General features: G+C 43.3%; 1 protein-coding gene across 1 annotated transcript; it reads left to right on the top strand.

The window, feature by feature from the left end:
- The first annotated feature begins 45,062 nt into the window (after positions 1 to 45,062).
- Positions 45,063 to 70,614, top strand: PRPSAP2 (phosphoribosyl pyrophosphate synthetase associated protein 2). The gene is made up of 11 exons (XM_073648458.1): positions 45,063 to 45,199; positions 55,457 to 55,588; positions 56,074 to 56,126; positions 60,470 to 60,536; positions 61,182 to 61,354; positions 61,671 to 61,786; positions 63,851 to 63,906; positions 64,226 to 64,374; positions 68,613 to 68,683; positions 69,789 to 69,935; positions 70,222 to 70,614. Exons 2-11 carry the CDS (start codon positions 55,506 to 55,508, stop codon positions 70,378 to 70,380), a joined length of 1,074 nt encoding a protein of 357 aa, XP_073504559.1. The 5' UTR covers positions 45,063 to 45,199; positions 55,457 to 55,505; the 3' UTR covers positions 70,381 to 70,614.
- The last annotated feature ends 1,475 nt before the right edge of the window (positions 70,615 to 72,089 follow it).

Genomic DNA, 72,089 nt, shown 5'->3' with positions numbered 1-72,089 from the left:
AACTACTATAATACTGCCCCCTATGTACAGAAATATAACTACTATAATACTGCTCCTATGTACACGAATATAACTACTATAATACTGCCCCTATGTACAAGAATATAACTACTATAATACTGCTCCTATGTACAGGAATATAACTACTATAATACTGCTCCTATGTACAAAAATATAACTACTATAATACTGCCCCTATGCACAAGAATATAACTACCATAATACTGCCTCTATGTACAAGAATATAACTGCTATAATTCTGCCCCCTATGTACAAGAATATAACTACTATAATACTGCCCCCTATATACAGGAATATAGCTACTATAATACTGCCCCCTATGTACAAGAATATAACTACTATAATACTGCTCCTATGTACACGAATATAACTACTATAATACTGCCCCTATGTACAAGAATATAACTACTATAATACTGCCCCCTATATACAGGAATATAACTACTATAATACTGCCCCCTATGTACAAGAATATAACTACTATAATACTACTCCTATGTGCAAGAATATAACTACTATATTACAGCTCTCATGTATAAGAATATAACTACTATAATACTGCCCGTAAGTACAAGAATATAACTACTATAATACTGCTCCTATGTACAAGAATATAACTACTATAATACTGCCCCCAGTGTACAAGAATATAACTACTATAATACTGCTCCATGTTTAAGAATATAACTACTATAATACTGCCTCCGATGTACAAGAATATAACTACTATAATACTGCCCCCTATGTACAAGATTATAACTACTATAATACTGCCCCTGTGTACAAGAATATAACTATTATAATACTGCCCCATGTACAAGTATATAACTACTATAATACTGCCCCTATGTACAGGAATATAACTACTATAATACTCCCCCCTATGTACAGAAATATAACTACTATAATACTGCTCCTATGTACAGGAATATAACTACTATAATACTGCCCCTATATACAAGAATATAGTACTATAATACTGCTTCTATGTACAGAAATATAACTACTATAATACTGCTCCTATGTACAGGAATATAACTACTATAATACTGCTCCTATGTACAAAAATATAACTACTATAATACTGCCCTCTATGTACAAGAATATAACTATTATAATACTGCCCCCTATATACAGGATTATAACTACTATAATACTGCCCCTGTGTACTAGAATATAACTATTATAATACTGCCCCATGTACAAGTATATAACTACTATAATACTGCCCCTATGTACAGGAATATAACTACTATAATACTGCCCCCTATGTACAGAAATATAACTACTATAATACTGCTCCTATGTACACGAATATAACTACTATAATACTGCCCCTATGTACAAGAATATAACTACTATAATATTGTTCCTATGTACAGAAATATAACTACTATAATACTGCTCCTATGTACAGAAATATAACTACTATAATACTGCTCCTATGTACAGGAATAAAACTACTATAATACTGCTCCTATGTGCAGAAATATAACTACTATAATACTGCTCCTATGTACAAGAATATAACTACTATAATACTACCCCCTATATACAGGAATATAACTACTATAATACTGCCCCCTATATACAGGAATATAACTACTATAATACTGCCCCCTATGTACAAGAATATAACTACTATAATAGTGCTCCTATGTACAGGAATATAACTACTATAATACTGCCCCTATGTACAAGAATATAACTACTATAATACTGCCCCCTATATACAGGAATATATCTACTATAATACTGCCCCCTATGTACAAGATTATAACTACTATAATACTACTCCTATGTACAAGAATATAACTACTATAATACTGCTCTCATGTATAAGAATATAACTACTATAATACTGCTCCTATGTACAAGAATATAACTACTATAATACTGCCCCCTATGTACAAGAATATAACTACTATAATACTGCTCTCATGTTTAAGAAAATAACTACTATAATACTGCCCCTATGTACAAGAATATAACTACTATAATACTTCCCCCTATGTATAAGAATATAACTACTATAATACTGCCCCTATGTACAAGAATATAACTACTATAATACTGCCCCTATGTAGAAGAATATAACTACTATAATACTGCCCCTATGTAGAAGAATATAACTACTATAATACTGCTCCTATGTACAAGAATATAACTGCTATAATACTGCCCCCTATGTACAAGAATATAACTACTATAATACTGCCCCCTATGTACGAGGCTATAACTACTATAATACTGCCCTTATGTACAAGAATATAACTACTATAATACTGCTCCTATGTGCAAGAATATAACTACTATAATACTACTCCTATATACTAGAATATAACTACAATAATTCTGCCCCTATGTACAAGAATATAACTACTATAATACTTCCCCTATGTACAAGAATATGACTACTATAATACTGCTCCTATGTACAAGAATATAACTACTATAATACTGCCCCCTATGTACAAGAATATAACTACTATAATACTGCTCCTATGTACAAGAATATAACTACTATAATACTGCTCCTATATACAAGAATATAACTACAATAATACTGCCCCTATGTACAAGAATATAACTACTATAATACTGCTCCTGTAACATACCTGGCGGCGTCCTTGCATGGTGGTCCATCTCCCACTGTGCAAGAGGGCGCACTTGATCTCCTGTCCAGAATGTCTCTCTGGCTTCCCTCCATGCTGTCTGTTTGTGTCTGTTTCTGCTGCTTAAGGGCGGCGCCCGATCACTTCCTGCCTTTTGTACCTGCTGTGGGTCACACCCCTTGTGCGTCCTCAGCCTATTGCTGTCTGTCACTTGGTATATAGCTCAGCAGCTCCCTTCTATCCCTGCCTGAGCATAGTGTTTCCTTCAGTGTGTGCTTGCACTCTGAAGGTGCCAGGTCCCGTCTCTTGTCTCCTGCTTTTTTTATCAGTTCCCGTGTCTGAACTGAGTCCTGTATTTCTCCTGCTTTGCGGTATCAGCTCCCGTGTCTGAACTGAGTCCTTTCTTGTTCTCTTGTCTGTCCTGTCTGAACACGCTCCTAGCCTGTTCCTCTCGCCTTCTAGTGGCCGATTTCCTAGACCCGCTCCTGTGTCTGGTCTGTCCTGTCTGAACACGCTCCTTGCCTGTTCGTTCCGCCTTCTAGTGGCCGATTTCCTAGACCCGCTCCTGTGTCTGGTCTGTCCTGTCTGAACACGCTCCTTGCCTGTTCGTTCCGCCTCTCTGGGGGCCGTATTCCCAGACCCGCTCCTGTATCCCTCTGCAGTGTCGGTCTCCTCCGTACACTCAGTTCCAGTCTGAACTCTCTCCTGTCCTTTACCTGTTTTGCCTCTATGTCCGTTCCCTTCCTTTTTCTGCAGAGTCTGAACTCGTACCTAACTCCTGCTTGTTGTCTCTGCAAGTACTGTGTGAGTATCTGGCTCTGTCTTTCCCTTCCTGTCTGTTCCGTGTGAACAGAGCCCTGTCCTCCCTGCTCAGCCTTGTCTGCACTCTAGCTGTGCTTGCCTGTAACCCTCTGCCTGTATTGTTCCTGAGTCCCGGTGTGTACTGGGTCCTATCCCGCCTGTGTTCCTACCTGCTAGTGCCTCCCTGTCTGCACACTAGCTGTGCTTGCCTTTACCCCCCTGCCTGCATACCCGCCTGCCTGCATACCAGTCGTGCCTGCCTATACCCACCAGTCTGTGTGCCAGCCTACCAGCCTGTTCCTGTATTCCCCTGTGTGGGTCAACAGCCGTGTCCGGGGTCTGTCCTGGAGTAGCACCTGGTCCCTCTGCTCGGTTCCTCCTTGGTGCACTGGCGTCGTATGCCGTCGTGCGACCCTGGTCGGATCGGGTGAATACTTAGTCACGCCCCTCCAGGCATTCACTCTCCGGCACGGTCCAGTGGAATCACTACCAATCACACGCACACGCCGCTTAGCCCGGGCGTGTGCATAACAGCATGCTCAGGCCATGGTTCCCGTTGAGCCCCACGGCCTTCGCTCTTTGAGAAGTTTTTCCAGCGAATACATGCATTAAAATAAATAAATAAATTTTTTTCCCCCTTTAGCTGAGTTCCAGGCGAATTACGCACCCGTCCAGATGGATCTATCAGCTCTCGTTCCTGCGGATCCGCCACGTTACTATGGGGATCCAAGACAGTGTCGTGCATTTGTGGAGCAATGCATGCTACACTTTAAGGCCTACCCTCTCTATTTTCCTTCCGATTGGGCTAAAGTGGCCTTTATGATTGACTACCTAGCGGGTGATGCCTTGAAATGGGTCACCCCCCTATGGGAAGCATGGGATCCTGTCATCCTTGACCTGCAGGCCTTCCTGGTGGCCTTTCGTATGGTCTTCGAGGACCCTAACTCTGAAGCCCCTGCTGAAGCTTCACTTCCCAATATCCCGGAGCAGCCCCGACGGGTAATGTGTGTGGGTAGCGCAATAGTCCTCCAGCCCAATGAGACTACTGCCCACCCAGAATCCTCACAGGGTGACTACGCTTTCCGGAATACTTCTCTCAACCTCAAGAGGCAGTCCAGACGTGCTAGACTTAGAGGCAAGCCGTCACGCCAGGGTCTGTCCTCCCTGAGACCTCCTGACCCCAACCTTGAAGTCCCTACTGAAGCTTCATCTCCCTGTATCCCGGAGAAACCCCAATGGGTAATGTGCGTGGGTAGTGCACCAGTTCTCCTGGCCGAAGAGACTTCTGCCCATCCAGACTCCACACAGGAGAACTTCCTGCACCCGGCATCAGATGCTTCTTTCTCTTTAACCGGTGTGCATGTCCAAGGATGCTCCAAAGCTGTGGTTACCTCAGAGTCTGTGCACCTCTACTACCTGGCGGAGGATCCCCTGTTGCCTCCTGAACCCTCCGGGATACCACTCGATGACAAATGGAGAGAGACTTCTCTACACCCGGTACTCAATACTTTGTCCGCTTCGTCCTGTGAGCCTGACAATGGGTACCCCAAAGTGGTAGTTACCTCCGAGTCTCTACACCCCTCCGACCAGGCGGAGGATCTCCAGTTGTCTCCTGAACCCTTCGGGGTGCTACCTGGTAGCGAAAGGACAGAGACTCTCTTATACTCTGTACCTGATACCTCGCTCGCTTCGTCCAGTGAGTCCAACCTAGTGTACTCCGAAGCAGAGGTTACTCCTGAGTCTCTACACCCCTCCGACCAGGCGGAGGACCTCCAGTTGTGTTCAGAATCCTTCGGGGTGCCACCTGGTGGTGAATGGACAGAGACTTTCCTATACTCGGTACCCGATACCTCGCCTGCTTCCTCCAGTGAGTCCGACCTAGTGTACTCTGAAGCAGAGGTTACCCGTGAGTCTCTACACCCCTCTGACCAGGCGGAGGACCGCCAGCTGTCTCCAGAACCCTTCGGGGTGCCACCTGGTGGTGAATGGACAGAGACTTTCCTATACTCGGTACCCGATACCTCGCCTGCTTCCTCCAGTGAGTCCGACCTAGTGTACTCTGAAGCAGTTGTTTTCTCTGAGCCTCTGCACTCTTCTGACCCGGCGGAGGACCTCCAGTTGTTTCCTGAATCCTCCGGGATACCACCAGATAACAAAGAGACAGTGACTTTTCCTCATTATGTACCTGATAACCCGTCTATTTCTTCCTGTGAGCTTGACAAGATGTACCTCGAAGCAGAGATTACCCTTAAGTCTCTGTCCCCCTCCAACCCAGTGAACGACTGGCCCTCGAATTCCCTGCGGAAGATTCTGGCAGGCCTGAAGAAGAGGGGGCGTAAGGGGGGAGGTACTGTAACATACCTGGCGGCGTCCTTGCATGGTGGTCCATCTCCCACTGTGCAAGAGGGCGCACTTGATCTCCTGTCCAGAATGTCTCTCTGGCTTCCCTCCATGCTGTCTGTTTGTGTCTGTTTCTGCTGCTTAAGGGCGGCGCCCGATCACTTCCTGCCTTTTGTACCTGCTGTGGGTCACACCCCTTGTGCGTCCTCAGCCTATTGCTGTCTGTCACTTGGTATATAGCTCAGCAGCTCCCTTCTATCCCTGCCTGAGCATAGTGTTTCCTTCAGTGTGTGCTTGCACTCTGAAGGTGCCAGGTCCCGTCTCTTGTCTCCTGCTTTTTTTATCAGTTCCCGTGTCTGAACTGAGTCCTGTATTTCTCCTGCTTTGCGGTATCAGCTCCCGTGTCTGAACTGAGTCCTTTCTTGTTCTCTTGTCTGTCCTGTCTGAACACGCTCCTAGCCTGTTCCTCTCGCCTTCTAGTGGCCGATTTCCTAGACCCGCTCCTGTGTCTGGTCTGTCCTGTCTGAACACGCTCCTTGCCTGTTCGTTCCGCCTTCTAGTGGCCGATTTCCTAGACCCGCTCCTGTGTCTGGTCTGTCCTGTCTGAACACGCTCCTTGCCTGTTCGTTCCGCCTCTCTGGGGGCCGTATTCCCAGACCCGCTCCTGTATCCCTCTGCAGTGTCGGTCTCCTCCGTACACTCAGTTCCAGTCTGAACTCTCTCCTGTCCTTTACCTGTTTTGCCTCTATGTCCGTTCCCTTCCTTTTTCTGCAGAGTCTGAACTCGTACCTAACTCCTGCTTGTTGTCTCTGCAAGTACTGTGTGAGTATCTGGCTCTGTCTTTCCCTTCCTGTCTGTTCCGTGTGAACAGAGCCCTGTCCTCCCTGCTCAGCCTTGTCTGCACTCTAGCTGTGCTTGCCTGTAACCCTCTGCCTGTATTGTTCCTGAGTCCCGGTGTGTACTGGGTCCTATCCCGCCTGTGTTCCTACCTGCTAGTGCCTCCCTGTCTGCACACTAGCTGTGCTTGCCTTTACCCCCCTGCCTGCATACCCGCCTGCCTGCATACCAGTCGTGCCTGCCTATACCCACCAGTCTGTGTGCCAGCCTACCAGCCTGTTCCTGTATTCCCCTGTGTGGGTCAACAGCCGTGTCCGGGGTCTGTCCTGGAGTAGCACCTGGTCCCTCTGCTCGGTTCCTCCTTGGTGCACTGGCGTCGTATGCCGTCGTGCGACCCTGGTCGGATCGGGTGAATACTTAGTCACGCCCCTCCAGGCATTCACTCTCCGGCACGGTCCAGTGGAATCACTACCAATCACACGCACACGCCGCTTAGCCCGGGCGTGTGCATAACAGCTCCTATGTACAAGAATATAACTACTATAATACTGCTCCTATGTACAAGGATATAACTACTATAATACTTCCCCTATGTACAAGAATATGACTACTATAATACTGCTTCCTATGTGCAAGAATATAACTACTATAATACTGCTCCTATGTACAAGAATATAACTACTATAATACTGCTCCTATGTACAAGAATATAACTACTATAATACTGCTCCTATGTACAGGAATATAACTACTATAATACTGCCTCCTATGTACAAGAACATAACTACTATAATACTGCTCCTATGTACAAGAATATAACTACCATAATACTGCCCCTATGTACAAGAATATAACAACTATAATATTGCTCCTATGTACAAGACTATAACTACTATTATACTGCCCCCTATGTACAAGAACATAACTACTATCATAGGCGGATTATAATGAGGGCAATCCGGGCTACCGCCCGGGGCCCCGAGCCTGCAGGGGGCCCGCGGGTCTGGGCGGGGTGTCTAATGCCGGATTGCCCTCATTATATGTGCGGGCCGCCGCGGCACATACCGGTAGCCGTGGCGGGAGGGGGAGCCCCGGACCCGCTCCCCCAGCAGCGGCCGCCGCTACTTCTTCATCGGCCGGGCCAGCACTGCAGCAGTTAACTTCCCTGTGCTGGCCCAGCCGCTTCACTGCTAGGAGACACGGCCCTGTGCGCGGCCGTGTCTCCTAGCTGTGACGACACGCAGTGCGCGCCCGGGCAGCACTGCTGCAACGGAGAAGAGAGAGCAGTCAGGAAGAATAGAGCCGGGGGATGGTGAGTCTGTGTGTGTGTATATGTGTGTGTGTGTGTATGTATATGTGTGTGTGTGTATATGTGTGTGTGTGTGTAAGTGTGTGTATGTACAGTACAGACCAAAAGTTTGGACACACCTTCTCATTTAAAGATTTTTCTGTATTTTCATGTCGATGAGAATTGCACATTCACACTGAAGGCATCAAAACTATGAATTAACACTTGTGGAATTATATACTTAACAAAAAAGTGTGAAACACAGGGAAGAGCCACTTCCCCGAAGGCTAATTTTGAATATAGTCAATTACAACACTTCTATTCAACTGTGAAGAAGTGCACACATCTTCATAGAGATCTCACAAACTTTGAAAAATTGTGCCTATCATTGTCACCCCCTACACACTCCATCTCCCTACTGTATACCCTCCTCATTGCCCAGGTAGCTGTCAATAGGCCAGGATTCTGCAGTGCATGGGAAAGGGAACTGGGGAAGTCCTTCTCTGACTCACAATGGGATAAATGTTTCTTCCTAACACATAAAACCTCAATAGGGTCCAAAGCTCAGGAAACCTCCTTCAAAATTATCTCTAGATGGTACCGGGTAAAAGCAGTCCTTCATAGATGGTACCCAGTGGTCTCAGACAGATGTTGGAGATGTGGGGAGGGGAAAGGGACAATGTCACACATATGGTGGGGGTGCCCTATAATAAATGCATTTTGGGCAAAGGTGGTTCCCATGATTGAGAAAATAACTGGTTTGACTATCCCTAATACGCCAGAAGCCCTCCTTTTATCAATGTTACCAATAAGTAAACGTAGTTATAAAAGGTCATCAATAGGCTACCTAATACAGGCGGCTAAGAATGTCATTCCACGACACTGGAAAAGCAGAGACCCACCCACTGTGGAGGAATGGTTTGCGGAGATCTCCCTCCTTAATAAGATGGAACATCTGATTGCCATCTCACCGGCTGATGTTGATAGATACTGTGTGATTTGGAGGGATTGGATGGATTTCCAAAACTCTGACACCTACCATCTAGCCCCCAACTAAAGTTATCCGGGATGTCGTCACAACAATGATCATAATCGCACTCTATTGATTGGTGGTCTGCCGTGGTCCGCTCCCTCTCTCTCTATCTTTCATATGGAAAAATACATGCTTGATCTGGATATTGATGGAAAACCCTCCCTATACCCCCCCCAATGTACTGTAGTTATGCATAGATTTATAGTTACGTTACCCCTTTTACTATGTATATTGTATTTTCTTGTACTTTTTCAACACAAAAAATAAAAAAAACTTGAATTTGAAAAAAAATGTGAAACAACTGAAAATATGTCTTTTATTCTAGGTTCTTCAAAGTAGCCACCTTTTGCTTTGATGACTGCTTTGCACACTCTTGGCATTCTCTTGATGAGCTTCAAGAGGTAGTCACCGAAAATGGTCTTCCAACAATCTTGAAGGAGTTCCCAGAGATGCTTAGCACTTGTTGGCCCTTTTGTCTTCACTCTGTGGTCCATCTCACCCCAAATCATCTCGATTGGGTTCAGGTCTGGTGACTGTGGAGGCCAGGTCATCTGGCGTAGCCCCCCATCACTCTCCCTCTTGGTCAAATAGCCCTTACACAGCCTGGAGGTGTGTTTGGGGTCATTGACCTGTTGAAAAATAAATGATGGTCCAACTAAACGCAAACCGGATGGAATAGCATGCCGCTGCAAGATGCTGTGGTAGCCATGCTGGTTCAGTATGCCTTCAATTTTGAATAAATCCCCAACAGTGTCACCAGCAAAGCACCCCCACACCATCACACCTCCTCCTCCATGCTTCACGGTGGGAACCAGGCATGTAGAGTCCATCCGTTCACCTTTTCTGCGTCGCACAAAGAAACGGTGGTTGGAACCAAAGATCTCAAATTTGGACTCATCAGGCCAAAGCACAGATTTCCACTGGTCTAATGTCCATTCCTTGTGTTCTTTAGCCCAAACAAGTCTCTTCTGCTTGTTGCCTGTCCTTGGCAGTGGTTTCCTAGCAGCTATTTTACCATGAAGGCCTGCTGCACAAAGTCTCCTCTTAACAGTTGTTGTAGAGATGTGTCTGCTGCTAGAACTCTGTGTGGCATTGACCTGGTCTCTAATCTGAGCTGCTGTTAACCTGCGATTTCTGAGGCTGGTGACTCGGATAAACTTATCCTCAGAAGCAGAGGTGACTCTTGGTCTTCCTTTCCTGGGGCGGTCCTCATGTGAGCCAGTTTCTTTGTAGTACTTGATGGTTTTTGCAATTGCACTTGGAGACACATTCAAAGTTTGCCCAATTTTTCGGACTGACTGACCTTTATTTCTTAAAGTAATGATGGCCACTCGTTTTTCTTTACTTAGCTGCTTTTTTATTGCCATAATACAAATTCTAACAGTCTATTCAGTAGGACTATCAGCTGTGTAGCCACCAGACTTCTGCACAACACAACTGATGGTCCCAACCCCATTTATAAGGGAAGAAATCCCACTTATTAAAATTGACAGGGCACACCTGTGAAGTGAAAACCATTTCCGGTGACTACCTCTTGAAACTCATCAAGAGAATGCCAAGAGTGTGCAAAGCAGTCATCAAAGCAAAAGGTGGCTACTTTGAAGAACCTAGAATATAAGACATATTTTCAGTTGTTTCACACTTTTTTGTTAAGTATATAATTCCACATGTGTTAATTCATAGTTTTGATGCTGTTATGCACACACCCGGGCTGAGCGGCGTGTGCGTGTGATTGTAGTGATTCCACTGGACCATGAACCGGAGAGTGCCTGGAGGGGCGTGACTAAGTATCTGGCCGATCCGACCAAGATGGCACGACGGCATACGACGCCAGTGCACCAGGGAGAAACCGGGCAGAGGGACCAGGTGCTACTCCAGGTCAAACTCCGGACACGGGGGTTGACCCACACAGGGATTACTGGATCAGGCTGGCGCACAGACTGGAGGGTATAGGCAGGCACGACTGGTATGCAGGCAGGCGGGTAAAGGCAAGTGCAGCTAGAGTGCAGACAGGGAGGCACTAGCAGGTAGGAACACAGGCGGGATAGGACCCAGTACACACTGGGACTCAGGAACAATACAGGTAGAGGGGTACAGGCAAGCACAGCTAGAGTGCAGACAGGGAGGCACTAGCAGGTAGGAACACAGGCGGGATAGGACCCAGTACACACTGGGACTCAGGAACAGGCAGGTTAGGCTGGCACAGACTGGTGGATATAAGCAAACACGGCAGGTATGCAGATGGGTGGATACAGGCGAGTATGCAGGCAGGGAGGTACTGGCCGAAAGGACGGGCTGGAGCACAGAAAGGTTAAGACCCAGTACAGACTGGGTCACAGAACCGCAGATGCGGTAGACAACCACAGCAGAGAGGGAACGCCCGAAGCGGTGGGCAAGAACAGAGCAGGACGGGGCTGCAGGAGCAGCGAGCACAAGCAGGGCAGGACAGGACTGCAGGAGCAGCGGGCAGAAGCAGGGCAGGACAGGACTGCCGGAGCAGCGGGCAGAAGCAGGGCAGGACAGGACTGCCGGAGCAGCGGGCAGAAGCAGGGCAGGACAGGACTGCCGGAGCAGCGGGCAGAAGCAGGGCAGGACAGGACTGCCGGAGCAGCGGGCAGAAGCAGGGCAGGACAGGACTGCCGGAGCAGCGGGCAGAAGCAGGGCAGGACAGGACTGCCGGAGCAGCGGGCAGAAGCAGGGCAGGACAGGACTGCCGGAGCAGCGGGCAGAAGCAGGGCAGGACAGGACTGCCGGAGCAGCGGGCAGAAGCAGGGCAGGCTAGAACCGCCGGAGCGGTGAGCAAAGGAGTCAGAGCAGGCTAGGCTGAGTAGGGGGGACAGGGCTCTGTTCACACGGAACAGACAGGAAGGGAAAGGCAGAGCCAGACACCCACAGGGTACTAGCAGAGAAGTAGCGAGTGGACCACAAACTCACAAACGGGAGTACAGAGACAACAAGCAGGAGTTAGGTACAAGTTCAGACTCTGCAGAAAAAGGAAGGGAACGGACATAGAGGCAAAACAGGTAAAGGATAGGAGAGAGTTCAGACTGGAACTGAGTGTACGGAGGAGACCGACACTGCAGCGGAATACAGGAGCGGGTCTGGGAATACGGCCCCCAGAGAGGCAGGACGAACAGGCAAGGTGCGTGTTCAGACAGGACAGACAAGATACAGGAGCAGGTCTAGGTAATCGGCCCCTAGAAGGCAGGAGGAACAGGCTAGGAGCGTGTTCAGACAGGTCAGACAAGATACAGGAACGGGTCTAGGTAATCGGCCCCTAGAAGGCAGGAGGAACAGGCTAGGAGCGTGTTCAGACAGGCCTGGAGATACAGCCTTCAGGATAGGCAGACAAGAGAACACAGAACGGGACCTGGCACCTTCAGAGTGCAAGCACACACTGAATGAAACACTATGCTCAGGCAGGGATAGATGGGAGCAGCTGAGCTATATACCAGGTGACAGACAGCAATAGGCTGAGGACGCACAAGGGGTGTGACCCACAGCAGGTACAAAAAGCAGGAAGTGATCGGGCGCCGCCCTTAAGCAGCAGAAACAGACACAAACAGACAGCATGGAGGGAAGCCAGAGAGACATTCTGGACAGGAGATCAAGTGCGCGCTCTTGCACAGTGGGAGATGGACCACTATGCAAGGACGCCGCCAGGTATGTTACAGTACCTCCCCCCTTACGCCCCCTCTTCTTCAGGCCTGCCAGAATCTTCCGCAGGGAATTCGAGGGCCAATTCTTCACTTCGAAGAGATCACTTCCCCTGTCCACCGGAAAAACTGGTCTCCTCTGGGTAGCTAGGATGCTACCTCCCATCCAGCCACCCTTAGCAACAGACGAAACGGGTGGAGTACCAGGAACAGCACACAAGGAAGTCTCTCTCCACATATTTTCAGGTGGCACCCCAGAGGGTACAGGAGACAACTGGAAGTCCTCCACCGGGTTGGAGGGGGACAGAGACTTGGGGGTAATCTCTGCTTCGAGGTACATCTTGTCAAGCTCACAGGAAGAAATAGACGGGTTATCAGGTACATAATGAGGAAAAGTCACTGTCTCTTTGTTTTCTGGTGGTACCCCGGAGGATTCAAGAAACAACTGGAGGTCCTCCGCCGGGTCAGAAGAGTGCAGAGGCTCAGAGAAAACCTCTGCTTCAGAGTACACTAGGTCGGACTCACTGGACGAAGCAAGCGAGGTATCAGATCCAGGATATAGGAAAGTCTCTGTCCATTTACCACCAGGTGGCACCCCGAAGGGTTCTGGAGACAACTGGAGGTCCTCCGCCTGGTCAGAGGAGTGTAGAGACTCGGGAGTAACCTCTGCTTCGGAGTACACTAGGTTGGACTCACTGGACGAAGCGAGCGAGGTATCAGGTACAGAGTATAGGAGAGTCTCTGTCCTTTCGCTACCAGGTAGCACCCCGAAGGGTTCAGGAGACAACTGGAGGTCCTCCGCCTGGTCGGAGGGGTGTAGAGACTCGGGGGTAACTACCACTTTGGGGTACCCATTGTCAGGCTCACAGGACGAAGCGGACAAAGTATCGAGTACCGGGTGTAGAGAATTCTCTCTCCATTTGTCATCGAGTGGTATCCCGGAGGATTCAGGAGGCAACAGGGGGTCCTCCGCCAGGTAGTAGAGGTGCCCAGACTCTGAGGTAACCACAGCTTTGGAGCATCCTTGGACATGCACACGGGTTAAAGTGGGTGAAGCATCTGATGCCGGGTGCAGGAAGTTCTCCTGTGTGGAGTCTGGATGGGCAGAAGTCTCTTCGGGCAGGAGAACTGGTGCACTACCCACGCACATTACCCGTTGGGGCTTCTCCGGGATACAGGGAGATGAAGCTTCAGTAGGGACTTCAAGGTTGGGGTCAGGAGGTCTCAGGGAGGACAGACCCTGGCGTGACGGCTTGCCTCTACGTCTAGCACGTCTGGACTGCCTCTTGAGGTTGGGAGAAGTATTCCGGAAAGCGTAGTCACCCTGTGAGGATTCTGGGTGGGCAGTAGTCTCATTGGGCTGGAGGACTATTGCGCTACCCACACACATTACCCATTGGGGCTGCTCCGGGATATTGGGAAGTGAAGCTTCAGCAGGAGCCTCCGGGTTAGGATCATCGAAGACCATTAGAAAGGCCACCAGGAAGGCCATTAGGTCCAGGAGGATCGGATCCTGTGTTTCATATAGGGGGTTGATCCATTCCAAGGCATCACCCGCCAGGTAAGACATAATGAATGCCACCTTAACCCGATCGGTGGGAAAACATAGAGGGTAGAACTTGAAGTGTAGCATGCATTGCTCCACAAATGCACGACTTTGTCTAGGATCCCCATAATAACGTAGCGGATCCGCGGGAACGAGAGCAGATAGATCCATCTGGACGGGTGCGTAATTCGCCTGGAACTCAGCTAAAGAAAAAAAAATATTTATTTATTTATTTATTTCAATGCATGTATTCGCTGGAAAACTTCTCAGAGAGCGAAGGCCGTGGGGCTCAACGGGAACCATGGCCTGAGCATGCTGTTATGCACACGCCCGGGCTGAGCGGCGTGTGCGTGTGATTGTAGTGATTCCACTGGACCATGAACCGGAGAGTGCCTGGAGGGGCGTGACTAAGTATCTGGCCGATCCGACCAAGATGGCACGACGGCATACGACGCCAGTGCACCAGGGAGAAACCGGGCAGAGGGACCAGGTGCTACTCCAGGTCAAACTCCGGACACGGGGGTTGACCCACACAGGGATTACTGGATCAGGCTGGCGCACAGACTGGAGGGTATAGGCAGGCACGACTGGTATGCAGGCAGGCGGGTAAAGGCAAGTGCAGCTAGAGTGCAGACAGGGAGGCACTAGCAGGTAGGAACACAGGCGGGATAGGACCCAGTACACACTGGGACTCAGGAACAATACAGGTAGAGGGGTACAGGCAAGCACAGCTAGAGTGCAGACAGGGAGGCACTAGCAGGTAGGAACACAGGCGGGATAGGACCCAGTACACACTGGGACTCAGGAACAGGCAGGTTAGGCTGGCACAGACTGGTGGATATAAGCAAACACGGCAGGTATGCAGATGGGTGGATACAGGCGAGTATGCAGGCAGGGAGGTACTGGCCGAAAGGACGGGCTGGAGCACAGAAAGGTTAAGACCCAGTACAGACTGGGTCACAGAACCGCAGATGCGGTAGACAACCACAGCAGAGAGGGAACGCCCGAAGCGGTGGGCAAGAACAGAGCAGGACGGGGCTGCAGGAGCAGCGAGCACAAGCAGGGCAGGACAGGACTGCAGGAGCAGCGGGCAGAAGCAGGGCAGGACAGGACTGCCGGAGCAGCGGGCAGAAGCAGGGCAGGACAGGACTGCCGGAGTAGCGGGCAGAAGCAGGGCAGGACAGGACTGCCGGAGCAGCGGGCAGAAGCAGGGCAGGACAGGACTGCCGGAGCAGCGGGCAGAAGCAGGGCAGGACAGGACTGCCGGAGCAGCGGGCAGAAGCAGGGCAGGACAGGACTGCCGGAGCAGCGGGCAGAAGCAGGGCAGGCTAGAACCGCCGGAGCGGTGAGCAAAGGAGTCAGAGCAGGCTAGGCTGAGTAGGGGGGACAGGGCTCTGTTCACACGGAACAGACAGGAAGGGAAAGGCAGAGCCAGACACCCACAGGGTACTAGCAGAGAAGTAGCGAGTGGACCACAAACTCACAAACGGGAGTACAGAGACAACAAGCAGGAGTTAGGTACAAGTTCAGACTCTGCAGAAAAAGGAAGGGAACGGACATAGAGGCAAAACAGGTAAAGGATAGGAGAGAGTTCAGACTGGAACTGAGTGTACGGAGGAGACCGACACTGCAGCGGAATACAGGAGCGGGTCTGGGAATACGGCCCCCAGAGAGGCAGGACGAACAGGCAAGGTGCGTGTTCAGACAGGACAGACAAGATACAGGAGCAGGTCTAGGTAATCGGCCCCTAGAAGGCAGGAGGAACAGGCTAGGAGCGTGTTCAGACAGGTCAGACCAGATACAGGAACGGGTCTAGGTAATCGGCCCCTAGAAGGCAGGAGGAACAGGCTAGGAGCGTGTTCAGACAGGCCTGGAAATACAGCCTCCAGGATAGGCAGACAAGAGAACACAGAACGGGACCTGGCACCTTCAGAGTGCAAGCACACACTGAATGAAACACTATGCTCAGGCAGGGATAGATGGGAGCAGCTGAGCTATATACCAGGTGACAGACAGCAATAGGCTGAGGACGCACAAGGGGTGTGACCCACAGCAGGTACAAAAAGCAGGAAGTGATCGGGCGCCGCCCTTAAGCAGCAGAAACAGACACAAACAGACAGCATGGAGGGAAGCCAGAGAGACATTCTGGACAGGAGATCAAGTGCGCGCTCTTGCACAGTGGGAGATGGACCACTATGCAAGGACGCCGCCAGGTATGTTACAGATGCCTTCAGTGTGAATGTACAATTTTCGTAGTCATGAAAATACAGAAAAATCTTTAAATGAGAAGGTGTGTCCAAACTTTTGGTCTGTACTGTATGTATGTGTATGTGTGTGTGCAGGCAGATATCATTGTGTGATGTCTGTTTATATGTATTTTTGTGTTTCAAATGTGTTTATGCGTGTATGTACAGTACAGACCAAAAGTTTGGACACACCTTCTCATTTAAAGATTTTTCTGTATTTTCATAGCTATGAAAATTGTACATTCACACTGAAGGCATCAAAACTATGAATGGACAGGCAACAAACAGAAGAGACTTGTTTGGGCTAAAGAACAGAAGGAATGGACATTAGACCAGTGGAAATCTGTGCTTTGGTCTGATGAGTCCAAATTTGAGATCTTTGCTTCCAACCACCGTGTCTTTGTGCGACTCAGAAAAGGTAAACGGATGGACTCTACATGCCTGGTTCCCACCGTGAAGCATGGAGGAGGAGGTGTGATGGTGTGGGGGGGCTTTGCTGATGACACTGTTGGGGATTTATTCAAAATTGAAGGCATACTGAACTAGCATGGCTACCACAGCATCTTGCAGCGGCATGCTATTCCATCCGGTTTGCATTTAGTTTGACCATCATTTATATTTCAACAGGACAATGACCTCAAACACACCTCCAGGCTGTGTAAGGGCTATTTGACCTAGAAGGAGAGTGATGGGGTGCTACGCCAGATGACCTGGCCTCCACAGTCACCAGACCGGTGACTACCTCTTGAAGCTCATCAAGAGAATGCCAAGAGTGTGCAAAGCAGTCATCAAAGCAAAAGGTGGCTACTTTGAAGAACCTAGAATATAAGACATATTTTCAGTTGTTTCACACTTTTTTGTTAAGTATATAATTCCACATGTGTTAATTCATAGTTTTGATGCCTTCAGTGTTAATGTACAATTTTCATAGTCATGAAAATACAGAAAAATCTATAAATGAGAAGGTGTGTCCAAACTTTTGGTCTGTACTGTATATGTCTGTATATGTTTGTGTGTGTGCGTGACTGCATGTGTGACTGTGTGCGGCCTCCTGCTGAGTATAGTTGGCGCTGTGTGGCCTCCTGCTGTCTCTGGGGGGGGCGCCGTGCGGCCTCCCACTATGTATAGATGGCGCCGTGCGGCCTCCCACTATGTATAGATGGCGCCGTGCGGCCCCCTGCTGTGTATAGATGGCGCCGTGATGCCCTCTGCTGTGTATAGATGGCGCCGTGCGGCCCTCTGCTGTGTATAGATGGCGCCGTGCGGCCCTCTGCTGTGTATAGATGGCGCCGTGCGGCCCTCTGCTGTGTATAGATGGCGCCTTGCGGCCTCCTGCTGTGTTTAGATGGCGCCGTGCGGCCTCCTGCTGTGTATAGATGGTGCCGTGCGGCCTCCTGCTGTGTATAGATGGCGCCGTGCGGTCTCCTGCTGTGTATAGATGGCGCCGTGCGGCCTCCTGCTGTGTATAGATGGTGCCGTGCGGCCTCCTGCTGTCTCTGGGGGGGGCACCGTGCGGCCTCCCGCTGTGTATAGATGGCGCCGTGCGGCCTCCTGCTGTGTACAGATGGCTACGTGCGGCCTCCTGCTGAGTATAGATGGCGCCGTGCGGCCTCCTGCTGTCTCTGGGGGGGGCGCCGTGCTTCCTCCCGCTGTGTATAGATGGCGCCGTGCGGCCTCCTGCTGAGTATAGATGGCAACGTGCAGCCTCCTGCTGAGTCTGGGGGGGGCGCCCAGTGGCCTCCTGCTGTGTATAGATGGCGCCGTGCGACCTCCTGCTGTGTATAGATGGCGCCGTGCGGCCTTCCGCTGTGTATAGATGGCTACGTGCGGCCTCCTGCTGTGTATAGATGGCTACGTGCAGCCTCCCGCTGTGTATAGATGGCACCGAGCAGCCTCCCGCTGTGTATAGATGGCTACGTGTGCTCAATATTGAGTCATACAATTAATGTAAGGCTATGTGCCCACGATGCAGAAATGTTCCGGATTTTTTTTGAGCGTTTCTGCATCTCCCTGGCAGAAACAACGCATGTGGATTTTACATGCGGATTGTACATGCGGATTTTACATGCGTTTTCCTGCCAGGGACATGCGAATGTGAAGCGTTCTTCACTTGCATTTCCGCATGCGGGTTGACAAGCGCTTTCCAAGCGATTTTAGCATCACTTGGAAAGTGCTTGACCACTTGGTTACACTGTATAAATCCATGCAACCGGCATGGATTTATATAGTGTGACCGTAAAAGAATGGTAAAAAATAAAAAATATATACTTACCTTCTGATGGCCTGCCGACGTCAGCGGTCGCGTGACCCGTCACATGACTAAATGACGTCACGGCAGGTCCTTTTCAGACCATCGCGAGCTGCCGGCAAGCCAGGACGCATCGCTATGGAGACCGGGGGCCATCAGAAGGTAAGTATAATGTATATTTTTTATTTTATTCTTTTTTTACAGGTTCTATGGTACCCGGGTCCGGAGGAGAGTCTCCTGTCCTCTAGACCCGGGTACCATCCGCACATTGAAACGCATGGATTCCGCATCTACAGATGCAGGGATGCGGATTCCATGCGTTCTAATGCAAGTCAATGGTGGCGAAAACGCTGCTCTTCCGCAAAATAATTGGTAATGCTGCGGATTTTTCCGCAGCATGTACACAGCACATGCGGATTATCATTGGGGAACATGGCAGAACTTCTACCAATCGTTTTTTAAGCGTTTCTGCAGCGGAATTGCCGCTGCGGAAACGCTTAAAAAACACATAGTGGGCACACAGCCTAAAAAGAAATATTATAATTAATTTTGTGCCAAATTAATTTCACGTGAACTATCACATGATCTATCACAGGGGATCATGTGACATGTCACGTGATAAATCAGGTGTGTGTGGGGGGGGGCCTGCGCCTTTTAAACTACCCGGGGCCCTTGCTACTCTTAATCTACCCCTGACTACTATAATACTGCCCCTATGTATAATGTAACTACTATAATAATATAACTACTATAATACTGCCCCTATGTACAAGAATATAACTACTATAATACTGTCCCTATGTACAAGAATATACTATAATACTGCCCCCATGTACAAGAATATAACTGCTATAACAGTGCCCCCTATGTATAAGAATATAACTACTATAATACTGCTCCTATGTAAAAGAATATAACTGCTATAAAACTGCCCATATGTACAAGAATATAACTACTATAATACTGCCCACTATGTACAAGAATATAACTACTATAATACTGCCCCTATGTACAAGAATATAACTATTATAATACTGCCCCATGTACAATTATATAACTACTATAATACTGCCCCTATGTTCAGGAATATAACTGCTATAATACTGCCCCCTATGTACAAGAATATAACTACTATAATACTGCCTCCTATGTACAGGAATATAACTACTATAATACTGCACCTATGTTCAACAGTATAAATACTATAATACTTCCCCTAATTACAAGAATATAACTACTATAATACTGCTCCTATGTACAAGAATATAACTGCTATAATACTGCCCCCTATGTACAAGAATATAACTACTATAATACTGCCCCCTATATACAGGAATATATCTACTATAATACTGCCCCCTATATACAGGAATATATCTACTATAATACTGCCCCCTATGTACAAGATTATAACTACTATAATACTACTCCTATGTACAAGAATATAACTACTATAATACTGCTCTCATGTATAAGAATATAACTACTATAATACTGCTCCTATGTACAAAAATATAATTACTATAATACTGCCCCCTATGTACAAGAATATAACTACTATAATACTGCTTTCATGTTTAAGAATATAACTACTATAATACAGCCTCCTATGTACAAGAATATAACTACTATAATACTTCCCCCTATGTATAACAATATAACTACTATAATACTGCCCCTATGTACAAGAATATAACTACTATAATACTGCCCCTATGTACAAGAATATAACTACTATAATACTGCCCCTATGTACAAGAATATAACTGCTATAATACTGCCCCCTATGTACAAGAATATAACTACTATAATACTGCCCCCTATGTACGAGGATATAACTACTATAATACTTCCCTTATGTACAAGAATATAAATACTATAATACTGCTCCTATGTGCAAGAATATAACTACTATAATACTGCCCCCTATGTACAAGAATATAACTACTATAATACTTCTCCCTATGTATAAGAATATAACTACTATAATACTGCCCCTATGTACAGGAATATAACTACTATAATACTGCCCCTATGTACAAGAATATAACTACTATAATACTGCCCCTATGTACAAGAATATAACTGCTATAAAACTGCCCCCTATGTACAAGAATATAACTACTATAATACTGCCCCCTATGTACGAGGATATAACTACTATAATACTTCCCTTATGTACAAGAATATAAATACTATAATACTGCTCCTATGTGCAAGAATATAACTACTATAATACTGCCCCCTATGTACAAGAATATAACTACTATAATACTTCTCCCTATGTATAAGAATATAACTACTATAATACTGCCCCTATGTACAAGAATATAACTACTATAATACTGCCCCTATGTACAAGAATATAACTACTATAATACTGCCCCTATGTACAAGAATATAACTGCTATAAAACTGCCCCCTATGTACAAGAATATAACTACTATAATACTGCCCCCTATGTACGAGGATATAACTACTATAATACTTCCCTTATGCACAAGAATATAAATACTATAATACTGCTCCTATGTGCAAGAATATAACTACTATAATACTGCCCCCTATTTACAAGAATATAACTACTATAATACTGCTCCTATATACAAGAATATAACTACAATAATACTGCCCCTATGTACAAGAATATAACTACTATAATACTTCCCCTATGTACAAGAATATAACTACTATAATACTGCTTCCTATGTACAAGAATATAACTACTATAATACTGCTCCTATGTACAAGAATATAACTACTATAATACTGCTCCTATGTACAAGAATATAACTACTATAATACTGCTCCTATGTACAAGAATATAACTACCATAATACTGCCCCTATGTACAAGAATATAACTACTTTAATACTGCTCCTATGTACAAGAATATAACTACTATAATACTGCTCCTATGTACAAGAATATAACTATTATAATACTGCCCCATGTACAATTATATAACTACTATAATACTGCCCCTATGTTCAGGAATATAACTGCTATAATACTGCCCCCTATGTACAAGAATATAACTACTATAATACTGCCTCCTATGTACAGGAATATAACTACTATAATACTGCACCTATGTTCAACAGTATAAATACTATAATACTTCCCCTAATTACAAGAATATAACTACTATAATACTGCTCCTATGTACAAGAATATAACTGCTATAATACTGCCCCCTATGTACAAGAATATAACTACTATAATACTGCCCCTGTGTACAAGAATATAGCTATTATAATACTGCCCCATGTACAAGTATATAACTACTATAATAATGCCCCCTATGTACAGGAATATAACTACTATAATACTGCCCTCTATGTACAAGAATATAACTACTATAATACTGCCCCCTATATACAGAAATATAACTACTATAATACTGCCCCCTATATACAGGAATATAACTACTATAATACTGCCCCCTATGTACAAGAATATAACTACTATAATACTGCTCCTATGTACAGGAATATAACTACTATAATACTGCCCCTATGTACAAGAATATAACTACTATAATACTGCCCCCTATATACAGGAATATATCTACTATAATACTGCCCCCTATGTACAAGATTATAACTACTATAATACTACTCCTATGTACAAGAATATAACTACTATAATACTGCTCTCATGTATAAGAATATAACTACTATAATACTGCTCCTATGTACAAAAATATAATTACTATAATACTGCCCCCTATGTACAAGAATATAGCTACTATAATACTGCTCTCATGTTTAAGAATATAACTACTATAATACTGCCTCCTATGTACAAGAATATAACTACTATAATACTTCCCCCTATGTATAAGAATATAACTACTATAATACTGCCCCTATGTACAAGAATATAACTACTATAATACTGCCCCTATGTACAAGAATATAACTACTATAATACTGCCCCTATGTACAAGAATATAACTGCTATAATACTGCCCCCTATGTACAAGAATATAACTACTATAATACTGCCCCCTATGTACGAGGATATAACTACTATAATACTTCCCTTATGTACAAGAATATAAATACTATAATACTGCTCCTATGTGGAAGAATATAACTACTATAATACTGCCCCCTATGTACAAGAATATAACTACTATAATACTTCCCCCTATGTATAAGAATATAACTACTATAATACTGCCCCTATGTACAAGAATATAACTACTATAATACTGCCCCTATGTACAAGAATATAACTGCTATAAAACTGCCCCCTATGTACAAGAATATAACTACTATAATACTGCCCCCTATGTACGAGGATATAACTACTATAATACTTTCCTTATGTACAAGAATATAAATACTATAATACTGCTCCGATGTGCAAGAATATAACTACTATAATACTGCCCCCTATGTACAAGAATATAACTACTATAATACTGCTCCTATTTACAAGAATATAACTACTATAATACTGCTCCTATATACAAGAATATAACTACAATAATACTGCCCCTATGTACAAGAATAAAACTACTATAATACTTCCCCTATGTACAAGAATATAACTACTATAATACTGCTTCCTATGTACAAGAATATAACTACTATAATACTGCTCCTATGTACAAGAATATAACTACTATAATACTGCTCCTATGTACAAGAATATAACTACTATAATATTGCTCCTATGTACAAGACTATAACTACTATTATACTGCCCCCTATGTACAAGAACATAACTACTATCATAGGCGGATTATAATGAGGGCAATCCGGGCTACCGCCCGGGGCCCCGAGCCTGCAGGGGGCCCGCGGGTCTGGGCGGGGTGTCTAATGCCGGATTGCCCTCATTATATGTGCGGGCCGCCGCGGCACATACCGGTAGCAGTGGCGGGAGGGGGAGCCCCGGACCCGCTCCCCCAGCAGCGGCCGCCGCTACTTCTTCATCGGCCGGGCCAGCACTGCAGCAGTTAACTTCCCTGTGCTGGCCCAGCCGCTTAACTGCTAGGAGACACGGCCCTGTGCGCGGCCGTGTCTCCTAGCTGTGACGACACGCAGTGCGCGCCCGGGCAGCACTGCTGCAACGGAGAAGAGAGAGCAGTCAGGAAGAATAGAGCCGGGGGATGGTGAGTCTGTGTGTGTGTATATGTGTGTGTGTGTGTATGTATATGTGTGTGTGTGTATATGTGTGTGTGTGTAAGTGTGTGTATGTACAGTACAGACCAAAAGTTTGGACACACCTTCTCATTTAAAGATTTTTCTGTATTTTAATGACTATGAAAATTGTACATTCACACTGAAGGCATCAAAACTATGAATTAACACTTGTGGAATTATATACTTAACAAAAAAGTGTGAAACACAGGGAAGAGCCACTTCCCCGAAGGCTAATTTTGAATATAGTCAATTACAACACTTCTATTCAACTGTGAAGAAGTGCACACATCTTCATAGAGATCTCACAAACTTTGAAAAATTGTGCCTATCATTGTCACCCCCTACACACTCCATCTCCCTACTGTATACCCTCCTCATTGCCCAGGTAGCTGTCAATAGGCCAGGATTCTGCAGTGCATGGGAAAGGGAACTGGGGAAGTCCTTCTCTGACTCACAATGGGATAAATGTTTCTTCCTAACACATAAAACCTCAATAGGGTCCAAAGCTCAGGAAACCTCCTTCAAAATTATCTCTAGATGGTACCGGGTAAAAGCAATCCTTCATAGATGGTACCCAGTGGTCTCAGACAGATGTTGGAGATGTAGGGAGGGGGAAGGGACAATGTCACACATATGGTGGGGGTGCCCTATAATAAATGCATTTTGGGCAAAGGTGGTTCCCATGATTGAGAAAATAACTGGTTTGACTATCCCTAATACGCCAGAAGCCCTCCTTTTATCAATGTTACCAATAAGTAAACGTAGTTATAAAAGGTCATCAATAGGCTACCTAATACAGGCGGCTAAGAATGTCATTCCACGACACTGGAAAAGCAGAGACCCACCCACTGTGGAGGAATGGTTTGCGGAGATCTCCCTCCTTAATAGGATGGAACATCTGATTGCCATCTCACCGGCTGATGTTGATAGATACTGTGTGATTTGGAGGGATTGGATGGATTTCCAAAACTCTGACACCTACCATCTAGCCCCCAACTAAAGTTATCCGGGATGTCGTCACAACAATGATCATAATCGCACTCTATTGATTGGTGGTCTGCCGTGGTCCGCTGCCTCTCTCTCTATCTTTCATATAGAAAAATACATGCTTGATCTGGATATTGATGGAAAACCCTCCCTATACCCCCCCAATGTACTGTAGTTATGCATAGATTTATAGTTACGTTACCCCTTTTACTATGTATATTGTATTTTCTTGTACTTTTTCAACACAAAAAATAAAAAAAACTTGAATTTGAAAAAAAATGTGAAACAACTGAAAATATGTCTTTTATTCTAGGTTCTTCAAAGTAGCCACCTTTTGCTTTGATGACTGCTTTGCACACTCTTGGCATTCTCTTGATGAGCTTCAAGAGGTAGTCACCGGAAATGGTCTTCCAACAATCTTGAAGGAGTTCCCAGAGATGCTTAGCACTTGTTGGCCCTTTTGCCTTCACTCTGCGGTCCAGCTCACCCCAAATCATCTCGATTGGGTTCAGGTCTGGTGACTGTGGAGGCCAGGTCATCTGGCGTAGCACCCCATCACTCTCCTTCTTGGTCAAATAGCCGTTACTCAGCCTGGAGGTGTGTTTGGGGTCATTGACCTGTTGAAAAATAAATGATGGTCCAACTAAACGCAAACCGGATGAAATAGCATGCCGCTGCAAGATGCTGTGGTAGCCATGCTGGTTCAGTATGCCTTCAATTTTGAATAAATCCCCAACAGTGTCACCAGCAAAGCACCCCCACACCATCACACCTCCTCCTCCATGCTTCACGGTGGGAACCAGGCATGTAGAGTCCATCCGTTCACCTTTTCTGCGTCACACAAAGACACAGTGGTTGGAACCAAAGATCTCAAATTTGGACTCATCAGACCAAAGCACAGATTTCCACTGGTCTAATGTCCATTCCTTGTGTTCTTTAGCCCAAACAAGTCTCTTCTGCTTGTTGCCTGTCCTTAGCAGTGGTTTCCTAGCAGCTATTTTACCATGAAGGCCTGCTGCACAAAGTCTCCTCTTAACAGTTGTTGAAGAGATGTGTCTGCTGCTAGAACTCTGTGTGGCATTGACCTGGTCTCTAATCTGAGCTGCTGTTAACCTGCGATTTCTGAGGCTGGTGACTCGGATAAATTTATCCTCAGAAGCAGAGGTGACTCTTGGTCTTCCTTTCCTGGGGCGGTCCTCATGTGAGCCAGTTTCTTTGTAGTACTTGATGGTTTTTGCAACTGCACTTGGAGACACATTCAAAGTTTGCCCAATTTTTCGGACTGACTGACCTTTATTTCTTAAAGTAATGATGGCCACTCGTTTTTCTTTACTTAGCTGCTTTTTTATTGCCATAATACAAATTCTAACAGTCTATTCAGTAGGACTATCAGCTGTGTATCCACCTGACTTCTGCACAACACAACTGATGGCCCCAACCCCATTTATAAGGCAAGAAATCCCACTTATTAAACCTGACAGGGCACACCTGTGAAGTGAAAACCATTTCCGGTGACTACCTCTTGAAGCTCATCAAGAGAATGCCAAGAGTGTGCAAAGCAGTCATCAAAGCAAAAGGTGGCTACTTTGAAGAACCTAGAATATAAGACATATTTTCAGTTGTTTCACACTTTTTTGGTAAGTATATAATTCCACATGTGTTAATTCATAGTTTTGATGCCTTCAGTGTGAATGTACAATTTTCATAGTCATGAAAATACAGAAAAATCTTTAAATGAGGTGTGTCCAAACTTTTGGTCTGTACTGTATGTATGTGTATAGGCAGATATCATTGTGTGATGTCTGTTTATATGTATTTTTGTGTTTCAAATGTGTTTATGCGTGTATGTACAGTACAGACCAAAAGTTTGGACACACCTTCTCATTTAAAGATTTTTCTGTATTTTCATAGCTATGAAAATTGTACATTCACACTGAAGGCATCAAAACTATGAATGGACAGGCAACAAGCAGAAGAGACTTGTTTGGGCTAAAGAACAGAAGGAATGGACATTAGACCAGTGGAAATCTGTGCTTTGGTCTGATGAGTCCAAATTTGAGATCTTTGCTTCCAACCACCGTGTCTTTGTGCGACGCAGAAAAGGTAAACGGATGGACTGTACATGCCTGGTTCCCACCGTGAAGCATGGAGGAGGAGGTGTGATGGTGTGGGGGTGCTTTGCTGGTGAGTGTTGGGGATTTATTCAAAATTGAAGGCATACTGAACCAGCACGGCTACCACAGCATCTTGCAGCGGCATGCTATTCCATCCGGTTTGCATTTAGTTTGACCATCATTTATATTTCAACAGGACAATGACCCCAAACACACCTCCAGGCTGTGTAAGGGCTATTTGACCAAGAAGGAGAGTGATGGGGTGCTACGCCAGATGACCTGGCCTCCACAGTCACCAGACCTGAACCCAATCGAGATGGTTTGGGGTGAGCTAGGCCGCAGAGTGAAGGCAAAAGGGCCAACAAGTGCTAAGCATCTCTGGGAACGCCTTCAAGATTGTTGGAAGACCATTTCCGGTGACTACCTCTTGAAGCTCATCAAGAGAATGCCAAGAGTGTGCAAAGCAGTCATCAAAGCAAAAGGTGGCTACTTTGAAGAACCTAGAATATAAGACATATTTTCAGTTGTTTCACACTTTTTTGTTAAGTATATAATTCCACATGTGTTAATTCATAGTTTTGATGCCTTCAGTGTAAATGTACAATTTTCATAGTCATGAAAATACAAAAAAATCTTTAAAGGAGAAGGTGTGTGCAAACTTTTGGTGTGTACTGTATATGTCTGTATATGTTTGTGTGTGTGCGTGACTGCATGCGTGACTGCATGCGTGACTGTGTGCGGCCTCCTGCTGAGTATAGTTGGCGCCGTGCGGCCTCCTGCTGTCTCTGGGGGGGGGCGCCATGCGGCCTCCCACTATGTATAGATGGCGCCGTGCGGCCTCCCACTATGTATAGATGGCGCCGTGCGGCCCCCTGCTGTGTATAGATGGCGCCGTGCGGCCCTCTGCTGTGTATAGATGGCGCCGTGCGGCCCTCTGCTGTGTATAGATGGCGCCGTGCGGCCCTCTGCTGTGTATAGATGCCGCCGTGCGGCCTCCTGCTGTGCATAGATGGCGCCGTGCGGCCTCCTGCTGTGTTTAGATGGCGCCGTGTGGCCTCCTGCTGTGTATAGATGGTGCCGTGCGGCCTCCTGCTGTGTATAGATGGCCCCGTGCGGTCTCCTGCTGTGTATAGATGGCGCCGTGCGGTCTCCTGCTGTGTATAGATGGTGCCGTGCGGCCTCCTGCTGTGTATAGATGGGGCCGTGCAGCCTCCTGCTGTCTCTGGGGGGGGCACCATGCGGCCTCCCGCTGTGTATAGATGGCGCCGTGCGGCCTCCTGCTGTGTATAGATGGCTACGTGCTTCCTCCTGCTGAGTATAGATGGCGCCGTGTGGCCTCCTGCTGTCTCTGGGGGGGGCGCCGTGCTTCCTACCGCTGTGTATAGATGGCGCCGTGCGGCCTCCTGCTGAGTATAGATGGCAACGTGCGGCCTCCTGCTGACTCTGGGGGGGGCGCCCAGTGGCCTCCTGCTGTGTATAGATGGTGCCGTGCGGCCTCCTGCTGTGTATAGATGGCGCCGTGCTGCCACCCGCTGTGTATAGATGGCTACGTGTGCTCAATATTGAGTCATACAATTAATGTAAGGCTATGTGCCCACGATGCAGAAATGTTCCGTTTTTTTTTTTAGCGTTTCTGCATCTCCCTGGCTGAAAAAACGCATGTGGATTTTACATGCGGATTGTACATGCGGATTTTACATGCGTTTTCCTGCCAGGGACATGCGAATGTGAAGCGTTCTTCACTTGCATTTCCGCATGCGGGTTGACAAGCGCTTTCCAAGCGATTTTAGCATCACTTGGAAAGTGCTTGACCACTTGGTTACACTATATAAATCCATGCAACCGGCATGGATTTATATAGTGTGACCGTAAAAGAATGGTAAAAAATAAAAAATATATAATTACCTTCTGATGGCCTGCCGACGTCAGCGGTCGCGTGACCCATCACATGACTAAATGACGTCACGGCAGGTCCTTTTCAGACCATCGGGAGCTGCCGGCAAGCCAGGACGCATCGGATAAAGACACCGGGGGCCATCAGAAGGTAAGTATAATGTATATTTTTTATTTTATTCTTTTTTTACAGGTTCTATGGTACCCGGGTCCGGAGGAGAGTCTCCTGTCCTCTAGACCCGGGTACCATCCGCACATTGAAACGCATGGATTCCGCATCTACAGATGCAGGGATGCGGATTCCATGCGTTCTAATGCAAGTCAATGGTGGCGAAAACGCTGCGCTTCCGCAAAATAATTGGTAATGCTGCGGATTTTTCCGCAGCATGTACACAGCACATGCGGATTATCATTGGGGAACATGGCAGAACTTCTACCAATCGTTTTTTAAGCGTTTCTGCAGCGGAATTGCCGCTGGGGAAACGCTTAAAAAACGCATAGTGGACACACAGCCTAAAAAGAAATATTATAATTAATATTGTGCCAAATTAATTTCACGTGAACTATCACATGATCTATCACAGGGGATCATGTGACATGTCACGTGATAAATCAGGTGTGTGGGGTGGGCCCGCGCCTTTTAAACTGCCCGGGGCCCTTGCTACTCTTAATCCACCCCTGACTACTATAATACTGCCCCTATGTATAATGTAACTACTATAATAATATAACTACTATAATACTGCCCCTATGTACAAGAATATAACTACTATAATACTGTCCCTATGTACAAGAAAAATAACTACTATAATACTGCCCCCATGTACAAGAATATAACTGCTATAACAGTGCCCCCTATGTACAAGAATACAATTACTATAATACTGCTCCTATGTAAAAGAATATAACTGCTATAATACTGCCCATATGTACAAGAATATAACTACTATAATACTGCCCACTATGTACAAGAATATAACTACTATAATACTGCACCTATGTACAAGAATATAAATATTATAATACTGCCCCATGTACAATTATATAACTACTATAATACAGCCCCTATGTTCAGGAATATAACTGCTATAATACTGCCCCCTATGTACAAGAATATAACTACTATAATACTGCCTCCTATGTACAGGAATATAACTACTATAATACTGCACCTATGTACAAGAATATAACTACTATAATACTGCCCCCTATGTACAAGAATATAACTACTATAATACTGCCCCTGTGTACAAGAATATAGCTATTATAATACTGCCCCATGTACAAGTATATAACTACTATAATAATGCCCCTATGTACAGGAATATAACTACTGTAATACTGCCCCCTATGTAGAAGAATATAACTACTATAATACTGCCCCCTATGTACAGGAATATAACTACTATAATACTGCCCCTATGTACAAAAATATAACTACTATAATACCGATCCTACGTACAGGAATATAACTACTATAATATTGTCCCCTATGTACAAGAATATAACTACTATAATATTGCCCCCTATGTACAGGAATATAACTACTATAATACTGCCCCTATGTACAAGAGTATAACAACTATAAAACTGCCCCTATGTACAAGAATATAACTACTATAATACTGCCCCCTATGTACAAGAATAAAAGTACTATAATACTGCCCCCTATGTACAGGAATATAACTACTATAATACCGCTCCTATGTACAGGAAAATAACTACTATAATACTGCTCCTATGTGCAGAAATATAACAACTATAATACTGCCCCTATGTACAGGAATATAACTACTATAATACTGCCCCTTTGTACAAGAATATAACTACTATAATACTGCTCCTATGTGCAGGAATATAACTACTATAATACTGCTCATATGTACAGGAATATAACTACTATAATACTGCTCCTATGTACAAAAATATAACTACTATAATACTGCCCCTATGTACAAGAATATAACTACTATAATACTACCCCTATGTACAAGAATATAACTACTATAATACTGCCCCCTATATACAGGAATATAATTACTATAATACTGCCCCCTATGTACAAGAATAGAACTACTATAATACCGCTCCTATGTACAGGAATATAGCTACTATAATACTGCCCCCTATGTACAGGAATATAACTAATATAATACCGATCCTACGTACAGGAATATAACTACTATAATATTGTCCCCTATGTACAAGAATATAACTACTATAATATTGCCCCCTATGTACAGGAATATAACTACTATAATACTGCCCCTATGTACAAGAGTATAACTACTATAAAACTGCCCCTATGTACAAGAATATAACTACTATAATACTGCCCCCTATGTACAAGAATAAAAGTACTATAATACTGCCCCCTATGTACAGGAATATAACTACTATATTACCGCTCCTGTGTACAGGAAAATAACTACTATAATACTGCTCCTATGTACAGGAATATAACAACTATAATACTGCCCCTATGTACAGGAATATAACTACTATAATACTGCCCCTTTGTACAAGAATATAACTACTATAATACTGCTCCTATGTGCAGGAATATAACTACTATAATACTGCTCCTATGTACAGGAATATAACTACTATAATACTGCTCCTATGTACAAAAATATAACTACTATAATACTGCCCCTATGTACAAGAATATAACTACTATAATACTACCCCTATGTACAAGAATATAACTACTATAATACTGCCCCCTATATACAGGAATATAACTACTATAATACTGCCCCCTATGTACAAGAATAGAACTACTATAATACCGCTCCTATGTACAGGAATATAGCTACTATAATACTGCCCCCTATGTACAGGAATATAACTACTATAATACTGCCCCTATGTACAAGAATATAACTACTATAATACTGCTCCTATGTACAGGAATATAACTACTATAATACTGCTCCTATGTACAGGAATATAACTACTATAATACTGCTCCTATGTACAGGAATATAACTAATATAATACTGCTCCTATGTACAAAAATATAACTACTATAATACTGCCCACTGTGTACAAGAATATAACTACTATAATACTACCCCTATGTACAAGAATATAACTACTATAATACTGCCCCCTATATACAGGAATATAACTACTATAATACTGCCCCCTATGTACAAGAATATAACTACTATAATACTACTCCTATGTACAAGAATATAACTACTATAATACTGCTCTCATGTTTAAGAATATACAGTAACTACTATAATACTGCTCTCATGTTTAAGAATATAACTACTATAATACTGCCCCTATATACAGGAATATAATTACTATAATACTGCCACCTATATACAGGAATATAACTACTAAAATACTGCCCCATATGTACAAGAATATAACTACTATAATACTACTCCTATGTACAAGAATATAACTTCTATAATACTGCTCTCATGTATAAGAATATAACTACTGTAAAACTGCCCCTATGTACAAGATTATAACTACTATAATACTGCTCTCATGTATAACAATATAACTACTATAATACTGCCCCTATGTACAAGAATATAACTACTATAATACTGCCCCATATGTACAAGAATATAACTGCTATAATACTGCCCCTATGTACAAGAATATAACTACTATAATACTGCCCCTATGTACAAGAATATAACTACTATAATACTGCTCCCTATGTAGAAGAATATAACTACTATAATACTGCCCCCTATGTACAATAATTTAACTACTATACTACTGCTCCTATGTACAAGAATATAACTACTGTAATACTGCCCCCTATGTACAAGAATATAACTACTATAACATTGCCCCCCATGTACAATAATATAACTACTATAATACTGCTCCTATGTACAAGAATATAACTACTATAATACTGCTACTATGTACAAGAATATAACTACTATAATACTGCCCCTATGTACAAGAATATAACTACTATAATACTGCTCCTATGTACAAGAATATAACTACTTTAATACTGCTACTATGCACAAGAATATAACTACGATAATACTAACCCCTATGTACAAGAATATAACTACTATAATACTGCTCCTATGTACAAGAATATAACTATTATAATACTTCCCCTTTGTACAAGAATATAACTACTGTAACACTGCTCCTATGTACAAGAATATAACTACTGTAATACTGCCCCCTAAATACAAGAATATAACTACTACAATACTGCCCCTATGTACAAGAATATAACTACTAGAATACAGCCCCTATGTACAAGAATATAACTACTATAATACTGCCCCTATGTACAAGAATATAACTACTATAATACTGCCCCTATGTACAAGAATATAACTACTATAATACTACTCTTATGTACAAGAATATAACTACTATAATACCGTTCTCATGTATAAGAATATAACTACTGTGAAACTGCCCCTATGTACAAGATTATAACTACTATAATACTGCTCTCATGTATAACAATATAACTACTATAATACTGCCCCTATGTACAAGAGTATAACTACTATAAAACTGCCCCTATGTACAAGAATATAACTACTATAATACTGCCACCTATGTACAAGAATAAAAGTACTATAATACTGCCCCCTATGTACAGGAATATAACTACTATAATACCGCTCCTATGTACAGGAAAATAACTACTATAATACTGCTCCTATGTACAGGAATATAACAACTATAATACTGCCCCTATGTACAGGAATATAACTACTATAATACTGCCCCTTTGTACAAGAATATAACTACTATAATACTGCTCCTATGTGCAGGAATATAACTACTATAATATTGCTCCTATCTACAGGAATATAACTACTATAATACTGCTCCTATGTACAAAAACATAACTACTATAATACTGCCCCCTAAGTACAAGAATATAACTACTATAATACTGCCCCTATGTACAAGAATATAACTACTATAATACTGCCCCCTATATACAGGAATATAACTACAATAATACTGCCCCCTATATACAGGAATATAACTACTATAATACTGCCCCCTATGTACAAGAATAGAACTACTATAATACCGCTCCTATGTACAGGAATATAGCTACTATAATACTGCCCCCTATGTACAAGAATATAACTACTATAATACTGCCCCTATGTACAAGAATATAACTACTATAATACTGCCCCTATGTACAAGAATATAACTACTATATTATTGCTCCTATGTACAGGAATATACAGTGCCTACAAGTAGTATTCAACCCCCTGCAGATTTAGCTGGTTGACACATGCGGAATTAACTTGGCATTGTGACATTTGTACTGTAGATCAGCCTGGAAGTGGGAAATGCACTGCAGCAAATTTTGTTTTTGTTTTTTTTTGTTTTTTTTTTAAAAACGTTAAAAGTTAATTCAGAGTGTCATTTATTATTCAACCCCTCAAACCACAAGAATTCTGTTTGGTCCCCCTAAAGTATTAAGAAGTAGTTCGGGCACCAAGAATAATGAGCTTCACATGTGTGGATTAAAGATCTCTTTTGCAAGCCTTTTGTGACTATTTAAGACCCTCCCCAAACTTGTGAACAGAACTCAGACATGGTCAACATGGGAAAGACAAAGGAGCATTCCAAGGCCATCAGAGACAAGATTGTGGAGGGTCACAAGGCTGGCAAGGGGTACAAAACCCTTTCCAAGGAGTTGGGCCTACCTGTCTCCACTGTTGCGAGCATCATCCGTAAGTGGAAGGCATATGGAACTACTGTTAGCCTTCCACGGCCAGGACAGCCTTTGAAAGTGTCCTCCCGTGCCGAGGCCAGGCTTGTCCGAAGAGTCAAGGCTAACCCAAGGACAACAAGGAAGGAGCTCCGGGAAGATCTCATGGCAGTGGGGACATTGGTTTCAGTCAATACCATAAGTAACGTACTCCACCGCAATGGTCTCCGTTCCAGACGAGCCCGTAAGGTACCTTTACTTTCAAAGCGTCATGTCAAGGCTCGTCTACAGTTTGCTCATGATCACTTGGAGGACTCTGAGACAGACTGGTTCAAGGTTCTATGGTCTGATGAGACCAAGATCGAGATCTTTGGTGCCAACCACACACGTGACGTTTGGAGACTGGATGGCACTGCATACGACCCCAAGAATACCATCCCTACAGTCAAGCATGGTGGTGGCAGCATCATGCTGTGGGGCTGTTTCTCTGCCAAGGGGCCTGGCCATCTGGTCCGCATCCATGGGAAGATGGATAGCACGGCCTACCTGGAGATTTTGGCCAAGAACCTCCGCTCCTCCATCAAGGATCTTAAGATGGGTCGTAATTTCATCTTCCAACAAGACAACGACCCAAAGCACACAGCCAAGAAAACCAAGGCCTGGTTCAATAGGGAAAAAGTCAAGGTGTTGGAGTGGCCTAGTCAGTCTCCTGACCTTAACCCAATTGAAAACTTGTGGAAGGAGCTCAAGAATAAAGTCCACATGAGACACCCAAAGAACCTAGATAACTTGGAGAAGATCTGCATGGAGGAGTGGGCCAAGATAACTCCACAGACCTGTGCTGGCCTGATCAGGTCTTATAAAAGACGATTATTAGCTGTAATTGCAAACAAGGGTTATTCCACAAAATATTAAACATAGGGGTTGAATAATAATTGACCCACACTTTTATGTTTAAAATTTAATAAAATTCAACTGAGCAACATAACTTTTTGGTTTGTAAGATTTATGCTTCTGTTCATAAAACCTACTCTCGTTTGCAGTTTGAAGGCTCTAACTTATTTGCATCTTATCAAACCAGCTAAATCTGCAGGGGGTTGAATACTACTTGTAGGCACTGTAACTACTATGATACTGCTCCTATGTACAAGAATATAACTACTATAATACTGCTCCTATGTACAGGAATATAACTACTATAATACTGCTCCTATGTACAAAAATATAACTACTATAATACTGCCCCCTATGTACAAGAATATAACTACTATAATACTGCCCCTATGTACAAGAATATAACTACTATAATACTGCCCCCTATATACAGGAATATAACTACTATAATACTGCCCCCTATGTACAAGAATAGAACTACTATAATACCGCTCCTATGTACAGGAATATAGCTACTATAATACTGCCCCCTATGTACAAGAATATAACTACTATAATACTGCCCCTATATACAAGAATATAACTACTATAATACTGCCCCTATGTACAAGAATATAACTACTATAATACTGCTCCTATGTACAGGAATATAACTACTATAATACTGCTCCTATGTACAGGAATATAACTACTATAATACTGCTCCTATGTACAGGAATATAACTACTATAATACTGCTCCTATGTACAAAAATATAACTACTATAATACTGCCCACTATGTACAAGAATATAACTACTATAATACTGCCCCTATGTACAAGAATATAACTACTATAATGCTGCCCCCTATATACAGGAATATAACTACTATAATACTGCCCCCTATGTACAAGAATATAACTACTATAATACTACTCCTTTGTACAAGAATATAACTACTATAATACTGCTCTCATGTTTAAGAATATACAGTAACTACTATAATACTGCTCTCATGTTTAAGAATATAACTTCTATAATACTGCCCCTATATACAGGAATATAATTACTATAATACTGCCACCTATATACAGGAATATAACTACTATAATACTTCCCCATATGTACAAGAATATAACTTCTATAATACTACTCCTATGTACAAGAATATAACTTCTATAATACTGCTCTCATGTATAAGAATATAACTACTGTAAAACTGCCCCTATGTACAAGATTATAACTACTATAATACTGCTCTCATGTATAACAATATAACTACTATAATACTGCCCCTATGTACAAGAATATAACTACTATAACACTGCCCCTATGTACAAGAATATAACTACTATAATACTGCCCCATATGTACAAGAATATAACTACTATAATACTGCCCCTATGTACAAGAATATAACTACTATAATACTGCCCCTATGTACAAGAATATAACTACGATAATACTGCTCCCTATGTAGAAGAATATAACTACTATAATACTGCCCCCTATGTACAAGAATATAACTACTATAATACTGCTCCTCTATACAAGAATATAACTACTATAATACTGCCCCCTATGTACAAGAATATTACTACTATAATACTGCTCCTATGTGCAAGAGTATAACTACTATAACACTGCCCCTATGTACAAGAATATAACTGCTATAATACTGCTCCTATGTACAAGAATATAACTACTATAATACTGCCCCCCCATGTACAATAATTTAACTACTATAATACTGCTCCTATGTACAAGAATATAACTACTGTAATACTGCCCCCTATGTACAAGAATATAACTACTATAATATTGCCCCCCATGTACAATAACTACTATAATACTGCTCCTATGTACAAGAATATAACTACTATAATACTGCTACTATGTACAAGAATATAACTACGATAATACTGCCCCCTATGTACAAGAATATAACTACTATAATACTGCTCCTATGTACAGGAATATAACTACTTTAATACTTCCCCTTTGTACAAGAATATAACTACTGTAACACTGCTCCTATGTACAAGAATATAACTACTGTAATACTGCCCCCTATGTACAAGAATATAACTACTACAATACTGCCCCTATGTACAAGAATATAACTACTAGAATACAGCCCCTATGTACAAGAATATAACTACTATAATACTGCCCCTATGTACAAGAATATAACTACTATAATACTGCCCCTATGTACAAGAATATAACTACTATAATACTACTCTTAAGTACAAGAATATAACTACTATAATACTGCTCCTATGTACAAGAATATAGCTACTATAATACTGCCCCTATGTACAAGAATATAACTACTATAATACTGCCCCTATGTACAAGAATATAACTACTATAATACTGCCCCCTATGTGCAAGAATATAACTACTATAATACTGCTCCCTATGTAGAAGAATATAACTACTATAATACTGCCCCCTATGTACAAGAATATAACTACTATAATACTGCTCCTATATACAAGAATATAACTACTATAATACTGCCCCCTATGTACAAGAATATTACTACTATAATACTGCTCCTATGTACAAGAATATAACTACGATAATACTGCCCCCTATGTACAAGAATATAACTACTATAATACTGGTCCTATGTACAAGAATATAACTACTATAATACTGCCCCCTATGTACAAGAATAGAACTACTATAATACTGCCACTTTGTACAAGAATATAACTACTATAATACTGCTCCTATGTACAAGAATATAACTACTATAATACTGCTCCTATGTACAAGAATATAACTACTATAATACTGCTCCTATGTACAAGAAAATAACTGCTGTAATACTGCCCCCTATGTACAAGAATATAACTACTATAATACTACCCCTATGTACAAGAATATAACTACTATAATACTGCCCCCTATGTACAAGAATATAACTACTATAATACTGCTCCTATGTACAAGAATATAACTACTATAATACTGCCCCCTATGTACAAGGATATAACTACTATAATACTACCCCTATGTACAAGAATATAACTACTATAATACTGCCCCTATGTACAAGAATATAACTACTATACTACTACCCCTATGTACAAGAATATAACTACTATAATACTGCTCCTATGTACAAGAATATAACTACTATAATACTGCTCCTATGTACAAGAAAATAACTGCTGTAATACTGCCCCCTATGTACAAGAATATAACTACTATAATACTGCCCCTATGTACAAGAATAGAACTACTATAATACTGCTCCTATGTACAAGAATATAACTACTATAATACTGCTCCTATGTACAAGAATATAACTACTATAATACTGCCCCCTATGTACAAGAATATAACTACTATAATACTGCCCCTATGTACAAGAATATAACTACTATAATACTGCTCCTATGTACAAGAATATAACTACTATAATACTGCCCCCTATGTACAAGAATATAACTGCTATAATACTGCCTCCTATGTACAAGAATATAACCACTATAATACTGCCCCTATGTACAAGAATATAACTACTATAATACTGCCCCTATGTACAAGAATATAACTACTATAATACTGCTCCTATGTACAAGAATATAACTACTATAATACTGCTCCTATGTACAAGAATATAACTACTATAATACTGCCACTTTGTACAAGAATATAACTACTATAATACTGCTCCTATGTACAAGAATATAACTACTATAATACTGCTCCTATGTACAAGAATATAACTACTATAATACTGCTCCTATGTACAAGAAAATAACTGCTGTAATACTGCCCCCTATGTACAAGAATATAACTACTATAATACTGCCCCTATGTACAAGAATATAACTACTATAATACTACCCCTATGTACAAGAATATAACTACTATAATACTACCCCTATGTACAAGAATATAACTACTATAATACTACCCCTATGTACAAGAATATAACTACTATAATACAGCTCCTATGTACAAGAATATAAGTACTATAATACTGCTCCTATGTACAAGAAAATAACTGCTGTAATACTGCCCCCTATGTACAAGAATATAAGTGCTATAATACTGCCCCTATGTACAAGAATATAACTACTATAATACTGCTCCTATGTACAAGAATATAACTACTATAATACTGCTCCTATGTACAAGAATATAACTACTATAATACTGCCCCCCCATGTACAATAATTTAACTACTATAATACTGCTCCTATGTACAAGAATATAACTACTGTAATACTGCCCCCTATGTACAAGAATATAACTACTATAATATTGCCCCCATGTACAATAACTACTATAATACTGCTCCTATGTACAAGAATATAACTACTATAATACTGCTACTATGTACAAGAATATAACTACGATAATACTGCCCCCTATGTACAAGAATATAACTACTATAATACTGCTCCTATGTACAGGAATATAACTACTATAATACTTCCCCTTTGCACAAGAATATAACTACTGTAACACTGCTCCTATGTACAAGAATATAACTACTGTAATACTGCCCCCTATGTACAAGAATATAACTACTACAATACTGCCCCTATGTACAAGAATATAACTACTAGAATACAGCCCCTATGTACAAGAATATAACTACTATAATACTGCCCCTATGTACAAGAATATAACTACTATAATACTGCCCCTATGTACAAGAATATAACTACTATAATACTACTCTTAAGTACAAGAATATAACTACTATAATACTGCTCCTATGTACAAGAATATAGCTACTATAATACTGCCCCTATGTACAAGAATATAACTACTATAATACTGCCCCTATGTACAAGAATATAACTACTATAATACTGCCCCCTATGTGCAAGAATATAAATACTATAATACTGCTCCCTATGTAGAAGAATATAACTACTATAATACTGCCCCCTATGTACAAGAATATAACTACTATAATACTGCTCCTATATACAAGAATATAACTACTATAATACTGCCCCCTATGTACAAGAATATTACTACTATAATACTGCTCCTATGTACAAGAATATAACTACGATAATACTGCCCCCTATGTACAAGAATATAACTACTATAATACTGGTCCTATGTACAAGAATATAACTACTATAATACTGCCCCCTATGTACAAGAATAGAACTACTATAATACTGCTCCTATGTACAAGAATATAACTACTATAATACTGCCACTTTGTACAAGAATATAACTACTATAATACTGCTCCTATGTACAAGAATATAACTACTATAATACTGCTCCTATGTACAAGAATATAACTACTATAATACTGCTCCTATGTACAAGAAAATAACTGCTGTAATACTGCCCCCTATGTACAAGAATATAACTACTATAATACTACCCCTATGTACAAGAATATAACTACTATAATACTGCCCCCTATGTACAAGAATATAACTACTATAATACTGCTCCTATGTACAAGAATATAACTACTATAATACTGCCCCCTATGTACAAGGATATAACTACTATAATACTACCCCTATGTACAAGAATATAACTACTATAATACTGCCCCTATGAACAAGAATATAACTACTATACTACTACCCCTATGTACAAGAATATAACTACTATAATACTGCTCCTATGTACAAGAATATAACTACTATAATACTGCTCCTATGTACAAGAAAATAACTGCTGTAATACTGCCCCCTATGTACAAGAATATAACTACTCTAATACTGCCTCTATGTACAAGAATAGAACTACTATAATACTGCTCCTATGTACAAGAATATAACTACTATAATACTGCTCCTATGTACAAGAATATAACTACTATAATACTGCCCCCTATGTACAAGAATATAACTACTATAATACTGCCCCTATGTACAAGAATATAACTACTATAATACTGCTCCTATGTACAAGAATATAACTACTATAATACTGCACCCTATGTACAAGAATATAACTGCTATAATACTGCCTCCTATGTACAATAATATAGCTACTATAATACTGCCCCTATGTACAAGAATATAACTACTATAATACTGCCCCTATGTACAAGAATATAACTACTATAATACTGCTCCTATGTACAAGAATATAACTACTATAATACTGCTCCTATGTACAAGAATATAACTACTATAATACTGCCACTTTGTACAAGAATATAACTACTATAATACTGCTCCTATGTACAAGAATATAACTACTATAATACTGCTCCTATGTACAAGAATATAACTACTATAATACTGCTCCTATGTACAAGAAAATAACTGCTGTAATACTGCCCCCTATGTACAAGAATATAACTACTATAATACTACCCCTATGTACAAGAATATAACTACTATAATACTGCCCCCTATGTACAAGAATATAACTACTATAATACTGCTCCTATGTACAAGAATATAACTACTATAATACTGCCCCTATGTACAAGGATATAACTACTATAATACTACCCCTATGTACAAGAATATAACTACTATAATACTGCTCCTATGTACAAGAATATAACTACTATAATACTGCTCCTATGTACAAGAAAATAACTGCTGTAATACTGCCCCCTATGTACAAGAATATAACTACTATAATACTGCCCCTATGTACAAGAATATAACTACTATAATACTACCCCTATGTACAAGAATATAACTACTATAATACTACCCCTATGTACAAGAATATAACTACTATAATACTACCCCTATGTACAAGAATATAACTACTATAATACAGCTCCTATGTACAAGAATATAAGTACTATAATACTGCTCCTATGTACAAGAAAATAACTGCTGTAATACTGCCCCCTATGTACAAGAATATAAGTGCTATAATACTGCCCCTATGTACAAGAATATAACTACTATAATACTGCTCCTATGTACAAGAATATAACTACTATAATACTGCTCCTATGTACAAGAATATAACTACTATAATACTGCCCCCTATGTACAAGAATATAACTACTATAATACTGCCCCTATGTACAAGAATATAACTACTATAATACTGCTCCTATGTACAAGAATATAACTACTATAATACTGCCACTTTGTACAAGAATATAACTACTATAATACTGCTCCTATGTACAGGAATATAACTACTATAATACTGCTCCTATGTACAAGAATATAACTACTATAATACTGCTCCTATGTACAAGAAAATAACTGCTGTAATACTGCCCCCTATGTACAAGAATATAACTACTATAATACTACCCCTATGTACAAGAATATAACTACTATAATACTGCCCCCTATGTACAAGAATATAACTACTATAATACTGCTCCTATGTACAAGAATATAACTACTATAATACTGCCCCCTATGTACAAGGATATAACTACTATAATACTACCCCTATGTACAAGAATATAACTACTATAATACTGCCCCTATGTACAAGAATATAACTACTATAATACTACCCCTATGTACAAGAATATAACTACTATAATACTACCCCTATGTACAAGAATATAACTACTATAATACTGCTCCTATGTACAAGAATATAACTACTATAATACTGCTCCTATGTACAAGAAAATAACTGCTGTAATACTGCCCCCTATGTACAAGAATATAACTACTATAATACTGCCCCTATGTACAAGAATATAACTACTATAATACTACCCCTATGTACAAGAATATAACTACTATAATACTACCCCTATGTACAAGAATATAACTACTATAATACTACCCCTATGTACAAGAATATAACTACTATAATACTGCTCCTATGTACAAGAATATAACTACTATAATACTGCTCCTATGTACAAGAAAATAACTGCTGTAATACTGCCTCCTATGTACAAGAATATAAGTACTATAATACTGCCCCTATGTACAAGAATATAACTACTATAATACTGCCCCCTATGTACAAGAATATAACTACTATAATACTGCCCCTATGTACAAGAATACAACTACTATAATACTGCTATGTACAAGAATATAACTACTATAATACTGCTCCTATGTACAAAAATATAACTACTATAATACTGCTCCTATGTACAAGAATATAGCTACTATAATACTGCCTCCTATGTATAAGAATAGAACTACTATAATACTGCTCCTATGTACAAGAATATAACTACTATAATACTGCCCCCTATGTACAAGAATATAACTACTATAATACTGCCTCCTATGTACAATAATATAGCTACTATAATACTGCCCCTATGTACAAGAATATAACTACTATAATACTGCTTCCTATGTACAATAATATAACTACTATAATACTGCTCCCTATGTACAAGAATATAACTACTATAATACTGCCTCCTATGTACAAGAATGTAACTATAATACTGCCCCTATGTACAAGAATATAACTACTATAATACTGCCCTTATGTACAAGAATATAACTACTATAATACTGCTCCTATGTACAAGAATATAACTACTATAATACTGCTCCTATGTACAATAATATAACTACTATAATACTGCTCCCTATGTACAAGAATATAACTACTATAATACTGCCTCCTATGTACAAGAATGTAACTACTATAATACTGCCCCTATGTACAAGAATATAACTACTATAATACAGCTCCTATGTACAAGAATATAACTACTATAATACTGCTCCCTATGTACAAGAATATAACTACTATAATACTGCCCCTATGTACAAGAATATAACTACTATAATACTGCTCCTATGTACAAGAATATAACTACTATAATACTGCCCCTATGTACAAGAATATAACTACTATAATACAGCTCCTATGTACAAGAATATAACTACTATAATACTGCCCCTATGTACAAGAATATAACTACTATAATACTGCTCCTATGTACAAGAATATAACTACTATAATACTGCTCCCTATGTACAAGAATATAACTGCTATAATACTGCCTGCTATGTACAATAATATAACTACTATAATACTGCCCCCTATGTACAAGAATATAACTACTATAATACTGCTCCTATGTACAAGAATATAACTACTATAATACTGCCCCCTATGTACAAGAATATAACTGCTATAATACTGCCTCCTATGTACAATAATATAACTACTATAATACTGCCCCTATGTACAAGAATATAACTGCTATAATACTGCCTCCTATGTACAATAATATAACTACTATAATACTGCCCCCTATGTACAAGAATACAACTACTATAATACTGCCCCCTATGTACAAGAATATAACTACTATAATACTGCCCCCTATGTACAAGAATATAACTGCTATAATACTGCCTCCTATGTACAATAATATAACTACTATAATACTGCCCCCTATGTACAAGAATATAACTGCTATAATACTGCTCCTATGTACAAGAATATAACTACTATAATACTGCCCCTATGTACAATAATATAACTACTATAATACTGCCCCTATATACAAGAATATAACTACTATAATACTGCTCCTATGACATGTGTGAAGCAACCATTAGTGGCGGTGTTCTCGCTGTATAGATATATACGGTATATTTCGGGCTGTGTTCTCCTCTGTACAGATATTTGCGGTGTGTAGGAGTCAGATTGGGTTGAGAGATCGATGCGCTCGGCCCTCCCCATCACTTCGCCTTCCTGCCATTGACATCCTCTTGCCCGGGACGTCACACACATGGGCGGATGAGAAGGGGGGCACGGGGTAAAGTCTGGGCTCCGATCGATGCTCTCTGCGCTCGTCAGGTTCTCGCGGCGCCGCCATTTTCAGTGTCTGAAAGCGAGTGAGAGGAGAGGAGGCAGAGACCCGGGACCGGGAGCGGCGGTTCTGAGGTCACTGGAGGGCCGGGGTGACAGGTAACTGCTGGATACACACGGCAGCCACATCACTTTACGTCTCGTATGTTTGTGTGGCGGTGGCGGAGTGTGCGGTACATAATCCGTTATTCCTGTGCAGGTATCAGCCTGACATCCCTGACGGTCACGTGTGCGGTGCTACCTGTTATCTGCCGTGTTCTCTGCTCTTGTGTCCATCTCTGCTCTCACAGTGGTTACGTCATTATATATATATATATATATATATATATATATATATATATATATATATATATATATATATATATATATATATATATATATATATATATTACATGTCTGTGACGTGTTATATTGTGCGCATGGCGGCGTCCGTGGTGGTTGGAGTGCATTTTTTCTGGGGGGCCCTTTGCTCGGCTGCGCTCTTTCCTTCTGGGGGGGCCCTTTGCTCGGCTGCGCTCTTTCCCTCTGGGGGGGCCCTTTGCTCGGCTGCGCTCTTTCCCTCTGGGGGGGCCCTTTGCTCGGCTGCGTTCTTTCCCTCTGGGGGGGCCCTTTGCTCGGCTGCGCTCTTTCCCTCTGGGGGGGCCCTTTGCTCGGCTGCGCTCTTTCCCTCTGGGGGGGCCCTTTGCTCGGCTGCGCTCTTTCCCTCTGGGGGGGACCTTTGCTCGGCTGCGCTCTTTCCCTCTGGGGGGGCCCTTTGCTCGGCTGCGCTCTTTCCCTCTGGGGGGGCCCTTTGCTCGGCTGCGCTCTTTCCCTCTGGGGGGGCCCTTTGCTCGGCTGCGCGCTTTGCCTCTAGGAGGGGGGTGCCCTTTGCTCGGCTGCGCGCTTTGCCTCTAGGAGGGGGGTGCCCTTTGCTCGGCTGCGCTCTTTCCCTCTAGGAGGGGGGTGCCCTTTGCTCGGCTGCGCTCTTTGCCTCTAGGAGGGGGGTGCCCTTTGCTCGGCTGCGCGCTTTGCCTCTAGGAGGGGGGTGCCCTTTGCTCGGCTGCGCGCTTTGCCTCTAGGAGGGGGGTGCCCTTTGCTCGGCTGCGCGCTTTGCCTCTAGGAGGGGGGTGCCCTTTGCTCGGCTGCGCGCTTTGCCTCTAGGAGGGGGGTGCCCTTTGCTCGGCTGTGCGCTTTGCCTCTAGGAGGGGGGTGCCCTTTGCTCGGCTGCGCGCTTTGCCTCTAGGAGGGGGGTGCCCTTTGCTCGGCTGCGCGCTTTGCCTCTAGGAGGGGGGTGCCCTTTGCTCGGCTGCGCGCTTTGCCTCTAGGGGGGGGGGTGCCCTTTGCTCGGCTGCGCGCTTTGCCTCTAGGGGGGGGGGTGCCCTTTGCTCGGCTGCGCGCTTTGCCTCTAGGGGGGGGGGTGCCCTTTGCTCGGCTGCGCGCTTTGCCTCTAGGGGGGGGGGTGCCCTTTGCTCGGCTGCGCGCTTTGCCTCTAGGGGGGGGGTGCCCTTTGCTCGGCTGCGCGCTTTGCCTCTAGGGGGGGGGGTGCCCTTTGCTCGGCTGCGCGCTTTGCCTCTAGGGGGGGGGGTGCCCTTTGCTCGGCTGCGCGCTTTGCCTCTAGGGGGGGGGGTGCCCTTTGCTCGGCTGCGCGCTTTGCCTCTAGGGGGGGGGGGTGCCCTTTGCTCGGCTGCGCGCTTTGCCTCTAGGGGGGGGGGTGCCCTTTGCTCGGCTGCGCGCTTTGCCTCTAGGGGGGGGGTGCCCTTTGCTCGGCTGCGCGCTTTGCCTCTGGGGGGGGGCGCCCTTTGCTCGGCTGCGCGCTTTGCCTCTTGGGGGGGGCCCCCTTTGCTCGGCTGCGCGCTTTGCCTCGTGCAGTGCGTGTGTCTGGCCCTGGCCTTCGTCATCCATACTCTTTCCCCACTCACCCCCACTCCCAGGTGTATACGCTTTCGCTCACTTTCGGCGCACACATACTGTACGTTACACACCTGTATAGCCTTCTGTAGTGAGCGAGGCAGGAGTGATGTGAGACGCAACATATGTAATTTAATCCTGCTGATAAACTTGAGACGTCCAGAATTTTTTTTCACCTTCCAACATTTATGGCCATTTTTTTTTATGTGATGTCTTGGTTTTTTTGCCATTTTTTTCCGGTTACCGTAGGTCGTGCTCCCTTCATAGTGCTGGTGGTTTAGATTGCGGGAAAACCGACTATTCCTGTGTTGTTTACTGGATTGTGACTTTAATATAAAAAGTCTTTAAAAGATCAGTGTTATTATTTTTGCACCTTTTTTATTTTATTTTTTTACGCATGTTATTCATCTTAAAATGTAATTAAAAAAATTAATAAATTAATAATAAAATGTAAAAATAAATAAATAAAATAAACAATCCCTGCATAGTCTGATCCTTCTATCGTGTTTCTTCTCCTCTACCCAGAAACATCAGTCCCTCAGTTTTCCTCATATTGACAGGTTGGGTAATGAGGCGGATTTTCTTTGCATGTGGTTTGCATCTGCTCGCTTGGAGGAGCATTAACTGTAGATAAGGCTGTGTGTAAGGGTTAAGTGATAGGAGGCGCCCAGGCTTTTGTCTGCGCCACTTTCTGTGTGCTCTCGATTTCTGTAACCAAATTGTTGTCGCTCTGCACCGGCCTGATGTGCATTAGAAGGAAGTGGTTGTAATTCATGATCCCTCCACTCATGATCCTGTTCTGGCAGCGAAACAAGATAATACATTTCTCGAATGTGCAGTATAGATCCAAAGAAGATAGAGCCAGGGGTCAGCTGTGCACTCTAACATACAGTGTGTGTGTATATATCACACTGATCCTGTGCTGATCCTGAGTTACATCCTGTATTATACTACAGAGCTGCACTCACTATTCTGCTGGTGCAGTCACTGTGTACATACATTACTGATCCTGAGTTACATCCTGTATTATACTCCAGAGCTGCACTCACTATTCTGCTGGTGCAGTCACTGTGTACATACATTACATTACTGATCCTGAGTTACATCCTGTATTATACTCCAGAGCTGCACTCACTATTCTGCTGGTGCAGTCACTGTGTACAGTACAGACCAAAAGTTTGGACACACCTTCTCATTTAAAGATTTTTCTGTATTTTCATGACTATGAAAATTGTACATTCACACTGAAAGCATCAAAACTATGAATTACCACATGTGGAATTATATACTTAACAAAAAAGTGTGAAACAACTGAAAATATGTCTTATATTCTAGGTTCTTCAAAGTAGCCACCTTTTGCTTTGATGACTGCTTTGCACACTCTTGGCATTCTCTTGATGAGCTTCAAGAGGTAGTCACCGGAAATGGTTTTCACTTCACAGGTGTGCCCTGTCAGGTTTAATAAGTGGGATTTCTTGCCTTATAAATGGGGTTGGGACTATCAGTTGTGTTGTGCAGAAGTCAGGTGGATACACAGCTGATAGTCCTATTGAATAGACTGTTAGCTGCTTTTTTCTTGCCATAATACAAATTCTAAGTAAAGAAAAACGAGTGGCCATCATTACTTTAAGAAATGAAGGTCGGTCAGTGCGAAAAATTGGGAAAACTTTGAAAGTGTCCCCAAGTGCAGTTGCAAAAAACATCAAGCACTACAAAGAAACTGGCTCACATGAGGACCGCCCCAGGAAAGGAAGACCAAGAGTCACCTCTGCTTCTGAGGATAAGTTTATCCGAGTCACCAGCCTCAGAAATCGCAGGTTAACAGCAGCTCAGATTAGAGACCAGGTCAATGCCACACAGAGTTCTAGCAGCAGACACATCTCTTCAACAACTGTTAAGAGGAGACTTTGTGCAGCAGGCCTTCATGGTAAAATAGCTGCTAGGAAACCACTGCTAAGGACAGGCAACAAGCAGAAGAGACTTGTTTGGGCTAAAGAACACAAGGAATGGACATTAGACCAGTGGAAATCTGTGCTTTGGTCTGAGGAGTCCAAATTTGAGATCTTTTGTTCCAACCACCGTGTCTTTGTGCGACGCAGAAAAGGTGAACGGATGGACTCTACATGCCTGGTTCCCACCGTGAAGCATGGAGGAGGAGGTGTGATGGTGTGGGGGTGCTTTGCTGGTGACACTGTTGGGGATTTATTCAAAATTGAAGGCATACTGAACCAGCATGGCTACCACAGCATCTTGCAGCGGCATGCTATTCCATCCGGTTTGCGTTTAGTTGGACCATCATTTATTTTTCAACAGGACAATGACCCCAAACACACCTCCAGGCTGTGTAAGGGCTATTTGACCAAGAAGGAGAGTGATGGGGGGCTACGCCAGATGACCTGGCCTCCACAGTCACCAGACCTGAACCCAATCGAGATGGTTTGGGGTGTGCTGGACCACAGAGTGAAGGCAAAAGGGCCAACAAGTGCTAAGCATCTCCGGGAACTCCTTCAAGATAGTTGGAAGACCATTTCCGGTGACTACCTCTTGAAGCTCATCAAGAGAATGCCAACAGTGTGCAAAACAGTCGTCAAAGCAAAAGGTGGCTACTTTGAAGAACCTAGAATATAAGACATATTTTCAGTTGTTTCACACTTTTTTGTTAGGTATATAATTCCACATGTGTTAATTCATAGTTTTGATGCCTTCAGTGTGAATGTACAATTTTCATAGTCATGAAAATACAGAAAAATCTTTAAATGAGAAGGTGTGTCCAAACTTTTGGTCTGTACTGTACATACATTACATTACTGATCCTGAGTTACATCCTGTATTATACTCCAGAGCTGCACTCACTATTCTGCTGGTGCAGTCACTGTGTACATACATTACATTACTGATCCTGAGTTACATCCTGTATTATACTCCAGAGCTGCACTCACTATTCTGCTGGTGCAGTCACTGTGTACATACATTACTGATCCTGAGTTACTTCCTGTATTATACTCCAGTGCTGCACTCACTATTCTGCTGGTGCAGTCACTGTGTACATGTATTACATCCAGTATTATACTCCAGAGCTGCACTCACTCTTCTTCTGGTGCGGTCTCTGGCCTCCATGTGACTGCTTGTACTGTAGAGCGTACCTCTCTGGCTCGCCCTGTTCGGTGACCTCTGTATATATTGTATATTTTTGTCTCTGACCTCCCCCGCCCCCATAAGATGGCCCTTCTGTTATTTTCTGCTTCTTTCTTTCATTTTTTTTCTGTTCCTGTTTTGGACACACAACTCCGAAGTGAACGTAGACAGCAAATATTGCAAAAGAAAGCATCTTCCGGCCCTGATCCTGCCCCGACTCTCCTTCTGCCCCGACTCTCCTTCTGCCCCGATCCTGCGCCTCCTCTCCTTCTGCCCTGTTTGTGTACATGTCAGTATACGCTGCAGTCCTGGTATTCTATTCATGGACCTGGAGGTACATTACTGACACTTGTGCCTCAATTTTGTTGTTTCCTTCGGAACATATCACTGTTTTTTCCATGGTGTGTAATGTACCACAGGAATTGCAGTGCGTGTCACATAGGATGCCGGGCGCTGCTGAGAGTAGTAGTCTGTGCTCCGATGTCTCGCAGTCCAGACTGACCAGTGTAATGATCTGACCCGTGTCTGGATACTGCCCATCCCCGGCCTTTCCTGTAACCAACAGTGCTGCTGTAGAGATTTGTCTGCCCGACAGGTGATTTCAATATTTTCCATATTTGCTTCTCTACGGCTCATTATATCTTGGCTTTCATCCTTGTGTCGTAGTCTGATATCAGGATACAGATGTATTATTCAGGGGGATGTGTCTGATGTGCCACAGCCGCTCCCACCCTGAGACCCATCCCGAGATGCGGCTAAAAATAAGCCGCCGATCAGCAACGACCAAGTACTATGGTAATGTGTGTACACAGTAACTGCACCAGCAGAATAAAGAGTGCAGCTCTGGAGTATAACACAGGATGTAACTCAGGATCAGTAATGTATGTACACAGTGACTGCACCAGCAGAATAGTGAGTGGAGCTCTGGGGTATAACACAGGATGTAACTCAGGATCAGTAATGTAATGTATGTACACAGTGATTGCACCAGCAGAATAGTGAGTGCAGCTCTGGAGTATAATACAGGATGTACCTCAGGATCAGTAATGTAATGTATGTACACAGTAACTGCACCAGCAGAATAGTGAGTGCAGCTCTGGAGTATAATACAGGATGTAACTCAGGATCAGTACAGGACTATATAACATATGTACAGTGACTCCTCGCTTTGTAGATTTTCTATGTATAGATGTAGGTGGGAGTTCGGTGGCAGCTGATGGTTGTGGTCAGCTTTCTCCATCTTCCAGTCTGACGTCTTGTCCTCCCGCTCTCCGTCTGGGTGCTGATGGCCGTCTCCCCACTGGGCCGTGGTGTTGAGATCCCGCTGTATCACCGGCTCATTTTGGTGTCTGTGAAGCAACCATCATCACAGTGAGGAATTACTTCTGTATTGTTTCTTTTTTACAGATTGACTGCAAAGTCAGTCAGGTTCTTTCCTCCTGACTTCCGTCCCTCTTGTTCTTACTGCGCTGATCCACTCCTGAGCAGATTTAATTTTTTGCTTTGGGTGGAGATTTGCTGTGAATTGTCTCCTTCCTCTCTGCTTTTCCTGCTCTGATTCAGGTGGCTGAGGCCATAGTGATCCTTATGCTGCTGCACAGAATACATTCGTTTTCTGTCTGTATTTGTCCTTTTTCCTTTAATATTTGACTTGTGTAAATAGTGGAGGTTTTCCCCTCCTCCTTCGCCTCCAGTTTGCTCAGTATTTCCTTTGACCAAGGTGACCGATCATACATTAACCCGGCATTTCACTTATCAGTGCGAATCTGCTGCTTTCACCCAGGGCCGGTTCTCTCCTGCTCTGATAATTCGCTTCCTCGGAGGGGGGTAATTTTTTATTTTTGATTGTTCTAAGGACTCGGTTCTCAGAAAGCGTCTTGGGTCCGGTCACAACAAATCATCTCCACCTGCTGCCTTTCTGTAGCCATCACTGTCAGCCGTACAATAGGGTTGTCCGGACCGGTTTTCCTCTGGTCTCCGGCTGCTGACACTTTACATTCACATTAGTGTCGCTCAGTTGCTTTCACCACTTATTGCTGAATGATTACTGTAAACTTTGCTGGAGGTAAAAAAAACTTTGAGAAAAATGATCTGCTAGGAATGACGACTAATCTGTCCCCCAGACCTCGGGTGTCTTGTATGGTTAGCTTTGCAGCATTTTGCTTTCCTGCCTTTATTGGGGGGACACATGTTGTGGTCATGTTGAATATCTGCAAATATTGCACTTTTTAATTTTCCTTGTGCTGATGTTTAGTTGCCTCATTTCTTGAGGACCCCCAACCGATCATGAGAACTGAGGTCCAAAGAATAGGGGTCATGAGTGACCACCTCTCTGTCTCTAGCCATTGTGGTCACGCTTCTCCCAGTCTTGGACTCAGTGGTGGACTCAGCAGTCGGACCCCCAATGATCAAATATTTATCATCTGTACTATGGAGGTGATAGATGTTCTTTATGGGGTGACCCCTTTAAGTGAAAGATGGATTGGTTTCTAAGGATTTGATGCCTGGCAACCGCTCATAAAAGACTTGATTGTTCTTTGTTGTATCCATGACAACGAGGCTGTCAGACAGGATCCACTAGGTTGTCCTGCTATTACAGTAGTCGTGCCATGTCGTCCCCCGGGTAGTCCCATAATCAATATCGTTCACCTATCCACAGAAAACATGATAAATGTATGATCGTTTGGGGGTCCAAATGCTTAGACCTTTATCAATCCTGATGTGAATGAAGCAGTAGTGAGTATGTGCGACCACCTCTGCTTTAGACAAAGAAGTGGCAGCTGTCGCACATGCTCACTGTTCTCATGATCGTTGATGGTCGCAATGTTTGGACCTCCTGTAAGGTCTCCATTGGCTCAGGTTCTTGGTTTCGGCTGCCCCCTGTGAACCTTACTCTGCCGGAGTCTTAGACTGATTAGCGTAGAAGTGACAGATGTTTCAGACCTTTGCTCCCCTCCATCTGCAGAAGCAGCGGTCAGGACAGGAAAAGGCGCCACTGCCGACTTCCGCTCTGTAGAGGAGCTTCTCTGCCCTGATCAGTCACGCAGGAGGATGTGACCGGCGCAAAATACACTTTGTTCCCCTGTATGAGTAACAGGATGACTCCACTTATCAGTCACATGCTCATATCCACTGGGTGACGGTGTGGGGTGTCAGTGCGCGCCTGCAGAGCGCACAGTGGAGCGCTGCCATCCACCAGCACCTCCCCACATCTTCACACTTCACTTCTTGTAAACAGCTGATGCCGAAGGGGAAGATTTGGTGGCCACAGCCTCGTCCTGTACTGCCCGCGCCTTACTATAAGCCGCACATACATTCACACATTTGCTTTCTGCATTACGATCATTCTTGTGCAAGTGCTTGGAGGTTATAAGCAAAGTGATAATCTGCAGCGATGTTACAGGGTATCACATGTACGACACTTTGTAAACGGATCTGCTTTGTGTAGAAGTATGAGACGGATGACAACTGTCATAATGGCTGCAAGTAATCCCATCATTGTCTGACAGCGATCACTGCAGTAATGTGGAAAGGATCCTGGATTACATCCTGTGTTCTACTCCAGAGCTGCACTCACTATTCTGCTGGTGCAGTCACTGTGTACATGCATTACATTACTGATCCTGTACTGATCCTGAGTTACATCCTGTGTTCTACTCCAGAGCTGCACTCACTATTCTGCTGGTGCAGTCACTGTGTACATACATTACTGATCCTGAGTTACATCCTGCATTATACTCCAGAGCTGCGCTCACTATTCTGCTGGTGCAGTCACTGAAGCTGCACTCAAAAAGAATCTATGCAGTAACATGAACCTTATGATGCTCAGGTATCAATACTTATTGATAGTAGGTTCATAACCACCATCCGATCATTGTTTGTTCCCCTTACACTTTTCTAGTTCAAGATTTTGCACATACAGTACATCATTTAACACTTACAGGTGAAAGTAGCAGCGACATACATGTGGCAGATATTTCATCACATTGGTACCACGTGTAGCCGCAGGATATTGTTTACAGACGCTGTGATCTGTTTGTTTTCCCTATGAGTATTTGACTAACCCTTTATGTGACACACGGACTGGGAGCAGATATCCAACTACCAGGCGGTGCTGCAATATAACATCTCCTCTTCTGATTTTCATCTGTTTCAGATTCCTTTTAATTAGGAAGGAGCTTTTGTATTTCCCTTATATAGAAAGATATAACTACTATAATACTGCTCCTATGTACAAGAATATAACTACTATAATACTGCTCCTATGTACAGGGATATAACTACTATAATACTGCTCCCTATGTACAAGAGTATAACTACTATAATACTGCTCCTATGTACAGGAATATAACTACTATAATACTGCCCCTATGTACAAGAATATAACTACTATAATACTGCCCCTATGTACAAGAGTATAACTACTATAATACTGCTCCTATGTACAAGAATATAACTACTATAATACTGCTCCTATGTACAAGAATATAACTACTATAATACTGCCCCCTATGTACAAGAATATAACTACTATAATACTGCCCCTATGTACAAGAGTATAACTACTATAATATTGTCCCCTATGTACAAGAATATAACTACTATAATACTGCCCCTTATGTACAAGAATATAACTACTATAATATTGTCCCCTATGTACAAGAATATAACTACTATAATACTGTCCCCTATGTACAAGAATATAACTACTATAATACTGTCCCCTATGTACAAGAATATAACTACTATAATACTGCTCCTATGTACAAGAATATAACTACTATAATACTGCCCCTATGTACAAGAATATAACTACTATAATACTGCTCCTATGTACAAGAATATAACTGCTATAATACTGCCCCCTATGTACAAGAATATAACTACTATAATACTGCCCCCTATGTACAAGAATATAACTACTATAATACTGCCCCCTATGTACAAGAATATAACTACTATAATACTGCCCCCTATGTACAAGAATATAACTACTATAATACTGCCCCCTATGTACAAGAATATAACTACTATAATACTGCCCCCTATGTACAAGAATATAACTACTATAATACTGCCCCCTATGTACAAGAATATAACTACTATAATACTGCCCCCTATGTACAAGAATATAACTACTATAATACTGCCCCGATGCACAAGAGTATAGCTACTATAATACTGCCCCGATGCACAAGAGTATAGCTACTATAATACTGCCCCGATGCACAAGAGTATAGCTTCTATATTGTGTATAATGTTATCTCAGTGATTTTCAGTGTTTCGGGTTGCGAGTTCCCCTTTTCTATAAACCCCTCTTGTTCTCTCCTGCAGAAGGACTTTCGGTCCTGTCGTTTGCATGTGACAGCCGTCCTCTCCCAAGATGAACGTTACCAAGGGTGGCCTGGTGCTTTTTTCTGCCAATTCCAATGCGTCCTGCATCGAGCTGGCCAAGAAGATTGGAGAGTACGTATGCGGCTGGTGGGACGCGATGTCCTGTCATTCTGTCTGACTTTCAGCTTGATGACGTTTTCCTTCTGCTTTCGGCTGCGTCTCCCTCTTCCCCCGTACGGTTCCCTCTTCCCCCGTACGGTTCCCTCTTCCCATCGGGGATGAATGTGATTGGAAACATTTTCATTATGGAGCAGGAATTACTGTCACCCCCCCTGACACACACATACATCAGACATCATCTCTTTCACCTCGATGGCTTCCAGAATATGCAGTCGTACTGCAGGGAGACACGTCGGGAATTTCCTCCATTCGACTTCCTCTCTCTTACAGGCTGTCGATACTTGATGTATGATAAGGAATTGCATTATAAGCGATTGCCTCGTATCCTGTGGCTGCAATAGAAGTGATTTGTATTACACTGTATGGCATTAGATTGCTCTGGGGTGACTTCTGGGCATGCATCGCTTACCTGGGTTTTCTTTGCTTGCCTTTTACAGACGCCTTGGGGTTGAGCTTGGCAAGGTCCAGGTGTACCAGGAACCAAACAGAGGTAAGGGTGCAGTCGTTGCCCATTTTCCTGTATTCATGTCCTTTCCGAGCAATATGAACCCTATGTAGCAGTTTTGACAGATTTGGCAGCTGTTTCTGTAGGATGTTGTGTAGGATTCCTTTAATCCAGCATGTAATCCGATAACTTGGCATTGTAATATATTATGTAATTTCACAAGATCTGAAGAAACCACCAGGAACACAAAATGCTGTGCAAAGGCTTTAGGCAGGTGAAGAAAATGCTGCAAAGTAAGAATAGTTTAAAAAATGGAAGAGTTAATAGTTTATTTTTTATCCATTAACAAAATGCAAGTCATTTACCGAAACGAAAACGGCTGTGTAGGAGGCTTAGCAGGGGCGAGGAGCAGACAAACTCTGCTAGAAAGGTGAGGTTGTGGAAGATAATTTCATGTCACAGGTCATACACCATGGTGAGACTGAGCAGAGCACTAAGACACAAGGTAGTTATACTGCATCAGCAAGGTCTCTCCCAGGTTAAGATTTCACTGCACACTGGGGTATCAGGATGTGGTGTTTAAGCTCTTTTGAAGAAGCAATAAGAAATGGCAACGTTGAGCACTGTAGACACAGGAATCAGCCAAAGAAACTTAGTGCAGCAGATGAAAGGCACATCATGTTACTTCCGTTTGAAATCGGAAAATGTCCAGCAGTGCCATCAGCCCAGAATTGGCAGCAACTAGTGGGATCCAGCTACACCCATCTACTGTTCGGAGAAGTCTGACCAGAACTTGTCTTCATTGAAGAAATGTGTCCAAAAACCTTTTTTACATGGAAACAAGAAAAAGTGACTCAACTACGCACAGAAACATGGGAGCTGGGTTGCAGAAAAATGGCAGCAGGTGCTGTGGGCTGAGGAAGTGTGAGCAAGATGTCTGCTTGGCTCTCTATTTATTCTACTGCAGGAAGGACCTCAATCACACAGCCAATGTTATCAACTATCTTCAGCATAAAGGAGAACGAGGAGTCCTGGAAGTGATGACCCGGACGCACAGATCCCGGATCTCGCATCCTCCCATCTGTGTGGGATCACATGAAGAGACAGAAGGATCTGCACAAGCCTCATACACAGAAGATCTGGGGTCAGTTCTCCAAGATGTTTGGTACAACCTCCTGCAGAGATCCTCCATAAACTACGAGTGTCGAGAAGAGGCGACGGGCAGTCATCGGATACTGATGATGGAGGCGATGGGCGCTCGCTGGATACTGATGATGGCACTCCAGCTATTGTGAAACGACAACTCCTATCATGCCAGTTGAGTGCGACAGAAAACTGCCCCTTGGACTGTGTTTATGAATGTTTCATCATTGCTCCGATGCAGAATAACGAAACTTTGCAAGTAATCTTAATAAAAAAAATTGTATACAGCTCCGATGTAAAGCTACAGTGGGTGAAATAAGTATTGAACAGTTTACCAACTTTGTAAGTAAATCTATTTCTAAAGGTGCAATTGACATGAAATTCTCATCAGATGTTGGTAACAACCCATGCAATCCACACAGGCAAAGAAATCATCCATAGATGTCCATAAATTATGTGTAATAATGAGAAATGGCACCGGAAAAAAGTATTGAACACGCTTACTGAAACTTATTTAATACTTTGTTCAAAAGCCTTTTTGGTGATGAAGCTTCAGGACGGCTCCTGTGTGGAGAAACTAGTCGCAGGCATTGCTCAACTGTGATTTTTGTCCATTCTTCACATCCTGAAGCTCCTGTGGCTCCTTGTATGGACTCTGAGCTTTAGTTCCTTACATACATTTTCTATTGGATTCAGGTCTGGTGATCGGCTCGGCCATTCTAGCAGCTTTATTTTCTTTCTCTGAAACCAATTGAGAGTTTCCTTGGCTGTGTGTTTGGGATCATTGTTTTGCTGACGTGTCCACCCTCGTTTCATCTTCATCCTCCTGGTAGATGGCAGCAGATTTTTATCAAGAATGTCTCGGTACATTTGTCCATTCATCCTTCCTTCATTCACATTAAGTCTGCTAGTGCCGTCTGCTGAAAAACAGCCCCACACCATGATGTTCCCACCTCCAAACTTCACTGTTGGTATGGTGTTTTGGGGTAATATGCAGTGCCTTTTGGCCTCCAAACATGGTGTGTATTGTGGCATCCAAAGACTTCAATTTTGGTCTCATCTGACCAGACTATGTTCTCCCAGCTTGATCATGCTCTTTGTTCAGCAATGGAGGTTGCGTGGTGAGCGTGCACACGGGCCATGGAGGTTGCGTGCATTACTTTATAGTTTTCTTTGAAACAGTGGTACCTTCTGATTCCAGGTGTTTCTGTAGCTCTCCACAGGTGGTCCCTTGTTTCTTGGACAAATCTTCTGATAATTATTTTCACTCCTCTGTCTGAAATCTTGCAGAGAGCACTTGGTCATGACCAGTTTATGGCGAAATGTTGTTCTTTCCACTTCTGGATTATGGCCTCAATAGACCTTACTGGATCCTTCAGTAGTTCAGATATTTTTCTGTAACCAATGCCATCAATAGGTTTTGCAACAATAAGGTTGCGAAGGTCTTGAGACAGCTCACTGGTTTTACCCACGTGTTCAAGACTTTTTGCCTGTGTCATTTCACATTATTGCACATATCTTAATTTATGGATCTCTATGGTGATTTCTTTGCTGGTGTGGATTGGATGGGTCATTACTGACATCTAGTGAGAATTTCATGTCAGTAGCACCTGTTAGAAATAATTTACTTAGAAAATTGGTGACGTCTTTAATACTTTTTTCACCCACTGAGTATACACATACCCAGGATGAGACTAAAAAATAAGTATATATGAGATCCTGTCGTCATGTGCTCCTGTCTTCAATTTTCTTCCGCCTTCTCCTGTCTGTAGGTTGTCTATCATAGCAACATAAGACATATACAGGGTGACATTTGACAGCGCACATAGCCCTGCATAGGAGCTGTGTACACAAAACAGTAGAACAGTCAGGCTTCATACAAAGGTGTGAAATGAAGGTTATATGACCCTTATCAGAAGATCCTGCGGAGAGTGATCGATATGTGATAGCGCTGTCTCCCCGTGTCCTGGCGTCACCTAATGAGCAGCTGTCTGCTGGTTATTTATAATTTCTATAATGAGGCTGATGACCGGCCTCATTAGTTAATGAACATTAATCCGCGCTTCTCCTCCGGCCCGTCGCTCCTCATTTCTCCTGCAGGACGCGCCCGTGCCGTGTGATATGTATTTGGATAATCGTTCCCCGGGTCCTGTGACCTTGATAATGGCGTGGCCACCGGCGTTACGGGATGTTGTGGCTGCGTGGCCTCCACATCTGCACTAATCTCCCCGGCTCCCATCTATCGCTGCTCTGCCCACAGGAGGGATTTTATTTTTTTCTTATTGCTTTTGAACAAAAAGGAGACTGCCGCAAATGTGAAGACATATATGTGTATATATGTGTGTGTGTGTGTGTGTGTGTGTGTGTGTGTGTGTATAATTTATTACTTTTGTCTACTTCGATTGCTTTAATGGTTCTTCACTCCAAATAGTATATGTGCCCCCTCCACATCCCTATACACGGGGGGGGAAGGGGTGCGAGGCTGGATGTTATACACCGGGGGGGAAGCTGGGGGGCTGGATTTTATACACGGGGGAGGAGGGGATGGGGAGTGCGGGGGGCCGGATGTTATACACTGGGGGGGGGATGAGAGGAGCCGGTAGTTATACATTAAGGGGGTGCGAGGGGCCGGATGTTGTACACTGGGGGGATGGGGAGTGCGGGAGGCTGGATGTTATACACCGGGGGGGGGGGGGGGGTTCGAGGCGAGGGGCCGGACGTTATACACCGGGGGGGGGGGGGGGGGTGAGAGGGGCCGGATGTTATACATTGAGGGGGTGTGAGGGGCTGCATGTTATACACTGGGGGGATGGGGAGTGCAGGGGGCTTGATGTTATACACCGGGGGGGGGGGGGGGGTGAGAGGGGACGGATGTTATACACTGGGGGGGTGCGAGGCAAGGGGCTGGATGTTATACACCGGGGGAGTGCGAAGCGAGGGGCCAGATGTCATACACCGGGGGGATCCGAGGTCGAGGGGCCGGATATTATACACCGGGGACGACGACAGGGTCTTATACATTGGGGTGTGTGGAGGGTATACAACGGGGGCAGCTAGGGGCCGGAGGTTATACCCCCAGGGGGGAGGGGCCAGCCATTATACACCGGAGGGGCAGAGATTATACACCGGTGGTAGAGGGGCCAGAGGTTATACATGTATATGCACATGTAATTACTTGCACGTTTACTTCTTGTCTTGTGCTGATGATTCATAACTAATCTGTATTATTTTCCTTTTTTGCTCAGAGACCCGGGTTCAGATTCAAGAGTCGGTACGAGGAAAAGACGTTTTTATCATACAGACGGTTTCCAAGTAAGTGATGGCAGCCAGTGTTTACCCCGCTTTCATCTGGGGCACTAGGAGTTAATATTTTCACAAGATACTTGGCTGAGAGAATTGCGGAGGATATCAGAAATGAGCTCACCCCATAAAGACGTTCTGTAATAATCCATCTTTACCGCACAGATACAGCCTTATATAGGAATGTGCCCGCGCCAATCTCACAGCGGGCAAAGCAGATGGCGTCTTGTGATCGGGGAGGGGGTAGCGGGTGCATCCCCAGCAAGAAAAGACTTTATAGTATATCCAAAAAGGCCCTGAATAAGGTGTCCCCTGCTCCATATCTTTGAATAGTAATAATGGGATTATTTTAGCAGAACAAGCCACCTAATTACTTTGGATGCAAAATTGGCATTAATGACCGGCAGATTTTTGTGGCTGATTTTTCTGAGCGCTCACTGAAAAAGCTGAAATCTTTTTTCTGCATTGTGTGGATTGGGTCCAACTTTGCTGACACTGTGATTCGATGTAGATTTTTACAAACCCATCCTAATGGCCCCCACACACACATCCGGCACGATTTCAGTGCAATATTGGTGTGGACGTCACCCGAAGTATTATGTGCTGGATATGAGCAGGCGACCTGCCCTCATTGTGAGATCTCTGCCTCGTCTACAGGGACGTTAACACGACAATCATGGAGCTTTTAATCATGGTATACGCCTGCCGGACCTCGTGCGCTAAGACCATCAGCGGCGTCATCCCTTACTTCCCATACAGCAAGCAATGCAAGATGAGGAAGAGAGGATCCATCGTCTCCAAGCTCCTGGCCTCCATGATGTGCAAAGCCGGTAAGTGGCAAAGCAAAAGGAAGGGGGCGTCACATGCACATGTCTCTTTTCGGAGACATCCGTGCAGCCCCCCTCCTGTAGACCCGTGGGATCCTCCTATCATCCTGCACAGAGAAATCCATTAGCGTCTGTTTATTTGCTCGCCTTATCCCTTGTATAAACTTGGCTCCTCGTCTTTATGTAACTTAAGATCTGGTTTAATCAGTGGCTGGACAAGAATCAAAACCCAGCTGCTGCCTGATAACTGGGGAGGGGTTGTCTGATCTCCCGGCGTCCGCTGTTGTCAACGTTTCTCTATTCTCCTTCTCCCATGAAGGGTTAACTCACTTCATCACCATGGACCTGCACCAGAAGGAGATTCAGGGCTTCTTCAATATTCCCGTGGACAATCTACGAGCGTCTCCCTTCCTCCTGCAGTACATCCAAGAAGAGGTGAGCGCACGGCAGACATGTCACTGCCCTGGCATTAAAAAACAATGTGAAGTGTAACGGAAGGTTTGATGTGAACTTGTCAGATGCCACCGGATAATGGTGACCCCTTCCTGCTGGACTCCATGCTAGTAAGTGATGTCAGGAAGGTACAGAAAGCCGACCCATCGTAATAGTACATCACAGTAATCGTGTGTCGTTTGCTCATTGGGGGCCGTGCAGTCGACCGTCTCCCCGCTCAGGGCCGTCGCCGCCTCCCCGCCCAGGGGCCATTGCCTCTTCCACATTGCACTGCAGTAGTGCAGCCTCGCAATACACCTGCCTGCAGTCTGATGGCGGCCATGTACCTGGCTCTAAAGATACATTATTTAGCTTACTGTTCGTGATCATGAGCCGTCTGTCCATGCGGGGGACGCCCGTCCGCTGTCTGCCCACGCAGGGGCAAAAGATGTCGCTGTAAACTAGACAACTCCATTGTCCTCTGTCAAGACAACGGGTGGTTACTAAAGGGTAGGCTGTCCTGAATTTGTAAGTCATTTCCTATCAATTGGAATAGGGATAACTGAATTATTGCTGGGGGTCCGACCGCTGGGACTCCCACTGATCCTTAGAGCGGGTTCTGTGAAGCCCTGTCTGAATGCAGTGGAGAATAAGGAGACCTTGCCTCGTCCACCTTGCCCGGCAGTGGTGCAGCCTCACTATGCGCCTGCCTGCGGTCTGATGGCGGCCATGTCTGGCTCTGCAGGTACATTATACAGCTTACTATTCATAATCTCGAGCCTCCGTCCCGGAGATGACAGAAGATCTCTGCTGCTTAATTACAGCACAGATATAGGACGTGCATTTTAAATGTCACGGCTGCACGCCGGGGGCGATCACATTTCAGGCTGAACAATGAGCGAGCATCTCATTTACTGCAAGCTAGAGACCCGGCCCAAGGTGTAAAGGGGGAGAGTAAGAGGGTCCGTCCTGATGACCCCACCTCAGCCTTGTAGAGACCATCCTGGTCACCACTGAACTTTTTTGTTTGCTTTTGGGTGAAACATTACATTTATGTGTTCAGTACAAAAAGATGAACGAACCATTCTCATTCTTTGCATCATGAACTGCCCGAGACAATGAAAACCATACAGACATAAGTACTTACAGAGCAATATATTCTCGTCAAAACTGCCGGAAACTGAATTATTTTATTCATGGAATTGTGTAAACGTTTGTTTATATTTTTCACTAAATGATCATTTTGTGTCAGATCAGGCAAGAGCACAGGTCACTTACTAACATTACCGGGGAAAAGCCCGAGCCTCCTACTGAGTAATGTACAGTACACGACCTGCAAAACAAGGGAGAAAAAAGTATTTTGAGTACATTTTACTTCTTTGAAAGAAAGTTTACGAACTCTGACTATTTCACGATTGCTTCATCTGAGCCAAAATATATCCAGTGTAATACTGCCCCCTATGTACAAGAATATAACTACTATAATACTGCCCCCTATGTACAAGAATATAACTACTATAATACTGCGCCCTATGTACAAGAATATAACTACTATAATACTGCTCCTATGTACAAGAATATAACTACTATAATACTACCCCCTATGTACAAGAATATAACTACTATAATACTGCCCCCTATGTACAAGAATATAACTACTATAATACTGCTCCTATGTACAAGACTATAACTACTATAATACTGCCCCTATGTACAAGAATATAACTACTATAATACTGCTCCTATGTACAAGAATATAACTACTATAATACTGCCCCCATGTACAAGAATATAACTACTATAATACTGCCCTCTATGTACAAGAATATAACTACTATAATACTGCCCTCTATGTACAGGAATATACCTGCTATGATGACTGATGTGACTAGTATAACCTTGACATGCAGTTTTCTGCGTATTTGGTAGTCATCCTATGGCGTTTCTGTCTGCGCTGTGCATAGGCCTTTGCCACTATAGACAGACTACATATAATGTTGCTGCCGGACTTCCAGGCTATACATGTATATATGTAGATTTGTTTTTCCTTCTGTTTTATCTATACAGATTCCTGACTACAGAAATGCAGTTATTGTAGCCAAATCGCCGTCATCCGCAAAAAGGTGAGAACACCACCCTCCTCCCCTGACGTTTCGCCTCTAGTCTAAGGCAGAAGAGCGGAGTCGTGCTCATCTTGTAGTACCATTTCATCCCACTATGTGGCGTGGCAGCAGAGCAGACAATAGAGTCCTATTAGGAGAGTGTTAGGCGCGTCCTCCTCCTCTGGGAGCTGCATGGAGGATTGAATATCCTTGTGTGTTTAAGCAGCCGTCTACACAGCGCTGCTTGTTCGTGACCGATGTCCGTGTCAGTGTATTATCTCAGCGCCGGTCTGCGGAGCAGCATTTATTGGCTGTGTAATCCTTTGTCTCTCCCCCGCAGAGCTCAATCCTTTGCTGAACGGTTGCGGCTAGGAATCGCTGTCATCCATGGAGAAGCTCAGGACGCCGAATCAGACATGGTGGACGGAAGACATTCACCGCCAATTGTCAAGAATATCGCCGCCATTCACCCGTCATTGGAGATACCCTGTAAGTAGAGCTACTCACTGGATTATTAGATTTTCTGGATTATCAAATGATCATTGTTTTATTTACTTTTCAAACATCTAAGGTTGTACCTCCAGGCAAATGATGGTAGTATCTGGTGCTGCAGCTTCTTCCTCCACTTACGAGCCGCTTCTCCTGGACTCCTCATTCATTCTAAAAAAAACTGATAATCTACCAGTTCACTGAGGGAACAGATTACATCTGCCTATTGAAGTCTATGGAAAGGTGAAGGTGAAGAGCAGAGAAACAGACGAATTGTCGCAGCTTTCTAGTTAGTGTCTTTTCTCAACCCAGAGCTGGACTCACGGCTTCACTTATGCTGTATAAGGTCCTGCGTTATGCTTTCTAGTAAGTGTTTCATCTTGTCCCAGAGCTGGATTCACAGCTTCACTAGTGCAGTATAAGGTCCTGCGTGCTGCTTTCTAGTAGGTGTTTCTGCTCACCCCAGAGCTGGATTCACAGCTTCAGTACTGCTGTATAAGGTCCTGTGTGCTGTTTTCTAGTAGGTGTTTCATCTCACCCCATAGCTGGATGCACAGCTTCACTACTGCTGTATAAGGTCCTGTGTGCTGTTTTCTAGTAGGTGTTTCATCTCACCCCAGAGCTGGATTCACAGCTTCACTGCATAGTGATGCAGGAGAAGTGGCTCATAAGTGGAGAAAGAAGCAGATTGGTAAAGCACATTCATGTTAAACCGGAGATGCTGCGGTACCAGATTCCACCCGCGTTTACGGACGTTGCTGGGCAGCATAGTTAAGGAGCATATACGAAACACATGCCCTATATGCATAATGGCATTAAGTGGTTAGACTGAGACAATTTTCTCAGTCACCCCCTGTTGGAGCCCTGCATTGCAGTTACATTGGGTCTAAGGGTTGCTGTGGCAGCCAGAAGCCAAACAATGACCCCCCAGGCCCAGTCTATATGGGATTTTAACACCGAAATGAAATAAAAACGCTGCATTACAGGAATACTCCAGAGTGCTATAGATGCGATCAGATGACCGCACGGTCAAAAACAAGAAAAAAGGGGGAAGAAATGCTAAAAACAAAAGTGAAAATAATCGCAGCATCATTAAGTGGCAGTTTTAACCTCATCATTAAGGGGTTAATGAGGGTAACAATGGGGCTTCTGTGGCATCACTGTAGTGTACAGGGACCCCCGCCTGACGCCTCTGCGTAGAGCTGTTCCAGCCTGGTATCATGCACTATTAACCACCAGGCTGCTTTATACACGAGGGCTGACCTACATAAGTCAGTGGCAGAAAATCGCCAGAAGTCCTGAAAAGCTTTATGAAGTGCGACAGATTTATTTCAATCCTTTTATTAAATTCTCGGCTCATTTCTTTGTGAAGTGCCATCTTGTGCCGCTCCTGCAGGACAGTAAACACCATCTGCTGGCATGCTGCGGGCATCGCTGTGAACCTCCAGAGTCAGAGGCACAAATCGATCACCTTTGATTTCCCCTAGTTCCCTTCCCTCTTCATAGAGTAATAGGCCTGCCGAAGGTTCGTTTATTTGGGTGATAATAGGGGACAACTACCCGACATTTGTTCTTCTTATCTGCTTGGCTTAAAGGGGTATTCCCATCCCCATGATCCTATCTTAATATGTAGTCGGTGTAGTAATAATAATATTAGCAAATACCTCCAATTAGAAATGTAGTATAGTTCTTCTGATTCGCTATGTCTCTTTCCTCATGTGCAGGCATTGCAGGACCTTAGGTATCCATGGTTACGACCATTAGCAACTAGCTGTCACTATATCAGTGGTTGTAACCATGAATACCTAAGGTCCTGCAATGCCTGCACATGAGGAAAGAGACGTAGCTAATCAGAAGAACTATACTACATTTCTAATTGGAGGTATTTGCTAATATTATTATTACTACATCGACTACATATTGAGATACTATCATGGGGATGGGAATACCCCTTTAGCTGATCACTGTCGTGCTAACAAAAAATGCATACTAGCAAATATAACAAATTTTGTGATATATTTTTTTAGTAAAATCCATTTTTTTCTCTTCATTTAAGAGCAGATTTTATCCTCCCCCAGTCTCCTGAACTTATTCATTATGACAAACTTATAAAATCTGCCCGTTGAAGTCTATGGAGACGTTAAGGAGAGGAGCAGAGTGAGACACCCCAGAGCTGGATTTGCGGCTTCAGTTTTCAATACTGCCGTATAATGTTTGCCATACTACTCCTTTTTTAGTAAGTGTTTTATATCACCCCAGAACTGGATTCACGGCTCAGTACTGCTATACAAGGTCCTCCGTGCTGCTTCTTTCTAGTAAGTGTTTCATACCACCCCAGAGTTGGATTCACAGTTTCACTGCTCAGTACTTCTGTATAATTTGTTCCATTCTGCTGCTTTAATGGGATTGTTTTACAGGATAAGTCTCTTTTTAATTTGGGAATCTCTGACCGCTGTAAAGCCAGAAATGTAATGTCGTCTATAGTCAGAATTCTGCGAGCTAATATGAGGGTCCCAAGAGGACCTTCCCATAATATCTAGATGCCATGGTCGCAGCACAATCTGATGAATTCACTGCTATGCAATTCCTGGTCCGGCAGAGTGGGAGCTGCTTTGTTTTTGTACTCTGTAGAGATTACAAAGCGCTGATAGTAAGGAACGAGACGCTGCGTTCCCAGACATCTCAGGAGAAATAAGCGATAAAACATTAATGCAGCAATCAGCCAGCGGTTAATACACAATATGAATCTTTCATGCAGCAAGTGCCCTGCGTCCAGGCCATGTAAGGTCTAATATGATATATTTTGGGCCACGCAGCACACGCTTCAATGGACGTGGTGGCTTCAGAGGCTATCCCTGAACATGGAAACACAGACTGGAGGTTTTATCAACGAGCTACTCCAGTACTGCTCAGTGGCACTGATGATATCCCGATGACAGGTGCCCCCCTGAGGCACGTGCATGGTGGGCACCTGTACATTCGACCTGGCAGGCATTTGTCAACAGCATGACCTCAGCACCTCTCCCCTCCAAATGTGGGGTGAGTGCTCCCGGAGATGTCCTTTAAAACTTGCAGGGTTACTCTCAATGACTGCCAAATTTTATATCTATAGCTATACAGTCTGTGTGATCCAGTGAATGGTACTGAGCAGTGTAGCTGTGAATCCAGCTCTGAGTTGAGAGAGAGCACTACTTTCTCTTTTCCATTCTCTAGGGACTTCAATAGGCAGCTATAATGTGATCTCTCAGTGCAGGTCTACTCTCACTGATTTTGTCAAATTTTATATCTCTAGCTATAAAGTCTGTGATCCCATGATTCCTGCTGTGTATGTGGCACATGTTCTGAAATTACAGCAGCGAGGAGGACATTATACAATGGTACTGAACAGTGTAGATGTGAATCCAGCTCTGAGTTGAGAGAGTGAGGACTTCTTTCTGTCTCTGCCCTTCTACGCTATATGTACTTAAGTAGGCAGCCATAATCTGATCTCTCAGTGCAGGTCTACTCAATGACTGCGCCAAATTTTATATCTATACCTATAAAGTCTTTGTGATCCGTTGATTCCTCCTCTCCTGTGTCTGTGGCACATGTTCAGAAATTACAGCAGCAAGGAGGACATTATACACAGGTACTGAGCAGTGTAGATGTGAATCCAGCGCAGTTTTTTTTCTCTCTGCCCTTCTCTCTATAGACTTCAATAGGCAGCTGTAATTTTATCTCTGTGAGCTGGCAGTCCATCTTGACCAAATTGAATTTGAGCTTCACGTAAGAGCGAATGACATGTTCAGAAGGAGATAGGAGAAATTACACGGATAAGATACATTAGGAATTTTTAATTTGTGCAATGCTTGTTGAAACGACAGCGACCATTTAATTTTTGCAAATAAATGGCATGCGCAGTATACCGAGAGCACAAACAGGAGCTGCCGTCAGCATGGCGCGCCGCACTACGGGTTGTGTTACATGATCCAGGTATCAGTGTCCAGTCTCCCTACAGCCTGAATTAGACAGTAGCATTTATTGTAAGAAAACTCTTGTTCTCCCCTCTGGAAGCTGAGGGATTAGACTGTAATCCTAATCACAGATTGGAAAGATTTGGTTCCAGATAAGGATTAATGTCTCCGCAGTTTGGCTTTCCTTTCATTTCTGCCTGTATGAAAAGTTGAGACATGAGTTTTGGGGAAAGACTATCTCGTCGATCTGGATTACCGGCTCTGACATTTTGTGTTTTATTGCAGTGATGTTCCCCAAAGAAAAGCCTCCTATTACTGTCGTGGGTGATGTCGGTGGAAGGATAGCCATTATTGTAGTAAGTGCAAACCTGTATTACCATGGTCCAAATGGGGACCCTCTACTGTTTAGTAATATCCTCTCATTATGGGAACAGATTTAGAGTGGACTTATCGCTTCAGAAAACACAAGAAGACTTTTCTCAAATATATATCATTAGCAAATTAGATGATTTCCCTCGGAATTACAGCAATGCAAATTTTCCGGGATATCTGATTTTAGACTGACGATCCTTATTGTCCTCCCTGAGATATGTCTGCCAGCGGCTCTCTCATTGGTAACACAGGAATGCTCAGCAGAAAGCCATGTAATAAGATGCCCCTTTATATTTTAAAACCCAGATGAAAGAAGGATTTAGCCTTTTCCATAGATCTAATCTGCTGGAAGAAGACATATCTGCTTCTAAACTGATAGTATATTACAGGAGGACATAGTTGCTAGTAAAGGGTAATCTACTATGGAGAGACATAGTTACTTCTAAAGAGATGAGTCTCTTTTTTACACAGAGCCCACAGCAGACATTGAGGAGAAACTGTGACAGGTTTTACCTCTGTAGTTGTTTCTTCCATCCTTCACTACCTCCTGCTGCCCCATAATACACAGGAATCCACTACAGCATGAATACAGCAGCACAGATCTGCGCTGTTTACACGCTGCACACTGTCGCCAATCTGTCCACTTCTCAGTTTAGCGACAGGAAGTTTCACAGGTGTTTACATAGTGAGACAATGGAGAGCCCAACTTCAACCTCCCTCTTAAAGGATCAGAGCTTTTATTCGTAAATGACAAAGAAATTTTATTTTTTACATTTCCTAATTATTATGTATTTAAAATAGTGTGTATGTATATTTTTGTTTCATTTTTTTTTTTTTTTTTTTTTTTTCCATCATCATGTCCCAAGTGGTAATAAGCCTTCTTTCTTTTAAATTAGGTGTGTTAAGGTCCCACCCATTGAGCTTGCTCGCTGCTGCCCCTTTCAGTCTATGGGACTGATGGCCAAATACAACTCTCGGCCATATTCCCTTCCATCCATCGGAGTATTATAGCCATGTGGCTTCCATCTGTCTGCAGCCTCCATGTTAGGACCACCAGTGTTTGACACCAGGGTCTTATGCTTTCCACAGGATGACATCATCGACGATGTAGACAGTTTTCTAGCCGCAGCCGAAACGTTGAAAGAACGAGGAGCCTACAAGATCTTTGTGATGGCCACTCATGGGCTCCTGTCCTCAGACGCTCCCAGGTTAATAGAGGAGTCGGCCATTGACGAGGTAAGAGGACATCACTATAGTGCCAGATCATCTACTAATAAAAAGGAAGCAACTTTGAGAATAGTCTTCATTGAAAGATATCCTGTGGTTTGGTGCATACAGCTCCTATACAGACTCATGCGACCGGACTGTGTGCAGACCCCGGCCCGCCATCACATATAATGGGCATGTGGGTATCAGAACCGGACCACGGAGCAATGGAAGAAGGCGCCATCATGTCTTATCTTGCATTACGCGGACTGTCGCTCTTCCTAACCCCATTCTCGCTTTCTCTCCCCCATTTCAGGTCGTTGTCACAAACACGATCCCCCACGAAATCCAAAAGCTGCAGTGCCCCAAAATCAAGACGGTGGACATCAGCATGATCCTGTCCGAAGCCATCCGCCGGATCCACAACGGAGAGTCCATGTCTTACCTCTTCAGGAATATAGGAATGGATGATTGACCCTTTTTTTTTATTTTCCGTCTTATTTTTTTTTTTTGTCTATATAAATATATATATATTTTTTAGGAATTATACCAAGGGCCAAAACTGGAATTGTACAGTGTCTCTGTGCCGTATAAGCGATTACCTTAAGATTTCAACACAAGCCATTTTTTTTTTTTTTTCTTGTCTACCCGTAGGTTTGCCAGTCAATGACGTCTTTTAGAGGGTTTTTTTTTGCTTTTTTTTTTTTTTGTGAACAAAATTCTTACGAGCAAAAAGAAAAAAACGAATCTGCCTTTATGTGCACTAGAGGAAGGGTCTCTTAAAGCAGCAATACTAGAGAATATCTGCACTTAAAGGGGTGGTCCTGAACTTGGGTATTGATGACCTTTCCTCACCGATCTACTATTGATGATCTATGGTATCCAAGTACTGGACCACCCCTTTAAGCTAAAAAAAAAAAAATAGTAAAAGCCAAAGTCTCCTCCCTTCTGGGATGTCGCCATTATAGCTCACCCAGCTTTCCATGGACCCTGAATGGCAATACCACCTAGGTCTATATGGATAAGGAATCAGGGGCTGTATCACTGCTTTGAGGCGTATTGGCAGCCATGTTGCTTGTCACCCAACTTCCCCAAATTTTTAACGACTTGATGTTTTGTTTTTTTTTTATCTACTATTTTTTGGGGGGGTTCTTAGTTTTTGATTTTTTTTATTTTAGGGGTAGATTCCTTTTTAGGTTTGTCTATTATTTTAACCCAACTAATGCTTACGAATGGGTAGATGGAGATCACAGCCTGTCTCGAAGCCACTGTTGATCAGGGCTCATGTTGTGGCGCCAAGACGTCTGAAAACGTGTAATTTAGTAAATGCCGAGCGCTTTTGCCCAACCCCGTCCAATGCTGACAGTCACTGCATTTAATTCTATACCGTAATTCTTAATGGGGTGGGAGGAGTGTCGGCTTGTGACTGCCTCCGCTGTGCAGAGCGATTTTATGAAGCGCCGCGAGTACCGCCATGAGCTTGGCGCTTTAGTTTTCTGTACCTAGTACTGCTGCTTTTGACCTTTTATGTTCTGCTGCAGGCAGTGAGGGTTGAGGAATAGGCCAACATGGGCGGGGGCCTGTAAAGCATTGCTGAGCAATGTAGTATGTGTGGATCAATGTACTGCAGGCTCCCTGAGCAGCACAAGGGCGTGACGCAAGAGTTACGTGTTTTGTTTTTTGTTTGTTTTTTTTCCCTTTTTCTTTTTTCCTTCCTGTCCCAAATTTGACTCCAACCCCCCTCCCACCTTGCGCTGATCAGTAGAGCTGCTGCAACGTGTTAATGGGGTGGGGGAGGTGGGATGGTGTTCTTCGTAGTGATGCTTTTTTTGTTGTTTTTTTATTTTTTCAGTGGTGCTTGAAAGTTTGTGAAGCCTTCAGAATTTTCCTGATTTCTGTATAATAACCTTGACCTAAGGTCATATCAGATTTTCACATAAGACCAAACATAACACTTTTTTTTTTTCCTTGTTGGGGTGACCTGAAGCCGGAGGGGCTTGGCCTGGCAGCGTGGGCACTGTGAGGCGCCTGGGCCACTGTCCCCTGCTGGTGGGGTGGTCGGTCGCCACACAGCGATGTGCCTGGTAAGGAACCCACGGAGCGTTTCGCCATCACGGGGCAGTGGGCGCACACATTCTGATCAGTTTTGTGATTTTTTTATTTTATTTTAGCTTCAGCCGCTGT

This window comes from Phyllobates terribilis, unplaced genomic scaffold (assembly GCF_046119375.1).
Source record: "Phyllobates terribilis strain yellow unplaced genomic scaffold, ASM4611937v1 Scaffold_9__5_contigs__length_417890890, whole genome shotgun sequence".
NCBI classification, from domain to species: Eukaryota; Metazoa; Chordata; class Amphibia; order Anura; family Dendrobatidae; genus Phyllobates; species Phyllobates terribilis.
Note: the sequence above shows the minus strand (reverse complement) of the source record. Positions and strands in the feature narration are given on the sequence as shown.

Coding starts and splice junctions, on each gene's coding strand:
- PRPSAP2 (XM_073648458.1), top strand. CDS start 55,506: ATGAACGTTACCAAGGGTGGCCTGGTGCTTTTTTCTGCCAATTCCAAT. Junction 56,127..60,469: donor GTACCAGGAACCAAACAGAG/GTAAGGGTGCAG, acceptor TTTTTTGCTCAG/AGACCCGGGTTCAGATTCAA. Junction 64,375..68,612: donor CCCGTCATTGGAGATACCCT/GTAAGTAGAGCT, acceptor GTTTTATTGCAG/TGATGTTCCCCAAAGAAAAG.